The sequence below is a fragment of the Orbicella franksi genome, chromosome 4, assembly GCF_964199315.1.
Source record: "Orbicella franksi chromosome 4, jaOrbFran1.1, whole genome shotgun sequence".
Classification (NCBI taxonomy): Eukaryota; Metazoa; Cnidaria; class Anthozoa; order Scleractinia; family Merulinidae; genus Orbicella; species Orbicella franksi.
Genome location: NC_138148.1, coordinates 19256230 through 19328318, shown reverse-complemented (window position 1 = coordinate 19328318; position 72089 = coordinate 19256230). Strand labels below are relative to the sequence as shown.

Genomic DNA, 72089 nt, shown 5'->3' with positions numbered 1-72089 from the left:
AACTGTAACCGTGTAAACAACTGATTTTCCTCTTCAGCCTTCAAACTCAAGAGTAACGATAAATTCTGATGGCAGAACAGTGGATTTGAAAATAAATCTTGGCGTAGAGTACAAGGACCTAAGCAACGAGACCTTTAAGTACGCAGTGAGTGTGATGCCTAGTCCGGGTGGACAACCGCTGAACTCCAGTACCGCGTCTTATGTTGTGTTCACGGAGAGCACTGCTAGTGGTTGTCAGGCTGGAAGGAAAATAGGGTCCACACCAAGTGTAACAGATGGAAGGTATGAAGAAGAGGATAGGATATTTTATTCACTGATGAAGTTAATTTGCGAAAATACCCAGCTCGGATCCCGGATGAAGAGGAGTGTGTAATCCACGAGTGGTTTAGTACTCCCTCATTGAAATCCCTTCTGTATGATAATTTGTAATTTGTAAAGTAGTTTTTGATGGCTTTTTGAATGAGTACTCCTCTTTGCGCAGAAAAAGGTAACTACATAGGGACACTTGTACACTACAGTAGACTTTCTCAAAGTCCTTTGCAATAAGGATTAAGCAAACGTCGAGTTGTGGCAAGTCTAACACTACAGCACGTACAGGTGCCATTAGTTGATTTAAACAGGTAGAAAACGATCAACGAAGACAGACTTCCGCTTGCTTTTCGGTGGCAGAAATCCATTTGCTTTACGTAGACAAACAGCAAAGTCACATTAGCTACCTTAAATTTTTCAAATTTAAGGTGGCTCTCTCTAAGGTCCCTCTCTGTTTCTCTCTATTTTCAAAAATGAGGGTCACCAGACCCTTTTTAAGGTTATTAGCCAATAAAACTATATAAAAATTGTTGTTAACGAGTTAGACTGTTGCTGTGGTAACTTTGAAACATACCATAGGGCATTTCTCTGATACCATTATTAGAGCATGAAAGAAGAAGTGCTGATAAATGCTGGAGACCTTTTTGAGCAACTTTAAATATTCAGGCTTAAAAAACCTTTCTTTTTGTATTATAGACGCTTGGACGGTACCTCGAACAACAAAGATCACGTGTTCTGGGGTGCAATACTCGAAGACGTGGTACGCGATGCCCCTGCCATGTACGCTGATGGCATCGTTATGCCTGCTGGCGCCAACAGGCCCTCTCCGAGGAAAATCAGCAACGAGCTATTTCAGCAGGTAAGGGACAAGTATACAGGGTTAGAAAAGATACAATTAGCCTCTCTGGTTTTGCTAATCAAACTAGTATTAAGTGGTCTCTTTGGGGAAATCGGTAGGAGATCCCTTGATACAGGATGCATGAAGGTATACACACCAAACTCCGGGGCAACTAGCTCGCAGAAACGTTCATTCAAGAGAACCATGACGTATACATGTAAATCACTTATCGTTTGAATAGGGATTTTCTTATGACATAGAACTACGACATTCGTTTCGCTCACTTTGTAATTAATTTTCCTCAGGCTGAAATTGAATCAACTACTATGCCACCCGTAAAATAAAATTCTGCCGCTTGTCTGATCGATTTAAAAGTTTTGCTTAAAGAAATTCAAGGTTGAGAAGCTAATGGCGATGTTTTCTATATTTCATTGCAGACTGAACCCAAGATTAGCCTTCGCAGACTCAGTGATCTTCATATGACTTATGGGCAGGTAGTAAGCCCATTAAAGGCATTCTTTAGTTGGTTTTTGTCAATGTTAGGATTTCCGGTTATAAAATTCTTTTGGGTGTGAAGGTTAAAAAAAGATGTTTTGGTTCATAGATTCTCTCTCTAGGAGTCCCTGCCTCAATGTTAGAATTGTTGGGTATAAAATTCTTTTGGGTGTGAAGGGTTAGAAAATGTTTTGATGTTTTGGTTCAAAGATTCTCTGTTTAGTACTCCCCGCCTTGCCGCAGTAGCGGTATCAGCAGTCTGAAGGGAGGAGGATTAATAAGCATTCATTGGTTCTTTTCAATTCTATAACATGACAACGACGTTACTGATGTGTGACATTGCAATGTTTATAACGCAATAGCAACATACTATGGAAGACCCATGTAACAATATGGTTGCAACATGTTACAATACGACAACCGCACGGTCACATTTTGTTTTCTTTATTCTTTGCAGTTCCTGGCTCATGACACAGATAAATCACCGGAGCTGTCAAGTCGTGATTTTGATGTCAAGAGTGACGTAATGCTGCCCATTCCAGTTCCAAAGGTCAGTTCTGGGAGCATTCAATATATAATGGAACTAAATTCCTTATAGCACGTTCAACTGAATTCTTACTGGACGAGAAAAATGCTATGATATTAATCCCAAGTTCTACTCCGTTTTCAAGAAAAGCTCGTCCAATGTCGAGAATCTTCAAAAAATCATTCGAATTGCACTCCTATTTGTTCGATACATAATTATATTCACTTTAATATTCAACTCTGTGTTTTATGTTGTTTTCTTCAAATATCAAATGTCTTTAAAAAAAGACGTGCTTCCTGGAATCCAGACATTTTGTTAATGTAAATTTAATTAACCTACCTAGAAATTAACATTTTCCCGGATATCTCCTAAGAGTAATTACGTGCTATTTGATTAAACTTCGTGTTCTTGACATTTTTGAAATTTATATTTTACAAACTACAACTCAGAAATATTGGATTTACCGACTTTCTCTTTTGATTGATCAATGATTTGTGAACCTTCTATTACCAGCTATAGTATAAATATCTCATTACTGTGTGCAATCTATGTTTTTATCTTGTCTCGGTTCAGGGCGATATTCACTTTGACAGGCAAAATAAAGGCAATGTTTACCTTCCATTCGTGCGTTCGAACTTCAACAGGTTTGATAACTGTTTGTTTCAATCATATGTAGGCAGCAAATGATATCCTCTATATATGTAGTATCACTCTGTTTAGGAGTGGGCGCCAATGCTCATTGCATGCTGGACTGTACAGGGCTTTGTCACTGCTTTGTTATTGCTGAACGTTAAACATTTCGGTTATGTAATTCATGAGTAGTGTTTGAACTCAAAACAAAAGATTGTGCGCGATCGCAGGCCTTCAAACATAAATTTTGGCAGTGATTTATGTTTCCTCCAGTCAATTTTGCCAGAGTTCACATCTATCAACTTGAAGAAAGGCATCTCAATTTAATATGAGACGCAATTTGAATTATCCAATAAGGCATCCTTCTTTTAAAATAGTAAAATAAAAATTTGGGTATTGGAGTGGTTTTCAGTCGAACGCCGTAAAACCAAACCCAGACCAATTACTTACCAACTAGACTACTCAGCCAATCTCAAACCATAGTAAAACCAAAACAAAAACCACAGTAATTTCCTGACTATCTTAAACTATGTTATTATCTTCCGTGACCAGATGTACGGGCCGCGTTACCAGTACTCCCAGGCAACAGATTAATATACTAACCTCGTACATTGATGGCTCTGTCGTGTATGGCGAAACAGAAGAAAGAAACAAGGCACTGCGAGAATTTAAAGATGGCAAGTTGAAAACCGGACCTGGAGATCTGCTACCGGTAAGTCGCCGTGAAGTAAAAGCTCCTTAAAAATGCTGTTTAAACCAGGACTCATATCAGTAAAGGGACGGTTGCTCACTCGTGATCTCTTTCTCTACTGAAGAAAGTTAAAAGAAATTTAACTTGCAGTCGAACTTTGGCAAACATTTACCAATATAACCATGTCATTTTGGTCACTGGTGAAATCTTAGATACGAAGCAAAAAAGAGTTAGAAAGAAGGAAAAATACGAAAAAAAGCAACAAAACAACAACAACCAAACAAAGCCGAGACAAAAGAAACAAAGCATAAACACCCTAAAACAAAACATAACATATTCTTCTTTCACCAATAGAGTCTTCCTAGCATCTAAGTACCCTTAGGTTTTGTTCTGTTTTAGACAGTTTATTTTGCAGAAAAGTCAACCCCAAATAATTGAACTTTTATCTCTAAACAGTCAATCCGATTTGAAATCTATGGTGATGTTCCCATTGAGTTTCTGACACCTTCCTCTTCATACGTTCACACTTCTTGTTACATATGTTATAAGGTTTTGCTTCTTTAACATTTTAACTTGATATTTATGTGATGAGGTTTCTGATATTCCAAGTAAACGCTCAGTTTATGTTGTGTTTGGTAAATAGGAAAACACAATTTCTGTTTCCAATGACAACCCAGTTGGTCGCGAACCAACTCGACTGTTTGCTGCTGGTGACTCGAGAGCCAATGAACAGCCGGGACTGATTGCACTTCACACCCTCTTTGTGAGAGAACACAACCGACTCTGTGACGAGTATAAAGGAGAAAATCCACAGGTAAATAAGCGATTTTTATGTAAAAATAAACTAAATTTTCATTGAAATTGAAACCCCCTTGTTACAGACACTTGTTTAAACAATTGCTCTTGAATTCCTTTACGACAAAATGGTGAGCTATGAAGACAATCTTTTTTAAAACAAGTTAAAACTAGATTAAATCAAACGAGAACGAAAAACTTTTTTTAGAATTTCATGGTTGCATTTGTGTGGTTTTGGAGGAATTTGGGCTGGGTTTTGTGCACGAGGAGATAAGCCTTCTGAAAGGTCGATGACTAAGTGAGATATTATGTAGATGAGCATGGTTTCAATTATTGGAACTCAGAATCATTCAAGCAGTTTTGTGATACGGAGAGGCCTTCAGTTGCTAGAGGTTCGGAACCGCGAGTTTCGATGTCTAAGTTAAAGTTAGCGACAGCTTCATTTTAGTTAGGATTTTCTAATTTGGAGTTAAACCATTTAGTTCGAATCAGACACTAACAAAGCTAACAACAGCACTTTCTATGATAGGTTATGACCATAACAAACTCGTAAAAGCAGCTCCACGTGGTCGCTTAAGTACAAAGTCACATGATCTATTGAGGGAAAAAACACTGCAAATAATCTCTAACGAAAAGTCCTTTTCATCATTGTCGCCATTTTATTTCTGTGAGGGTCAACCTTTCACTGATTAAGACAGCGATTCTCCGTAATAATTCTTGCACAAGTCAGAACTTGTGCACTGAGAGTTAGTCTTCGTGACTCTCTTCAGTCTCCGATCGACCTCAATAGTCTGCCTACCCTATAGGCAAAAGATTCGCATATTTGCTCTTGCCAAACGCAAGACAAGGACTACTACAACTTGTGAGAAGGCTGTTTAGACTTATGGCTACCTGTTCTATTCCCCAGGCTTCTGACGAGGAGATATTTCAGGCCGTGCGTCGCGTGGTAGCGGCAGAGATCCAGGCCATTACGTTCCGTGAATACTTGCCAGCCACGTTGGGGGGAACTCAACACATTCCTGCTTATCAGGGGTACAATAAGACTATTGACGTCGGTATGAGCAACATGATGTCTACAGCAGCATTCAGGTAACCAGACATCATGAAACATCAAAAAAATTATTTTTTTTGTCCATGTCACATCATGGTTTAACGCCATTTTCTTTGCTTAGATACATAAAAATTATCGTTCGAGATTGAAGCGCCGTAACAAACTTGAATAAGTGGTTGGTAACGACTTTTCAAATATTTTGTTGTATAACGTTCTGTTTCCTTCTTAGATTCGGCCACAGTCAAGTCAACACTCACTTGTGGCGGTTTGAAGAGGATGGTACGATGTCCCATTACGGTCATATCCCTCTTAGAGACGTTTTCTTTTCTCCTGAAAGAGTGGCGAGAGAGGGAGGAATAGATTCCCTCTTTAGAGGAGCAGTGAAACAAGTCGCACAGGAAGTTGACTTAAAGGTTTGGAGCATGATAAACATTCATAATTACCTACTCCATATTTTTTAGTCTGGATCTGTCAGGCTCGTCAGCTGTACGTTTGTTTCAATTCGACACATACATTGCCGCTCTTAGTCCTGACATTTTAGCGTTCTTCTCCAGTTTAACTGACGCAGATTTGAGTATCATTCGATTTCTCTAATCTACAAGAGGCCAGTTTCGACAAATTAACTTAACTCAGGTTAATTTCAAGGTTTAGCTTGATAAATACAAAAAAGATGATTTCTTCGGCATTCCTCGATCTTGATCTGTTGTTTTTTGTTTTGTTCCGCTAAGCATCGCCCGAAACCAAATAAGGTTTTGATATAATAAGAGTAGATTATTAAAATCGATCACGTTAAAATCATTAATCACGTGGTCATCCCAGGTTGATCTCGAAAAAAGTCAGCTTTGTAACGTTTCTGTTTTTTTCCTCTTCATTTTAGTAAACGATTTGAACCTAGAAGTATCAGTAGTTCGTATAGCGTTGTCGGCCAGGGTAGTTCTAAAAAGAACAGCAGTACTTATTGTCTTCATTTTAAAAAGCCCAGAAACTAGGGCTAAGTGGTCCGTTACGTCACGAGTATTTGCAAAGATTAAGTGAGAATGATCAAGAGGTTTTTGGACCTGCCATATTGTTTTACGCACTAAAAGCTTGCGCTACCTATTATCCACTGGCACTCATTTAACTCTTGTAGCTTAGATACGATTTAAAAAAATTGATCGACTTTTCTTTCTTCGTGACTTAGATGGTGGATGCCATGCGGAACGCTCTGTTTCCGTCTGGTCCTAAACTTGGTTCAGATTTAGCCTCCAAGAACATTCAGCGTGGAAGAGATCATGGCTTACCGGATTACAACTCTGCGAGAAAGGCTCTTGGTTTAAGAGGTTGGTGAGCTGACCTATGCACAATGCAGGCTTTGACATCTTTTTATAGCTTTGTGACAGAAGCATTCGTGATATTATCACACAGGTCTCCACGGGCGTCTGATTGAATCCCCTTTTCCCCTAACCATAAGGATGAAGTCTTGCAGTACTTTCCAGGCTGAGTATTGACACAATTTCAGCTGCTCTGTTGGTCACTCTCGGTGTTACGGATATTCGATTGTTTGCATTTGATATTTGGAGTCTTTGTCCTTCACTCGTTCCATCTTTCATTTTTCAGCCTGTTTGTCTACCTTTTCGTTGTCCCGTTCCTTCAATTGACACTTAACTTCGCTTGCCTTGTTTTCTCAACGATGCAGCACATTTGAGCCGTCAAATTATACAGACAGAATTCAGTAACGTTTTTGCCAAATTTTAATAAAAAAAACTGCACATAATGATTTGGCCTTTTTCATGTTAAATGGAAGCCGGTTTTGTTCTTGTTTCCTTGTAGGGCTCAGCAGTTTTTCAGAAATCACCAAAGATTCCAAGACTGCTACAAAGATAGAGGATCTCTACCAAGACATAAACGACATTGACTTATGGGTAGGAGGACTGGCCGAGGACCACGAGAGTGGCAGTGAACTGGGACCGACCTTCAGAGCGTAAGTAATTCTGGATTCAAAGGAAGGCAGATCTTCATACATAACGCTTATGGGGACAGAACTGAATATACTCCAATTTTGACTACATAGCGGTGGACCACAGGTTATCTTGAGACGGTCTAAATGAATATCAATGAATGTCTACTATTTTAGTGTTCTCAAACACAACTGAGCTAAATTACCTGGTAACCATGCTAAATTACCAAGTAATAATTACTTGATTACCCGGTAACCAAGGTCATTTTCCACCGTTAAGAAATAGGACCGGATTAAAGCAATGAGGCGTTCTAAAGATGAATCATAGAGATAACATTAATCCCCCTTTTCTTTGCAGCATCATTATGAAAAATTTCTTGCGAATCAGAGACGGCGACAGATTCTGGTATGAGCGTTATCTGTCCCAAGAGGTAACTATGAAACTTTTCATTCCTTATTTCAAATTTACTACCCACATTCATACTAAATGTTGTTCTACAAAATGCGTTCAAAACAAGACTTTTTTTTCGGGCAGTTTTACAGCTCTTCTTCGGGCACTGTAGTTCTAGCTCAATATGGCAGACTTTGTTGTCTTTTTGCGCCCGTGGTCTGAGTTCTTTGGTTGACCACTGTGCGTCCGCAGTCAATAGATTTTCTTCAGTAGAGTTCATTGCTGTTATATGAGGGATTTTTGGTGTTATGGATCAACTTTGTTCTTGTACTATTCCGACTTTTTTTCTGAATCAAAGGAGCGATTTAGGAGGGGTTTCCATTCCTGACAATAATCGAGCTGTTCGAAAAAATTTAGCATTCTATTCTCTCTGTGTCGTTCTCGTAGTGACGCGATCCCTTCAAGATCTTTGCTCTGTCGTATAAGTATTCCCGAGTGAATTTTATCGAATTTAATTCATGAAGAGGGCTTTGTTTAAAAATTATGGAACTTTAATCCAATATAAAGAAAGAGAGAAAAGGCAGGCCAGAAGCCCTCTTGAAACCTATACAACTCAACAACTACATGTCTTCTCTTAAAAAAATTACTTCAGCAGTAGGTCTGAATTTTTAACCATTGCTTTCGTTTTCATTCACAGGAAATCGACAAGGTCCATTCCCTCACACTCGGCAAGATCATTCGTCTTAACACTGAGTTCAAAAGCGCGCCAGATAACGTGTTTTTCTCCACGGATTACTGTTCAGGCGTGACCGATTTCCAGTGTGTACCGAAGACTGACTCCACGGTAACCGAAGCTAGCACCAGTAACGCCACGAGAAATGCTTTAATAGCAATAAGTGTCATCATGTTCGTGGCCATAGTCATAATTGGAGCTGTTCTGGCTTATCTTCGGTTCCGCACCAAACCAAATAAAACGAAAGTGATTTCCATCAAGGAAGCAGAGCCAAAATAGGATGAAATTGTCCATGAGTTCTTCGTCTTGTACTCTCATGTACGTAGTCACTGTTTTCCTGCTTCCAACTTGTAGTTTTCGTGGTAGACAGCTGTCATCTGTTAAAAGTTTCATATTATCAGCTTTCGCTTTAAGGCTACACTTTTAAGTTAGCATGAAAGAGGTCTTTGCAGAGAATAGAGCAATAAAGACCAAAATTATCTTCTACGTACCTCATCACACATCTATCTGACGTTTGGCGTTAAGCGGATATATATATTTTTGAAATTTACCTTGTCTAAGAGTGCATACCACTGAGGCCCTTCTATATAAAGGTACAGAATTTAGGACCAAATATGGGTCGACAGCTAAGGAGCCAATAAAAGGATACAAGTAAGGGTCCAATGGTGGACACAGTAAAGAGTTCAAAAGAGACGACTAAACTTATAGAAGAGTTTCGAAAGCTATAGAGACCAAAAAAGTATTTACGAATCAATAGAGGTACATTATATAAAGGGCCCAGTAGAGACATCCAATAAAGAATCCGAAAGAGGTACTCAACCAGTAGAGTAGAACAGTAGAAGAACATAATTAAAATGCAAGTACATGTAGTGGTATAAATATTTAGAAATTACAGTAGCTTATGCTTCTTATGATAATTTCTACTTTGAGGACAAAAAAGGTCGATATTTATAGTACAGTGTGATAATCCAAACGGCAATATCGCCCATGACACTCGGGTTAAAATATTTATTGCACACATAATGTATGTAAGTCGGGGTTCAGTAGCGATCAGTAATCAAATGCTCAGGAAGAGTTTGGGATTGGTAACTATCATAACTTATGTGAGGGGTGGAACATTTGACTTTTAAGGGGGGGGGTTTGATAAAAATATCCTTCAACCACATTTGTACCAAAAAAACATTCGTGCACTCCACCACCGCCGAAAAAAAATTTCACACACGTTCGAAAAAGCATTTTACACGGAGAAAAAAAACATGCATAAACACGTCTCGAGGAAAAAAAATTCTGGTGCATGAAAGGGTTAAAATTTCATGCCTGCACCAAATCACTTACCCTCCACCCCTAAAAAACTCACATGGTTCAGCCCTAAGATTGCTTGTTGTTGATGATTTCTGTAAAAGGATTAGATGCACCCAAATAAAAGGAGTGAGCAGTAACAAGTGCCAATAATGTTTTCTCGGCGTTGAAGTTCTGGGACGATTTAATTCTTATTTCATTTCGCTGGTACTTTCTGCGGGATGCTTTTGAAATCAGCTGAAATTAACTGCAAGCACAATGCATTGTTTCGCGCTTGTTAATCGCCATCACCTATATTCAAGGGCACAAACTTTGGCGATCTGCGATACAAACAGCATTTTTATACCCCAACTCTAGTTTACCTGTTTACATCCGGCTATGTAAACTTACATTGGGCAGTTTATCAGTTACTTAAATTAATTCGAGGCCATAAAGTAACATGATATCCTATAATGCAAAGTGCCTAGCTATCCAGTCGAAACGTGGATCATAAAGTCTTTATGTTATTTAAAACCTTGGGTTATAATCTTGAATTATAAATGCCAAAACAAATGCGTTTTTTGACCGTTTTATGACTATTGTGATTCTCTTGAATCTCCTTCGGAGAAATCTTCCAAGTCTTTTACAGTGCATTAAAACCGGCGAGATACGAATTTTAAACAAGAAAAAAAGCAGGGTTTGTAAAGGCAGTTTTTTTTATATTTTTGCAAATTGTCTTTTAGCGCTGCGGAAAAACTGGTCAGAGCTCCAACCAAAGTAAAGTATTTATTACCCGTCTGCCAAATTTTACGGAATTCCACCGAAGGAAACACTAGAAAATTCTCTGTCAGTTTTGGTTTTTGCGCTCATGTTGACGTCGTGAAATATCGCAAAACACTGACGTTTGCCTTTGGGCGCGCGCAGATTACTTGAACATTCGTCCTAACCGCGCGTACGATCGTAAACCTATAGGGAGCCACCTTAAATTGCGACTTTTTCCACCGTTTATTTACTAGAGAAACCACATAAGTTTCGTTAAGCTCCACGAAGTACTGAGCGTCAAAAGAAACAGACGGGTTCATTCAAGACGACGCTGTCCAGCGCACGAACTAGCTGCACGAGCTTTTTTAAGTAGCTTAAAACTTAAAGGCCGCCGCACACTAGCCGATTTTCTGTCGGCCGACCAAAATCTTCACTTGTCGGCTAGTGTGCGGTGAATTCAGACAGGTCTACGACAGGATCGGGGTTTCTCGGGTATCTGACAGTGCTAGATCTCAAAACGTCTTGTCGGGCCTTGTCGGCTAGTGTGCGGTGGACCAAGACAATTTGTCGGGGCTCGCGCGCGCCTCAACCAATTAGGAATATCATGAGAGTCACGGCAGTGGAATAGGCGCCATCTTGATTTTGGATGACCTGACCCGAAGCCTCAACGCGGTTACTCGCGACAAAAAATCGGCTAGTGTGCGGCAAGCTGATGGCCCGACAAATTTTCACCCGATTTGACCCCGACAAAAAATCTGCAGTTCTACGACAAAAAATCGGCTAGTGTGCGGCTGCCTTAAGGTCATTTCCCAGTATTGCATTGCGCATCTCTACAGCGCATAATTTCACGCGTGATTAGGGCGCGTGTATTAAAAAATGGCGGCTTTTTCTTTACAGCTGGACCTGGCCCTAGAGGTAAATCGTCATTTCCTCGCAAACGAATATGGCGACCTATCTTTTTTTCTGTTGTTTTGGATTGAGTAATAGATTTCTCTGTGTAAAATAAATATGGACCATTTCTCAGTGTAGAACAAAAAGCAATCGTCGGAAACGTGAATTTAGCAAGAAATCGTGACTACAACCATGGTGCTATTATTTAGCTCTTATTAACCGAGCAGGATGTCTGTATGGGAGAATCCTGACCGAGGTCGTGAGTACAGACCGAGGTCAAGATTCTCCCATACAGACCCACTTAGCTCGGTTAATAAGATGTTTATTATATGTCAAACAAGAAAACTTTAATTCGTTTAATGTAACCGGTTTGCTGGCATTTTGCTTACAAACGGAGATGACTTTAACTTAAACCTGCCGAAATTTGCTCGTCCCCTTTACTTTTTTTTTTGTCATCAGGCTTTTTGGCACTTCCATAAATGATTGAGCAGAAAATAAAAGAAAGTGGTGAACGTTTTTGTATTTTAGTTTGCTACTTTTTCAACGCAAAATGAAACCGGTCTAGATGCCGGTCTAGATGGGAAAATCTAGACCGTGGTCAATATCGCTTTCAGCCAATCGAATTCGTGAATTCGGTAGTTCCCAGTCCTTGTGAGACACAGCCATATAATGAAAGGATTTACAGGGTATAAACAAGGTACTGTTGCTCCTAAACGAACATGGGGACCCCTCACATTTATTTTAAAATTTTAGTTCCTATAATATAAACAATCAACAGGCAAAGTTTCACAAAAATCTTAGTGCAGGTTCTATTTCAGTGGAATTACCTTAAGGTGGCCGAACAAAGTTTTCGTGCGCGCTCTTGCTAACGCGATTCAGCGCGCGCACAAGGATTGTACGTGCCGTCGATACAGCGATCATTTTATTTGCTCAATGCCCGCTCTATCTGTGCTCTTTTTCTTCATAATTGAACGCAGTGTATTGATAGTTTTAGTCTTTTATCACAAAGGTGTGTTAGAAAAGGCAACGATGCAAAGAACCCACCAATTCTCAGCTTTTTCTTTGTTACCAAAAGAACCCAGTTAAATGCAGCGCATGCGTAATAAGTCAAATATTACGATTGAATGCGGAATAGCCTTCTCGGAGAAACGCCTATTTCTCTAGAACCACTGATTAGAATTTCACGAAATTTGGCACGATAATACTTTAGAAAATAAGTAACTGGGGTATTGAAAAAATTTTGAACTTTAGCAAAGGAAATTCTAGATATTCCAGTGAACCTTCAACAAGGGATGATGATTAAAGATCTCTGTGTGGAATTATTATCAAAATAGTTAACTTGTGAGTTTGGTTACAAGCTTGTTGCATGCAAATTATAACGAAAATGTATTGACTAGATTTTCTACAATTAAACAAAACTGATTTTAAAAGGCGTGTTTATATTTATTCATGTTACCATGGCAACGGCACATACGTTAGCTTAACTATCAAAAAACCAAAGTTTGTGTTGTTAAGTTGCTTGCTACCATTTTCAGCAAGCAAAGGATCGAGGGTTTTAGAGAAAAAAGTGAATGAAACACATTCAGCTTAATTAAGAACCTGCCTAGCAACTCTCACATCGTACTCCTTTGACAATGAATAGAGCAGAGGGCCCTAGCCAGGCACATCTTTGTTTTTGTTATAAATGCGAGAGTTTGGCTGTTATATTTTATTCGGAGTATGTCGAAACGAAGGAAATCACTGTGGAACTACTGAAAACATAGCTTTCAGTAGAGCAATAAGATTTCGCTTCACCATGCAATATCAATAACTTCGATGGCATCGAAAATGGCGGAGGCTGACTAGGGATCTTTAGGTGTACAGCAATTCATGTAGTTCCTGAAATTGTGCAAACAGAAAAGGATCAAAGCTTGCCAGTTGCTCATTGGAGAACATTTTTGAATTTGATGTGTACGCGACGAACCCATGTCAGTGCATTGTTGCCATGCCAGTTGTCATACAGGGCAGCAGATATTGACAGCAGTCTCGTAAACATACAGCGTTTTGAGCTAAGTCAAAAACCGGTTAAAACTTGTCAAAAACCAGTATTTTTAAAATATCTGTCCCTGGCTGTGGATGGCGGCTGATCAAACTATCCTGGGAGAGGAGAGGGTGGGACTCCGATATAAAATGGTCGGAGATGCTCGTGGGAAAATTTAAATAAACCCCTAAAGGAGAGTAATCAGGGCGTGGCTCGATATTTGAACCCTAAAAGATACCACTTAAAACAGCATAGGCGTACGGGCCGAGGGGTGGGTGCAGCCCCACAGTTTCAGAAATTTTGATGATTCGCTGATGATTCGCTGATGATTCGGACGAAAGTACATGAGGGAAATCATTCTAAAAGGTTGTCAAGGCCAGGCTTGTAGGCAACCTCGTTCCCAGGCTCTCTCTTCTCTGCCTCCCTTGTTCGTTGGAAGAAAGACCCTGGTTGGGTGGTAAAAAACCCTATATGGCGGGAGGGGTGGCAGAGTGTTTTGATTGTTGCTGTGGCAAACTTTGTGGGTTTCAAAACCAAGAGCATTCGCTAAAAACTACCCGCTTTATCGGGGTTTGATGTGAAATTTTGCCGATGAAGAATGCTACATTATTTCTGCCGTCTCCAAAATATAGAAGACTTTCGTTCACAGACGGAAATTCGGCAGCCGAATGGAGTTCAAACTTTTCGACGGTTAGCACATGTAGAACGTCACGTACCGAATCGAAGTGAAAACGGTGGATCAGTCTCTTGAATCAATTCGGAGGTAATTTATTTTCTTCTTTGTGAGGTAATTTGGATGTTAAAAAGTATTTCTGTCACACGGCCGATTAGCCGAGTATGGCTGACTTGCACTAGATTTGATTTACAGCATTGTAAAATGATTTACAGGTTTATTGACATAAGCCTGCACTTAAATTTCATTTGCATCAGGCTTACGTAAGCTTATATTTAGACAGTTGTTTAATTAAACACGGTTATATTTTGCACACATTATGTTTTGCAAAATGGTAAATAAAACACCGCTTTATATAGCGACCAATGTGCCGTGAGGTTAATTCAGGCAACATGAAACAGCGAAACAGTTTTACTGGAATTGAAATCAGAGTGGTACTTCAATACGCTGGATATATGTAAAGACATTTCGTTTGACCTGTGTGAAGCTTACAATAAGACTGGAGAATTTCAAAGGTATATTTGCTGAGTATTTGTCCGTGTGTGGTTTACAATAGCGATGACCAGCGATCGCCTTTCTTTCCCTTCAGTTGAGATCGACAAAAATTATTCGTTGACTCTACCCCCATGGAAAAGTTTGTGTCACATTTGGTCACGTGACCAGCCGCAACGAGGGTCTTTCTTCCAACGACCAAGGGAGGCAGAGAAGATAGAGCCTGGGAACAAGGTTGGCTTGTAGGCTACATTCTCTGACGTTTGCCTTGCCAATATGGAGTTAAGGTCAAATGATAAAAGGACCCAGGTATTTTGTTTTGGAAAAGCCATATATCGTTTGAATGTGTATCGTGGAAAATTATTTCCATCAACAAAACAATGACGAAAGAATCAAAGTAAACGTAGACCAAGACTTTTGTTTTTGTGGTGGCTCTGACAAGAGCCGTTTTGAATAGCTCCACAAAGAGCCGTTTTAAAATTTTCTTGAAATTATCGTACGAGGAACTATTAACAACCAATTCGGTGTCCGGTCGTTTCGAAACTCGTTTCGATACACATTCTAAGTCGAATCGGTACAAAACTTTGAGATACCAGGCAGCCTGAAATTGTTATAGCATTTCCACGTTTAGAATTGTCAAACGTTGCTAAATGTTTTTGTTTTGTAGTGGACGATGGCTAGTCTGACTTCCCTTCAAATCGGGCTTGTTTCGGAGAAGAAGTACGGCGTATTCAGCTGGCGGATAAAGTTTCGAGACCTCCACACAAACATGATTTTTGTCCTTCAGGGATAACATTCTTTCGATCGATCGCTGTCGTATGCTATGCGAAGATAAGAAGACTTTCATTGGGATATTTCCTCTAGTTAACTTTTGCTTCGAAACAACTTCAGTCTGTATCGAATTGACTTTAGTTTGTATCGAATCGACCGTAAATCATTAACTGTATCTTTTATAAGTTTCTGATTTTACTAGGCCGTCTATCGAGGTCACACAGTTTGCGAGTGCGAGGTTTCAAAACAACTATTTTTGGAAAGATAACAGTTTCATTAGACGTGAGAATTGTGGACGCTTTCGTTCATGTTTTTACTGCGATTTGAGTGCGTTTTAACAACACTCACGCTATCGGGCATTGTGTAATTTTCTTCGCTCTTTAGTTTTGGATTTTAGAATTAAATGACGTCACGTGAAAATAGTCAATAATGTAACGTCTGCGTTATGCTCGCGAAGAAGATAAACATTTAATGTTGCACAAGCTTCGCGAGGTCATGCGTATGTGAGATTTAAGCACCCACACGGAAGTGGAGAGGGGATGGGGGCGTTGTTTGTTTAACTGGATTAGAAAAAGTACTGTTTCGAATAAAAACAGGAGCGTGGTTTGATTAGTCAAGATCCGTTAGAGTGTCGTGATGCTGGTACGTTGTGATGTCTCGAGATGGCACGACGTCAGTCACGCAACGTCTATATACGGATGAGAGAGTTTTAAAGGCAAATAGCTTGTTGACAGAGCATCTCATTGGACAACGCAATTACACAGTTCTCAAACACGAGGTCTCATTCGAAGAATGTAAACTGAAAGCCCCCTTGACTTTTAGCGCAGGATACGGAATACTTCAGAGATTTGTCTCGACCAGTCAATCATACATGAAACAGTAGCAGCACGTTGAAAAGAAATGCAAATCGCTCCGCTTCAGTGGTTTATTCAGCCGCATATCGTTTAGCATACAGTCAAACTACATACCGAAGAGCGGGGCACATATTTTGATAGGTCGGACCTTGTGTAATCAAATGGATTTGTAACCGAGAGCAATAATTTTGTTTGTGACCGTTCTTTTAACGTCGTGAAGCGGCCAACTCCAGCAATCGTCGTAATGAAAGCAAAATACGTAAACTTTCGCATCTTGGCAATCGTGCTCTGCAAGTACGCTTGGTCATCTGCGACGCCGAGTTTACATGCAATCACGGATTTGTACGAGATTGATGGCGACGGAAATACCTTTGAACATCGCGTTGACAACGAAGGGAAACAGTGGAAGAGACAGGTGAACTTGCAAAGGCTTGAAGTATTATCAAATGACGTGGTTCTTGGTCTTCCATTTGATAGCTGTCTTGAGGACAAATTAACAAACATTGATGACAAACCTGACGAACAAAAGTCGAAGTTTGAAGAAATACATCAGGTAAGATTCAGTTTACTTTCATAACGGTGAGTTGGATCACTCGGGAGGGCTTGACGAGGGAGGGGTGGGGCGTGATGATGCAAGTAGTGAAACTTTCGTATTGTTCAAATATATTTGACTTTATTAGGATTTTCAAACTTCTTTCGTGAATTCCACATCCATACCCTTAAATCATGTAAGAGGCTAAATCTCACCTACCTCTGGACAGTGAGCATTATCCCTCCCTCCCACCTCCCCTGGGTAGTGCAGAGAAATTTGCGAACATACATCAGGAGCCCACAAGCTAGTTCTTTGAAAGAATACGCTTCGAACTCTCGTATGTTCAGTGTATGCTGAGGCAAACGTCAAGGCTGTTTTATAAATAAATTACGTGGGTAATTTGGTTTGGCTGAGTAATGTAAATTACTTGTGTTGCTGAAAGTATGCTAAAAATGCAGTGCTTTCTGCAGTCCTTCGAGCGTGACGCGAAATACACTTTTTTTTGGATAACAATGTTGTTTACCTGGCCGAGGCTGAATATTCTTATTTTTTCTGCCGATTTTAGGCTGAAATTATTCTGGAGAATATTGTTAGATTATAGCGTATGACATTTCTGTTTTTGCATTAGAAATGCTATTCAGAAATGCTACTAAAAATGCTATTCAGCCTCGATATCCTGTAGAGTGTGTTCATTGTCACGCAATTAAAAAAATAAAAACAAAACCATTCAGTGGATTAAGTCAAGAAATTGTGATATTATAGACGATAAATAAAGAAGACAGTTCTCCAAGTTTAAGGTGTGTGCGCGCGTTGTCCCAAAGTTGAGATATTCGTCGAAATGTTCCGCGGAAAATTATAGGGCTTAGTATGGATCCGCCATGTTGGAGGACCTCCCACGTCCTCCAATATGGCAGCCGGAAAATAGTGTAAACATCTGGAACTAACTTTGATTATCTGGACGACTGATTATCTGAACCGAACCAAAAAACATTTACACAAGCACTTTTCCTAATACTTTAACTCCTAAAATGGCTAAAAATCACGAGATAAGTGTATATTTTTTGACAAAAGCGATCTTAGCTTCATGTCACGTACCCCATAACTCCGAAATTCAAAATGCGCTGGTTTCCAAACGAAGGACGCTATTGAGCGGGAAAGTTGTAAACAGATATAAATTTAGTTCCTCTTATGCCTGATGAGGATAAAACCTTTAGTGGGTCTTAAGTTTTGGATTTGAGAATTTGATGACGTCACGTGAACACACTCTATAATTATAAAACATATTCGTATAAAAGAGAAAGAGTGTAACAACAACGCCGACGCCAAGGAGTCGATTAAAAAGTGATTTTACATTTTACCTACGAATCTCGCGAAACTCTCAAGTCATTTATTTTGTTTCTTACCGTCGAAACTATCACGAAACAGCCGTCGTGGTTCACGTTCTCCAGAAAACGCAGAATTTGGTCATTTCATGTTGTTGTTTTGCAGACTGGGACGGCAAGAATTATACCAAGAATTATAACGCACGTGCGCAGCCACTGCTCTGCTCATTTAACCTTTTGTTTTGCGACGTTCCTTTTTCCATTGCCGTCATTGTTTTCTTAAACTCCTTAATGCTGCACTATTGGGCCTTGTTTAGATAGATCCACCTCCATATTCTGTCGTGGAGGGGAAGGGAGTTGAAGACAGAGACGATTTGTTAACCAAGGGGTGGTAATATGCAAGACTTTGCCCGTGAATGTATGAGAAAGTAGCGTAATTGTGATCAATAGGCCATTTCCGAGTTGCCTTGTGCCTCGGTTTCAAAACGAGTCCTCGAGCAAAACTTTTCATATGAAAATGAGTTTGATTTGCATGAAAACGAACCTGTAGGCGGAATAAATTCCACATGAATGGTTTGCACGAAGACTACTTTTCACAGAGAAGCAAAAGGCAACTCGGAAATCGCCTATAGCGAACAAATGAGTTTTGCTGTTCTTCCCATTTGTTCTCCTCAGCACGCTGGATTCCATCATGTTCACCGCACCAGTATGGCTGTGAGGCCTCATTGTGTGTTTGACGTGGTGGTGCCCTTTTACAACTCCTCTCAGGAGGCGCGGATGCCTGGCGAGTTTTGCACTCCTGAACACGTGACAGGCGGAGCAGCCGTTGGGGATTATGATGGAGATGGAATGGAGGACATTTATTTTACCGTGTTTGACGGAAGGAGTGTCCTGTACAGAAACAACGGTGAGATCTGGACCGCCTCATGCCGGTTTTTGATACTTCAAAATTGCTAACTATCATCTTCAATTTTGTTTCTGTAACGCCAATTGGTAATAGCCTGGAGGGTTTAATCACAGAGTGAATATCACGCTCTGGATCCCGCCAAGCGTGCATGCGCATCTGTCGTGTCAGTGGCCAAGCTGGTCACGTTGCTGACTTCATCCTAGCATACGGCTGGTGCGCCTATTTGAATTGACCAATCAGGATTTAGCAGGCGGGAAAAACTGTACTTTTTTAACGTCAGTGTATGTTAATAGCAAAGGTATTGAAGTCGGGCAACTTTTCTCACTGGAGATGGCATTGAATATCCAGGAAACGGGTTTTATAGAACTTTATAATTCCAAAACCCATATCAGATTGTAAAAAGTTTTTAATCTGAAATATTTTGTCTCCAAGCTTTTAATTTGGTGCCAAAACCGGGTCGCCCGCGTTCGGCAACTAGCTCGTCGCTCGTCGTTTGGTAGGTTAATAGTTGTGTCATTTTGAACAAAATGTTCTTCCCTGTCAAATTAAACCCAGAATTTTTGAGCTAAGTATGAAAAGAGGCCAAAGCAACTTTAGCATCATCTTTATCTTTGCGATCCGCGACTTTTATCGCGTCGTTTCGGAAGGACACCTCGGTTTTGACTGCCTCTCGTACAGCGGGCGCAGCCACCATATGCAAGGATACCTAATCGAACCTTTGTGGTACCTGACATATCAGGCGAGTGTGGTTCGCATTTTGTCAAGACGTAGTCGAGCTATAATACCAATGGCGAGACCAAACTAGCCTGATATTCCGATCCGCTGAAGCGTACTAAAAAGGGTGCGGTAATCTGTTAGGCTTTCCAGCTATGTGGCGCGCAGGAGGAGGTTCGGGAAGAAAGTTTCGACACCTTTAAAGCGCCGAAAACAAACGCTAAATATTTTAATGCGAGATTGTTTTTATAGTTTTGACACCTCTTATCAATGTGACTTACGGGAAAAATACTTTATTTGAAAGTGACCCTGATATCGTAGCCGTATCAGGCAAGTGACGTCAGTGCCTTGATATCGTAGGATATCAGGACAGTAGACAATCTTCTCATTGGCTAATTGTGATTCTGGGTGCGGTGTCAGTTAGTTTTAATACTAAGAGTGATGGTGCCCCAGAAAAGAAACGTGTATGGGACGCACAGTGGTCTAATGGTTTGCGTGTGGGATGTCGGAGCGAGCGGTCCAGGTTTGAATTGGGCTCTTAGGTACTCTGCCGTCTCCATCTAGGCGAATGAGTATGCAGACTCGTGTGTGCGTGTGTGTGTGTGTGTATTTATTATATTGCATTTATCTTATTTTATCTATCTTAAATGTGACGTGCTATGGATGTTGGAACGCTTATTGTTGTAGGTCTATGTTTACTTAGTGGCAGACCGTTAATCGGTAACGATATGTTTTGTTTGTAAATGAATGAGAAAAGTGGAAGATTTGATTAAAGTTAAGGGAATGAAATCCGTTTTCACCCCTTTATTGAGTCAAAGGTCCTCACAATCTTCTTTGTAAAGTAGCGACCAGAAATTTATAGAAGTCCGCGTTTGGTGTACTAGACACACATGTATGCTACTAAACCGCTAATGGCATGCATTTATCAGGTGATGGAACTTTCACTGACGTCACCATAGAGACAGACATTGGACCCAGCTCTCACGCTAATGGTGCTGTCTGGGCTGACTTTGACCAGGACGGGGATCTGGACCTTTACGTGACAACACTCGGCGATAGAAGGCATTACCTATACATCAATCATGAAGGTCACTTTAAAGACGAAGCTATGCAGAGAAACTGTTCAATGCAGACGAGCAGCAAACGAAAGCTTTCTGGAATGACACCAAATGTTGGTGATTTTGATCTAGATGGGTTTGTCGACATTTACGTGACAGAATGGCTTCCGCATACTTTGGGAAAGGTACATTTCATTTTTTATTATTCAATCATTATAAATTGTTGACTCCCGAGAATTTAAATTGTTGGCATTTTTTGTTCCTGTTTTGACAATTACGTTTTACTAATAACGTTAAGGTAACATGAACACCAAAAGCTCAGTGAAACGTTCGTGGCTGAAGTTGTCATCATGATGAGTGTTTCAAAGTTTCATTGTTTCGATTCTCTCTTTTTTTAAAATCATTCTCAAATAAAAATCACCATTCGGAAGTAATCACACCAACATTCTGGTGATTGCTATTCGCCGGGCTTACTACATCACGTAGTTTAATTAAATTTCTACCCCTGAATGCGAGAGCTCCTAAGCTGTAACGTCACTAGGCTAATGCTACCATAAATCAAATGCATTCTATCGTTTTCTGGAAATAAATTAATCACCGTAAGATTTTTAGTTAGATCACAAACACCGTAACGTTCTAAAATTAACGAGGCTAGATAGTTTGATGAGCGCCACATTGTGGCAGCTCTTTCCACGTTTTTCTATCGCTACTTCTTGCATTTTTCGGTGGCTTGATACTTAAAGGTGGCAAAAAAAAAAACAAACAAACAAACAAACAAACAAACAAACAAAAAAAAAAACAACAACAACACGGTAAACCATTTATGATCTAACACGCCCAACATCTGCCATAAGATGTGACTACAGGAACATAAGTAGTTTTATTTATAGAACATTACCGCGGTAATTTAGAGAGCAATAGGATAGAAGTAAAAACGTTGAAATGAATTAACCTGAGGGCTGCCAGTGAATAGTCGATGGTTTTGCCCTATTATTTCAGTTATTTTCGACTGCTATTTTCGAAGATATTTCAGTGACATACCGTGAGCTCGCATCTTTCGGGAGGTCGCAGGTTTACGTTCATAGACCTTCACGAAAATTGTCTTGCAATTATTAAATGTACGATACCTGTCTTTCAGCCGTCAACTTCCAGGCTTCTTAGGAACAGAGGATACGAAGCACGTGGGTAAGTTTTTAGTTAGCTGATTAGACCGTAATATTTTTGATGGGGACTGGGGTTGACAATTACCCCCCAAAAAGTTGTCTCTGAAAAAAACACCAAATCAGTTACACAAAGTAAGTCACGACAGAGAAATGTATCTAGAAAATTGAAAGCATATCTTGCACGACGTGACGCTGACGAAAAAAATGAATAAATAGTGTTTGCTCCGAAAAATTCCCCTGCCCCTTCTCAAAAATATAGTGGTCTACCAATGGTCAAGATGACGTGGTTTATAGTGTTAACTTGAGCCTTTCTTGCGGATTTCTTATGCCTTAGCTACTAATCTTGTTCAGTTCTTGGAGCAAAGACGGTCCCGTCTATCAGGTGTTGTATGTGTATCTCACCATGTGAAGATTTTGAGCAATCGTCAACTATAAACCACGGGCCGCTTTTTTGGAGTTTAATTTCGGTATTGTTTTCCGTGGGAGTGCGGCGGCCTCATGGTTCGCAGTGGCCTCGCGGTGACCTCATGGCCTCACGGTGCCTTGTCTTCGGATCGAGCGGTCCGGGTTCGAGCTCTGGCCGGGGACATTGTTTTGTGTTCTTACGCAGGACACTTTACTCTCACAGTGCCTCTCTACACCCAGGTGTATAGATGGGTGCCTGGGAACTTAATTCTAGGGGTAACCCTGCGGTGGACTGGCATCCCGTCCAAGGCGGGGGGGGGGGGGGGGGAAGGATAAGAAGAAATACTGGTAGTCGCTTCATGTAACAGAAACCGGGATAAGCGCCGCTCTGATGAGCCACTTGGTTTTTATACAGACTTTACCTTTACCTTTTTATTGGTCTCTGGCGGTTTAAAATAATGCAGGCTTTTAAAGTGAAGGGAAGCTAAAAGCAGCAATCACGCTTCACACTTTCTGGTTTCTCCCCCTCCCTCCCATTTGAACGCCTGCCACGCAGGCTAACATTAATGCGGCTAAGCATGTACACAATGCAGTCCTTAACGTTCTTGTTAGTTGTCATTTTGTTCCAAGATTCCTTCCAGAGAAGTCCCTTTCGACAACGGCGAACTAAACTGTTATAGGTGTTATTGTGGATGTAGCGATGCTTAACAACAATTCTTTTGTTCCCCAGGTATTTTGAAGATGTTACCTTGGAAGCAGGAGTAGATATGGACAATTTCTACCAAAGGTCCTTACTCAACAGAGGAACCTACACGTTTGGTTCCTCATTTACAGTAAGTCGAATGCGTGACAGTCTCCTACTTCTCTACTAAACAATCGATGAAATTGACTTCCCAATTATGTGCTGTTGAGTAGCGGTGGCTGTTTATCGGGATCCATAATATTCGTTCTGCTCGACGTCACTCCTCTGCAATAGACCGCGTAAAAGGCCATTTAGGTTTCCGAGCTGTCTTTTGCCTCGGTGTCAAAACGAGTCTTAGTGCAAAGCCATTCATATGGAAATGTGTTCTGCCTACATGTTCATTTTCATGCAAATCAAACTCATTTTCTTATGAATTGTTTTGCAAGAGAACTTGTTTTGAAACACAGCCACAAGATAACTCAGAAATGGCCTGTAAAGTGCTGTTAAACAGCAATGGCTATTTATCTGGATTCATAATATTTGTGCTGCTCTGCGACACGACAGCCCTCTGCAACAGACCAGTCATATCTTTATCTTTTCAATTTTCGCCAGGAATTGATCAATACCCTACGGGGAAAGGCAGGAATCCACCACAAAGTTCTTTTAAAATCGACCTAAATTATCTTGAAACTAACATTACCCTCGTCCTCCGTACCTGGCAAATAAATGGCAAACTGGCAAAGGGGCACATCTTCGAATTCACTTTTTTTGAGTTCAACATTCCTGTTTTCGTATCCTACAAACGAAGAATGAAACCGCCTGGAAGATGTTAACAATTCACACGGACCAAGGAAGTGTAAATTTAAGTGAGTCGCGGTTCCACTTGTTCTGCTACAGATCAGAGGAAAGCTGCTAACTTTTAACCTTCCGACCCCATATAAGACGCTGTTGAGGGAAGCTATCTTAATGCTGATCTCCCTATGCTGCAATCGAATTTGTAATTTTTGGTGTAACAAATCTATCTTGATTTATTCTAGGACTTTGACAATGACGGCAGGCAAGAACTGCTGGTGACTGCAGACTATGGAGACAGTAAAATGTTTTGGAATATGAAGAACAACTTCACGGAATGTACTAAGTTTTGTGGCCTTGAAGCAAAGCAGGTAAATCTTGTTTGTGAACAGATGGTATGCTGCTACTACTAGCCTTGAATTCTGGCAATGAATTTTAATTACATTCAATGCGTTCAAAGTTTTGCTAATTTTTGCTTTCCACTATACGGGAATAAATTCGCTAGTACCTTTGTAATAGACAATTGGCTTTATCTTATTTCTATTCTTATTTTTATCTTTGCAATGAAAAACAAAGTACAGTTAATAGTTTTAAGTTCATATTTCGTAATCATTGATGGATCTGCCTCGTTAACTAGTCACTTGTTCATTCTTCTTTTCTCACCAGCCCTCGTGCAGTATATTCTTCCCATCAAACCCTGCCCGCTGGCGCCGTGTGATCGTTCCCTGACCACGAGCTCGCACTCTCACAGATAAACACCTTTGCAACAGATTTTTCCAACAGTTAACGTAAACTAGATTATTCTTGAAGTAAATTAACATTTGTCACTCGTTCCAGGACGCTATGGGCCATGCGATAGGGGACTGGGACAATGATGGTTATCTTGACTGGTTTTCTAGCGCCATATGGCACAACAGAACTGATTGTTCCGTGTTCGGTTGCAAGTTTGAGAGCAGTGGAAACGTGCTATTCCGTAATTTGGGAGGACGACAGTTTGAAGAAATCGCAAAGCAGGTGATAAAGACGTTTCTTAGGCTGGTCATGAACAAGAATAACGGCAGGACTATTGCAACTAGCAAATCATGTTCATTATATCGAATACTGAGGAAGTTTGAAAAAGAGATTACTTGAAATCCACAGTTTAATTCAGCCCTTTAATTCCCAAAACCAAGCCTTGGTTAAATTATACGGTTGTCCTCTTCAGTTAATCTAGTAGGTTGTTTTTCGCATACTCAGTTACCTACTCGCGCAGTTTGTTTTTCAATGTTAAGAATATTTGTTTGAAGCGTTTAACTTTCGCACGCTTGGCTTTAAACTTTAATTTCTAACTTGATCAGTTCTAATGTTTCTAAGTTTAGCGATCTCTCTTGAAACCGAAATACAGCGACGATACAAAGTTATTCTCTGATATATATTTATTCTTACTGCTTTGTTAAGAGCGATTTTCAAATCGAAGAAATCAATCTAGCCAATCAAAAAGGACAAAGGAAAACTCGAAATCATTACATGTAACTGACAAAAAGCGCGGGTGGCGCGAATTTTTTAAAGCCAATCGTGTAGCGTAGTTGATGCAAAACTAATCACTTTTTGATACTCGACTGAAAACCGCTCTATGGTCATACTGATTACATTGTTGAAATACCCAAGGCCCGTTTAATCATTGCTGAGCCTTTCATAAATCATAGTACCTTTTGACTGTTTTCTTTTTCGTTTGTTTGTCTGTCTGTCTGTCTGTCTGTCTGTCTGTTTGTTTGTTTGTTTGTTTATTTAGGTCGGTGTGACAAACGGTGGGTGGGGTTGGGGTGCTGCGTTCGTGGACTTTGATAACAATGGATTATTGGATATCATTATGACCAGCGGTAAGCGTTTAGCGAATTAATATGCGTACATGTTTTTGAGGGAGTGGTTTTTTAGAACTGTCCTTTTACTATGAGTTAGTAATTTTCCGATTACTACAATTTCTTATCAGGTATCGACTTCCCGACGACAACAACAGATGATCATTTTCGAGTGAATAGCATGCATTTGTGGCAAAACCTCGGAGCTGGTCGTAATGAAACAACACGAGAGGTAAACGATTGTTTTATTATGTTCAATCTGTGATTAATTTTTTTTCCTTAGTGATTCAAGACAAGTAACAGGTTTTTTCAGCAATAATATTTCTTGAGGAAACCATAAGGAGGCGATGATGTGTTTTCATTAAATTCTCAAGATTTTTGTCTTTCTTTTTTCTCCGCATGTCAATTTCAGGTGTCCGCTTTGTATGGCCTGAATGGCACGGGACAAGGACGGGGCCTGCTTAAGTGGGACTATGACGGTAAGAAAGTTATGAGAAATCTAGTGGAACAAACTTCAGAGAGAAATTGGTTTCAGATCTGAGATGCTTAAAGTTGAAACCCGAATCAGTGTACGAACTTTAGAACTAAGAAGTGAAAAAGCCATTGGAAAAATAAATTTTTTATCTCAGTCTGAATTGAGGTTAAGAGTTCGAGATCCGAGAGGCAAATGACATCCACGCAAAACGGCTCTGGGTAAACTTACTTTCCCTTCCCCGGGAGGGGTACAGAAGCTAAACATCCCTACGTGCAACTTGATTTGCTGTTGTGTAGGGAACCGGAGGGGGAGGGGTGAACTCCCTATAATGGCCTATAGGGAAAGGTTCCTCCCGAAAGGGGTACTTTTTTTAGCCTTCAGATCTCCAAAAGGGTAGGTAAGTTAAGTTACATGAAAAGGTAGGGAAATCTGTCATTTAAATATTTTAAAGGGCCTTTAATGTATTTAAAACAAACGCACCTTATGGCTGTATCATTTCATTTACTGGGCACTGTATGAAAATAACACGGGCTAGTTATGAAAGAATGTGAAACGAGTACCTTTTTTCAATTAGAGGTATACCGAAGGGGTGCATTCTCTGTCAAAATGGTATGCAAAAGGATAAGGGGTTGTACCTCGGGGCGGGGCCTCCCTGTATATAACTTTGTAGAGTACTCCCTCCCCCTCCCCCCGGGGTAAAGAACAAGCGAGTCATTCGTGGTGAGTTGTTTGGTGCACCACTCAGAGAATACTGTGTCATTAGTACAGATGTATTTCATTTTTCTTTTTAGATGATGGCGACGAAGACATCATAGTGTGTAATAATGTGGGAGCTCCATTTTTCTATCAAAATCAGCAAAATGAGTCCAACAAGTGGATACGAATACGTGTCGTACATCGGTAGGTTAACTGATCGTCGGAAGTATACTTTGTACATTTGTAATTCGCATTGTGTTAAACCTAAAGTTTTCTCAAGGATTTAGACCCTTCTGCTCTTAAAATACGGTCAAAGGTTGATTACTTTAACGATGATAAACGTTTCTTGGAGGCTTTCTTTGCCGTAGAAAGAACAGGTTCATATGTCTTGTTACAGATACGATTAAGAAAAAAATAGAGGACTAAGTTAAAAAAGGAGAGGAAAGTGAGCAAAAATCGCATATTTTGCGACAAAAATCATAAACTGGATCAAACTTCCTTTATTATAAGATAGATGTCGAAAACACGAAACGCTTAGCTCCGTGGATAGAGCGCCCGCCCGGTGTTCGGAAGGTCATGGGTTCGATTCCTGTCGGGAACTCCGAGTTTTTCTTTGTGTCATGTTGATAAGTTCACTTTTCACATTTCATTACCGAGCTTAAAATTCACTATCTTTATTGATTTATCATGAAACGCTTACTTTGACTCACATTTGGTGCTGTTTGTAGATGCCGCTCGAATTTCGATGAGTTGTGTGACAGTCTCGGTGCCCGTGTGAAGGTCATCTCGCAAAACAACCACACTCAGGTAAAATAATTTTAAATGTGTCCGCGAACTATTGGTGTCTTTATCAGAGGTGACGTGGCGGCAGTAGCTAGCAGCGGCAGAGAGAGCGCTCGCCTCTCACTAATGTGGCTCTGGTTCCTGGACCCAGTATCATATGTTGGTTTATTTTGTTTCTGGCTCTCGTTCTTGCTCCGAGTTTTCTTTCTCCGGGTTCTTGTCGTTTTTCTCTACCCTCCACAAAACTAGCACCATAAGCTCTAATCAAATCTCGAAGCACGTACACTTTATAACGAATTCTCGGGAAATCTTACGTACTGCGTGGGGAAATAAACACTGGACTGGATTTATTCATGTGGAAACATCATCTTCAAGATGCCAGACCTCATAGCTTTTACGAAGCAGGCTTACTAAGGCTGATGCAATCAACTTGCACTAATCAACTTCATCAGTGGATTTGCTAGGTTTTCTTCTTAAAAGGGTTGGCAGGCAACGAGTAAGAAGGAACGTTAATTCAGTAAAGTATGTATGAAAAGCTTTAGACCAGGAAAGAGACAAATCTTGGTTCTTTTAAGAATCAGGTTTACTCAGGCTGATGTAATAAACTTGGACTAATCAACTTTATCTTAATCAGGTTTTCATCTTAAAAGGGTTGGCAGGCAAAGCGTAAGGCAGAACGTTATCGTTTAGTAAAATATGCATGAAAGGCTTTAGGCAAGTAAAAAATTAATAAACTTCAGTTTTAGTAGCGTAATTCCTTCAGATTAACAATTAGTACTATTTTTCAGACCCAAGAAATCGGTTCCAGTACACACTACTTGGGTCAAAGCTCTCTTGCAGCTCATTTTGGACTGGGGCGAGAGAGTGGTAATGTTACCGTTAAAGTCGCGTGGCCATCTAGTTTCATGGACGTGACATACACGAATGTGATTCCTAATACAAGAATTCGAATCATAAAGCCAGAAAGGTAATTTGCATATTAATAAAAATAAAACTTGTTATTTGTATGTATTATGGTTTACTCCAGAACTGCGGTCGTCCAATCACTTTTGGGAGCTACTGCCGTCAACAGGGGGAAAAAATTCATAGAAAGAAGACGAAAATCTGAATCTGATTGCAGATGTCACTTAATCCCAAAATAATCAATAGTGTAGATAAAAGAAAGTTTAGAAAAAGTTAAATTAAAAATGGCGTAAGCACTGGAAGCCCTTTCTTCACCCCTTACTGCCTTGTGTAGAACTGTATACGTTTACAATTTCTTTGGAAGATTTCATTTTATTTCGAAGCATAGCACTGGCTTCTGAATCTTGATATGAAATAAAATTCCACTTTCGTCAAAAGCCAAGTGTCGTTGCTAATATCCCACACTTCCTAGCGTACAAAACATATAGCCAGTCTCCTCGAGGATAGATATTTGATATTAGCACCACCACACGTCGGTTGAAGGAGTAGATTGCTTTAGTTTGTTTTTTGTTAGTAAACTCTGACAACCGATTGATCCTTTTAAATGTATCGTTGAGGTATGCTGACTCGGGGAAGACGTTGCCATATTCTTCTCTTGGCAAGTGCTTTACTTTGAAAGTAACGGAGATCAATAAACAGGTAAGGTAATTCATCTTCATCGAGAACTTATAGTTAAGGCTTTGTATTCTTGTTCGTTTTTCTTTGCTTGGAGTTCAATTTTCCCTCATTACACAATCTCACCGTCGTAGTGAGAGGGTTTGAGAAATCGTTTGGTTTACTACTATGATAATAGTTCTTTATCAATTTTAATAAAAGAAAAATAACTTTTATTATCATTTGACGCTTTTTTCTTCCTTTTCATTGGCCGAGAGCCAACAACATGACCTGCAAATAACTCCAATAATTGTTAAAACCCCATATTTATTTTCAGCCACCTCATGCAACAGTAACTGTCAATCCAGATGGGAAAACGGTGAACTTCAAATTAAAACCCGGAACAAATCCAATGGAGCTTAGTACTGAGGTCTTCGACTACTCAGTGACTGTGACTCCCAGTCCGGGTCAACAACCGCTGACCGCCAATAGTTCGGGTTTCCTGGTATTTTCTTATCAACGCAACTACAGCTATAACGCAGACTGCAAGGATGGTAGAAAAATAGGACCGATACCGACTGTAACAGATGAAAGGTAAGTTGTGGGCATATTGGGCGGAAGGCAATTCTAACGCTCTTATTGTTGTTTTTAGAAACAGATATACCTTGTTTTGACATAACATTCTGAAGTAATCACTAACATCTCTTTTTTATTTAATGAATACCTTTTGCTGAGTTTATCTTTGAGGAGGGAGTCGCGGTGACCTTATAGAAAACGTGTGCACTGGCCGGGAACATTGGGTTGTGTTCTTAGGCAAGGGTCATACTCTCAGCGTGCCTCTCTCCAGCCAGGTTTATCTTTGGGTTCTTGCTGATTGAATACTGTGATGAACCCATTCAAGGACGAGTTTTTAAAATGCTTCTAGATCTTTCGTGCTATAGAAACCAGATATGAGCACCGACCTATAGGCTACTAGGCAGTAACTCAGACCTTATCTTCTTCTTTATCTTTCAAGACGTCTAGATGGTACATCTTACAATAAACATCACGTGCGGTGGGGTGCTGCAATGGAGGACGTGGCACGCGATGTACCGGCCATGTACCCTGACGGTATCGCACTGCCCTCTGGGACATGCACCCCACAAGAGAAACAAACAAAAAAATGCAGATATACTGATGAAGTGAACGGATTTGGTTCTCACAGGCCACCACCGAGAAAAGTCAGCAACAGTCTCTTTCAACAGGTGTGAAAAGTTGCGTGGAGTGGAAAATGGCATGAGTGTTTTAATGAGCTACAAGCTAGTTAAAGAGAACAGCTCATGTAATTTGCCAGAGTTTCTCCCTCCCTCCGCCCACGATATATAAATGGGTACCGGTAAACTGGTAGCGGAACTTAATAATAACCGGGGGGAGTAGCAATTCCCCTAACCGTTGAGCTCTGCTAGTTGTGGGCCGACGGGCTCGTAGGCGAGGCTACTTAATGTGTGACATTTTATATCTGGCATACATCTGGCGTACTGCTTAGTGAGGGGTGACGAAAAATGGCCAATGTCACATGATTGTTCGTTAGTTTGTTTCTTGTATTTCACGTCAACAGGAGACTATGTTAAGTAAGGGTTTGATGCTAATGCACATTCTTTTTGTATAATTGTAGACTGAATCCAAGATTAGTGCCCGTCGACTAAGCGATTTACATTCACACTTCGGACAGGTAACAAATTCCTTGATTCATTAGTCCTTTGGTCCGTTTGTCAGTCATAGGGTCAACCAACTTGAGCAGCTAATCACCAGCAAGTTGCCCTGTCAGATCGATCAGTAAAACCATCAATCGCTCGAGCGGTCGGTCAGATAGTCAAGATCAGTCAGGCAGTCGGTCAATCAGTCGGACATGGACAGTTAATTGGTCGATTGATCAATCAGTCGGTCGGCCGGTCGATCGAGCGGTCGGTAGTCAGTGAGTCGGTCAGTGAGTCAGTCAGTGAGTCAGTGAGTCAGTGAGTGAGTGAGTGAGTGAGTGAGTGAGTGAGTGAGTGAGTGAGTGAGTGAGTGAGTGAGTGGGTGGGTGGGTGGGTCGGTCAGTCAGTCAGTCGAACAAGAACAGTTAATCTGTCGATCGGGCGGGTGGTATTTAGTCGTTTGATCACTAAATCCCCGGATTAAATGTATTGCTCATTTCTTCACTAATTCGACAAATCCGGTCTTAATTCACGATTATGTAAGTAAATACGTTAGTAATCTCTCGGGGCGTGTAATTCTTGCGTGGCTCACTCCTGCTTCTAAGTGGACGTTAAGAATCACTGAATTTACTGATTGCGTTTTTTTTGTTGTAAATTTTGTTCTTTTTTCTCAGTTTTTGGCGCATGACACAGATTTCTCTAGCCCGCTGCCCCGATACGAGTTTCAAGGAATTGTGAGTGACGTGTGGCTACCCATTAAAGTGCCAAAGGTCAGTTCCGAGTCCAAGAACCAAGCCATACTTGATACACGCTGTAATGACCCAATATAACATCCTTATTCCATTAAGCACCTCTCGACAAGAGCTCCCTCCGCTTAAGGTTTTATGGCAATAAACCCCTTTTAAATTCCACTAAAAAATGCCCCCAAATTCCCAGAGGTGTGCTTCACAATATCTCCCTAGTATTGGTCCCTAGCAGTGTAGCAAGCATGGTTTTGAGTTGATATTGGTTTGTTTTGTTAAATTCATTAGAGAAGATTAAGTTTATCTCTTGCTGTTTGGAGCTCTCGGAGAAGTCTGGGTATAAAACACACACACAAAAAAAGACACGCGAGCTAGCAAATTTTATTACCACCACGTCCCAAGCGTTAATTATATAAATCGAAAATCTATGATAAGTTTTTAGATCGATTTGTAATCATTGATCAATTCGTTATTTTCATTCAGGGAGATGTCCACTTTGATCCTCTGAACAAAGGCAATATCTATCTTCCTTTTGTGCGTTCCACCTACAACAGGTTCGATTTACTAGTAACACTGAACTTAATGTTATTAACAACCAAAAGTGGTCGATGTAGTTAAAAGTATTCGAAAACCAAGAGTGGACTCGGACATGAGCTCGAAGTGTTTTTATCGTAAAAGTTTTTTTTTCATCAGGTGCACTGGCCGCCATACAGACACTCCGAGACAACAGGTTAATAAACTTACTTCATATATTGATGGCTCTGTCGTGTATGGCGAATCAGAAATGAGGAATGGGGCGTTACGAGAATTCAAAGATGGGAAGATGAAGCTTGGTCCTGATGGTCTCATACCGGTAAGATGGAGTTTCAGACCACACTATTCATCAACCTTTTTTGATTGCGAATCTCGCTTTACGTTCTTTTGTCAGGGAAGACCCTTAGTTTGTGCTCACGATCCTTCTCTTTCTCCCTTAATGCATGGGAGCAGCCAGACAGAGGTCTTAGGGGTGGAGTGGCGACAGGGCAGCGAACCTGCGCAGGCAGGGTTATCGTTATTGCATCCTTTAGACAAGACACTACCTTAGATCGTATGAGCTCCATACTGTCTATGTTATATAATTTAGCGGCTTACGGCTAACGGTTGAGGAAATTGTAGCACAATGCCTGGAGTTGGGAAGATGGGGTCTATTTCTACTTGCTTCATGACATAAAAAATTGTACTTCACGCCGGTACTCATGGTGGCTTAACATCTAGAATGTGAAGACTGAGTAGCAGTATTCTATCTTCATGTCATCTTAAGGTATGTGGTAATCACTCAGTTGATTTGTTAAAACATTTCCTCTCTATCGAGCAGAAAAACACGATGGCCATAGCAAATGATAATCCGTTGGGCCGTGATGCAGACAGTCTATTGGCCGCTGGCGATTCAAGAGCTAATGTTCAACCGATGTTGATCGCATTTCACACTCTGTTTGTGCGGGAACATAACAGGCTCTGTGACGAGTTCAAAAACAAAGATCCACTGGTAAATATCACAATACTAACTGTTCACAAAATTGCCTCTTAAAGGACTCAGTCACAGCATTTTGAGCTATTTTGGCCACATACCAAAATTGTAGAAAAACTGAAGTTATTAGTTTTCTAAGATAGAAAAACAGCAAAGAGATAATAATACACTATTAAGGAACAAGGATGGTTATGAATAGAGAAGATTGACACGGATTACAATCGACGAGATGCGCAAACCGTGAAGGAACTTTAACAAGTGGCATTGCACAGTTTCAAATACATCGACAAGGACATGGAAATTCAGTGGTTTGACTCTCTGAACGATCAACATACGTAACAATGTTGTTTCTCAGAATAACTAACACAGATTAATTGCATAAGACCCATTCTTTTCACCTAGGCTACAGACGAACAGCTATTCCAGGCCGCGCGTCGCCTGGTGGCGGCTGAGCTCCAGGCCATTACGTTCCGTGAATACCTGCCAGCATTGTTGGGGGGAACCGATCACATACCACCTTATCAGGGGTACAATGAGAGCGTCAGCGTTGGCATGAGCAACATCATGGCCACTGCAGCTTTCAGGTTCGTAATACATGTAATTACACGGTTCAAGGTGACGTATAGGATCAGCTTCAGAATGTAGCATTATTACACAACTAAATTAGTTCAGAGGTCCAGGAACTAAATTCAAGCAATCAGATTACCCCATTGCCGGTCAAATATCCTCTAAGTATTGGACCGGGCACTGACCCGAATGATCCCGCAAGAAAACAAGCTTTCCTGGTAGTTTCGGTCTTATAATAAATCTCCATTAATCAAGCTCTCTCGGGACCTTACTGGAAGAATATTGGCCCTTGGTCTTTTTTGTGCGGATCTCACTGCGCTCGGTCCGTTCCTTTTAGACCTCGAACTCTCCCCGAACGGCCCTCGCGCTTGGTTAATAAGACATATTTCTTCGTGTTCAATCAGTGTAAAATATCGATTGAATTGAAAGTAAACCGTTAAGTATAGTACTTTAGGATAACATATTAGCTCTATCTGACACAAATCTTTTGTTTCTTACTAAATACATGTTGAAAGAGAGATATTATCTTTGATTGAGCAATAAACAACGTTCGGTCGATTTCAAAAGTATGAATGATTGTGGACAAGAGAATAGGTTGTGGATAAATAATCCTTTCTATCCTGAACGGAGTCGTCATACAAACCTTTAACAAACCTTAAGCCCTCTGTTCACAAGCGTAATATGTTGATTGCCTTTACTTCTCTTTCAATGTCAGATTCGGTCACAGTCAAGTCAACACTCACTTGTGGCGGTTTGAAGAGGATGGTACCATGTCTCATTACGGTCACCTCCCTCTTAGAGACGCTTACTTCTCTCCTGAAAGAGTATCGAGGGAAGGGGGAGTAGATCCCCTCTTTAGAGGAGCTGCGAGACAAGCCGCACAGGAAATCGATTTACAGGTATTGCTTCCTTCACGAGTTAGCCTGTGTGTAGAGCCCTTAGCTAATGGGCCACGTTCGATGTATCAATATTCTAACATGGCTCCGAGGTTTTCAGGACAAACTTCTCTTTTGGTAATTGAGAGACAAAAGAAACTTAAAAAACTTACAATTTTTACCCGAAAGCCTCGGAGCCATGTTAGAATATTGATATATCGAACGTGGCCTATTAGTCACTTAAGTCAATCAAAGTTTTAATGTTTTTCCTTCATTGAAAAGTCGCATGGTTTTCCCTTTGCTTTGCCTTTGTGTCAAAACGAATCTTCGCGCGAAAACAGCGATTGCGAGAACGTGTTTCACCCGTTTTGATTTCGCATGGTATTACACATGGTATTACTAATCGTTTTGAAACGATTGGCTGAGTGTTTCAGATATCCGCCGACGCCGCGCAAATGCTTTATTTCAGACATTTTTTAGTACTTTTGCATCGCTTACCGCCACTACACTCTGATATGCTTACTCTTTTGCCTATGGCGGATTGTTTTTGAAAAACCACTTGGGATTTTCTTTTATTATAAAGTTGCGTCAAGTACACCTTGAAAAAGAGCTTCGTGGTAGCGTTTTCTTTATTCAATATAAAGTCGCTGGTGTGTAAAATAATGCTGTCGATAATAGTGAGCTTAATTTCGGTCTTCCTTCGACATGGCCTCCTCCACTAGTGGGCGCCATTTTGGATTCCGTCCATAACTTTAAAACATATTGATAAGAACCCTTAATTAATCACCACATACCAGTCTAGCTTAGTTCTGTAAAGACTTGAATGATCATAGCAGCTATGCACACAACTAAATTAAAGCCTTAAAAAAATAGTTCTGTAAATTTTTCCTTGTTCTCTTTCTACTGATAACAAATTAAAAAAAAAAAAACCAGATTTCCAAATTCAATTCCGCCAAAACACTGTACATTTGCATAACTATTTGTTTCAGCTTGATGCCGTCAATCGAGGGTTTTTAATTTTTTTGTTTTGTTTTGGTTCTAGATGGTAGATGATATGCGTAACGTTTTGTTTCCGTCCGGTCACCATGGTGGTTTAGACCTGGCTGCCATGAATATTCAGCGCGGAAGAGATCATGGCCTACCAGACTACAACTCTGTGCGTAAGGCGCTTGGTCTAAAAGGTTGGTGACAGATATATGAAGGTTATATCCTTTCTTTTTCCACCAGCTACATGTTCAAATACGACGCCAGGCAGTCAGCTACTGGTCTTTGTTCCAGCCGTTATTTGGGTCATAGTTGCGTGACGCCCAGGTAATGGCTGTGAAGGAGACTATTATCTAGTGGAAATCCATCTGTGTCGCCGGCTAACTATTTACCAACAAGCAGAAGCCCATCACTGGGGGTGTGCAACTCCTATACTAAGCCTGTGTCAAGGCATTTTCACAGGCCGGTCTATTTTTAGGCTTCTTTTCCCGCGAAATAGGCCAGTTCTGGTCTACATGAGTGCACATCGGTAAGGAAAAACACTTTGTTTTTCTTTTTAATCTTCCGGTGAAATGATGACGTCAGTTAAAATTAAGTCTGTGCTTGTGATTGGCCACTGAGGTTTCTGTGGGGGTCTGAATTCGCGGTAAATTCAAACTAAAAATAGATTGGTCTGCGACAACGCAGTGACAGGAATATGGGGTATAGTTGCACGTTCCTAGTGACGAGCTCCTGCAACAAGGTAAGGTAAAGTCTGCGTACGAGCCAGGCCGGAGCTTATCCCGGTTTCAGTAGCATGAAGCGACTAGGAGTGTTTCCACTCCTCCCTGGATGGGATGCTAGTCCATCGTAGGGCTACCCCCAGCATTAAAATCGGCGGTACCCATTTATACACCTGGGCGGAGAGAGGCACTGTGAGAGTTAAGTGCCTTGCCCAGGAACACAACGCAATGTCCCCGGCCGGGGCTCGTACCCGGACCGCTTGATCCGGAGTCGAGCACTAACCATCCCGCAAGCTAGTCAGATATTCCGGTAGTTCCGTTGGTTAGGAGGTACGTCTAAGCTTTGATCGTTACCCCTGGGCCAGTTGTTTAAAGCCCATTTGTGCTAATTTAGCACACATTTAATTTTAATCGTTAATGGGGGATTTTTTAATTCCTCACATAAAAAATAGTTTTCAATGTTATTATTTTTAGAGTTTTACATTAGTCATATAAATTATGAGAAATATATATAGGACTGAAAACCACACTGAAAAGTTAAAAAAAAAAAATGAGATCAAAATTAAAGCCAATCCTAGATTGTCTTGATTTAATTTGAACAACCTGGCACAGTTCCAGAAGTTTTGATATAAATGATTTTTTTCTTTTGCGTAGAGATTACTAGTTTCGCCGACATTACCAACGACTCCAAGATTGCCCTTAAATTTGAGGATCTTTACCAAGACAGAAACAATGTAGACTTATGGGTAGCAGGCTTAGCCGAGGAGCATGAACATCGAAGTGAATTGGGACCGACTTTTAGAACGTGAGTAATGTTTCACAAAGTGAAGTAGTTTCTAAGGGTGCTTTCCTTCTGGATGATCCGGATCAAATTTATGATCCAAGGTCACTCGCATCATGGTGCATCAAAGGAACAGGTGAATCCCAGCGTGGATTTATTGATTCCTTTGATGCACCATGATCCGAGTGATCTTGGGTCAATGATCCTGAAGTCTCTTAGGTGTCATGCACTCACCTAGGTTTCTGACAAAGAGGTGGAATTTTCTGCACAGGATAACGTTATTTTCTTTTGGAACGGTAAAGTAACTTAAGCATTTTCTTTTGCAGAATAGTGATGCGTAATTTCTTGAGAATCAGAGACGGAGACAGGTTCTGGTACGAGCGTTATCTCTCTCAAGAGGTAAATGAACAGCTTTTGTACCAATATTATCCTGTACAAGTCACGATTGGTTAATTTTACCATAATAGATATATTTTCAAATTCAGGAGGTTTGAAGTAGATACATATAAGGAGTTAATAAGGTTCGGTAATACAGCAGTCTCAACGGACCACACTAAAAACAACATCGACTGACAAACAACTTCAGTTTCACTTGACTTTGAAGCGTGGCCGTTCAGCTCAGGATGTCGAAACGTCAGTCACCAACAACAGTTCTTTTCAGAACTACCCTCACCCGGACGATCACACAAGACGAACTATTGATACTCCCGGGTTCAAACCATTACCTATGTTAGGCTTGGAATAATTGTGAATGTCATTTTATGGTTGAAGAAGCTAACAAAACTGACACCATTTCTAACCTGTTTGGTACCGTCTGAAGTTTACTAACAGATTGCGAGAGATGTCGTTCAAAATTAGTTTTAGAATTTTTTGGTTACTTACCGTTGTCGATGTTCTCTCCTCTTTGCTCTTTGCTTGGCAATAAATTTACATTGTAAAAGCTAGTTGAGTCATAGTTAATAGGTGGAAATGGTTAAGAAGGTAGATAAACATCAAAGAAACAAACAAACAGGCTAAGATTATTTTTGGATATCCTCCTGCACATCCTTTGTTTTATGTTCACAGACTATGCATGAATTACATAATCGCCAAGCTGGTTAGTTGTAGGAGCACACATAACCACCTTTTGGATTTTTTCAGGTTTTGTGCAGAGTCAACCCCCAAAATAGCCAACAAAGACATACGACAAAGAACTTTGCCTGGTTTCTCAACCATTTCCCTCTATTAACTATGATTGAGTGATGTGAACAATCCTCCTGAGATTAAGTTCAGCGTATTAAGGTTCACATTAAGGTGCACTTAGGTGCCTTTGGGAAAGAGAACATGCACTTAATACAAACTGTAGGGTATTCACAAATTTATCCCTTTGCTTCGCATTCACAGGAAATCGACCAGGTCCATTCCCTGACGCTCGGGAAGATCATTCGTCTGAACACTGGTTACAAGAGCGCGCCTGATAACGTATTTTTCTCCACGGAGTATTGCGCAGGCGTAGAAAATTTCCAGTGCGTACCGTACAACGAAACTCCGACTGGAAGTTGTGAAAATTTGCAACGAAAGCTCTGGACTCTTCAACAAGATTTGGAAAAAAGCAAGCAGACTTGTGACGCAAAAGGTTCGGTAACTGATACCACTGCGTCCATCGACGCCATTGACATTGTTTTAATAGTGTTGTGTGTTCTGTTCTTCTTGCTTGCTGGACTATTTTTATTTCTTTTTCTACGTGCCTGGCTCCTGCTGAGGCGAAATCTGCTAGATAACGTTAACGTACAGACAGATGTTGGACTTGAATTGAGAAATAAGTCCAAGAAAGAGAGCGAAATTTATCAAAATGCGTGCGGCGATTTAATTATTTCCTATTGAAGCAAGATGGTTTGATTATGTGAAGGTGGGGGGAGGGTGATGGGGCACTGAGTTGTCTAGACTATGGATAGTACCTTTCTTTTCCTAGCAAGCGACGCGAATACACCAATGCGAAGCAAATGCTTTCCTTATCATTGGCCGAATTTGCACAATTTTAACTTTTTTAATGGCGGGGAGGATTTCAGGAACAAAAACCGACTGCTCGTTGTGGAGTTCTGGTAAACCGAGCACAACCACTGTACACTTTCTTTTTTTTTCTTTCTTAAAGATCATGGAATTAGCCACGCGATACTTAAACGCAATATTACAAGCAATAACTCTCTAGTAGGCATCCACCCACTTTCCCCCTCACCTCACCATCCTTCATGTACGATTCATCCGCCCAAATCAAGCGGGCTATGATTTTTGTTGATAAAAACAACGTGTTTCTTACTCTTGGCCTAAAAAGCCAAAAGAAAAAAAATTCTGAACATCGACGAGCGAAGTCTAACCTTCGGACATACACACATACAGAAACCTGACCACCTAATAAAATGCGTGAAAAAATTTGTTGTTCTAACATACATTGTACCTGAGTAAAATTAAACCTCAAGAAAAGTAGGAATAGGCTGTTGTGGACCCTATGAGATTACGACAACAGATCTATAGATTTGTGTTAGAGATTCATTGTTGAATAGTGCTATTCAGAATTGCTGATTGTAATAATTGTTGTTGTAATAATTTCCCTTTCGTTTTGTGAAGTAGTTGATTTAACCTAATTGTGTTACAACAGAAACAGAAATTCAATTAAAAAGTCACAATGGTGAAAAAAGAAATACCTGGCGAAACATGATTAATAATATTTAGGATACATTTTAACATGGCTGACAAAATTTAATCACAAATGCTCATGACATTTGTATTTTAGGTATTTATAGTAACTAGTTGACCTAAATGGTACAAAATGCTGCCAAAGGGAAGGAGGACCTAAGGAGTGTCAATGCAGAGCAGGGTTGTTCCCATACAGAACTCCTGATCGTCGGTGACAGTGACAAACTGGTTTATTTTTAAAACTTCTCGGATTTCAGCACTCAGTAGCACTAAGCTTCATAACATTTTTCATTGTTCTCTTACGGACAAAACTCACGCTCTTATACAAGTACACTCGGAATTTCCAGAAACTTCTCTAGAGAATTAAATAGCATTGTTGCAAGGTTTCTAAACTCGAATATTACATGAGAAATAGGACATTCCAGACAGTTCTAGGTCACGGCTGAATAACTTCCGGTTCGAAATTTTAAATAACAACAAGCCGTAATCTTCCTCTGAGTGATTTCCAAAATGTTGACTACAGTTGTCCAAAATATAAATGGTCCCGCTAAAATCTGTGATGTTTTAAATGATATTAACTTCAACAGATCGCAAATAACACTTGACGAGAGGGAACTCTATTTCAAACTATGAAACGGATGCCCGGTTAAAAATCAAAATTTTGCTTGCTGTTGTGGCAGTTGACACATTTAAGCATCATCAAAAGCACAATATAAGGTTGGTTTACATTTACATTTCTGGTTTTGAGAGCTTTAACTCTTATGGTAAGCTGACGAGAAAATTTTGAACTGACTTGGTTCTCTATCACGGCGGGCGCCTTTAAACTACACTAACTTCTTCGCTTCTGTAGTTCGTATAGTGTGATGGTCCGGGTGAGGGTAGTTCTGAAAAGAACTGATGTTGGTTGAGGACATAGGCTGCGAGCAGCCTCTCCTTTGCTCGAAAATTCGTGGGGGAAGAACGCAAAGAAGAATGCAACTCAGGCGAGCGGTGGATCGTGAGCGTGCGAGCGTAATATGCCAAGCTGCGAGCCGCTCGCACTGCTTGCGGCTCGCGGCTTCTCCGCTCGCCACTCGCATGTCACACTTTTGGTCACAACTTATTTTGCCTTCTTCACCGCGTTCTTCCCCACGGATATATGAGCAAAAGAGAGACTGGTCGCGGTCTATTGAGGACATCAAGATCAACAATGTTTAGCTGCTCTCGTGGAGTCTAGGAGCCTCTTGAAGAACGATCTTGTCGATGGGATGTTCCAGGACTGCAGACTTCGTTGTCAGCCTGACTCTCCTCACAAGCCCGTCTCTCCTGTTTGGTTTTACTTCCACAATGCGACTAAGGGGCCACAAGTTTTCTCCAGTTTCACCTTTATAGTAACACCTTTATCTTTGCAGTGTTTTTTTTCTCACTTACAGCAATTAAACTCACAGATACTGACTTGCAAAAACAAACTAAAATCGAATGGAATAAAACTTAGCATAAGCTCACAAGTACGCATTACGGACCTATTTTATAGCAGCCCTGTTAGCGCGACACACAGTCTTTAGGGTAAAAGCAAAAACAAACACTTGTGTCACCAGTAATTTGGTAAACCTTGGTTTGCCGTTCAATAGGCCCTTTGCAAGATCCGGTCACATGGTATGGAATTAATTATGCTGGGACGCAAGTTACACAGTGGGACTTTCAAAATAAAGTAAAGTCGGGCTGCACTGGTACGAGTTCCTTTGTTTTGAAAGTCCCACTGTGTAACTTGCGTCCCAGCATGATTATTTCCGTACCATGCGACCGGATCCTGCAAAGGGCCTATTAACAAAAGGTCAACGACGGTTGGTAATTAACAAATTGTTTCAGATCATCGATGCATGAAGCTATCATGACAATATTTGCGATTTAAATAGGGGTCTTTTAATGAAATCGTCTGCAAAAATCAACAAAAACTCGGGTTTTTAGCAAAATACAGTTTCTTTAAGATGTAGTTGTCCTTTTAATCTAGCTCCGGACGTACAAGCAAAGTCGTACCCGAACCCAAAAATATGTTTTGGCGTCATTTAATTTACCAAGTCTAGATTTCACTATTTTCTCAGAGAGTCAGAAAATAATGTGAATTGAAAAATTACCCAAAAATAAAATTATAATGTAAAAAGGCACTAGTTCTGCAATGCTGCTCAAGAAAACTGGAAAAAACCCTGAAGAATTCTGTCGCGTAAAACAAAATTAGGCTTGACCGGCGATGTCAAAATGCGGTTGTTATGGCAATGACAAGTGACGTGAAGAGACAGTTGACATGTCAAAATCTCGGCGGGGGATGAATGAACAGCTACTGAACGTTTCAACATCACAGAGTAATTCTGGGGGGCGGGGTGGCATCAACCCCTAACCCCCTCCACTGTGCGCACGAGGTTTAATCAATATTTGAAGATTCTAACTGGCTTTCTTCCACAAATATAGGAGTCAGGTACTTCTCATCGAACCGCGACCAAACTCTGACCAACCAGGACTTTTCATATTGTCTCTTTTCGATTCTTTCTTGTGGAGTGCTGGCCGAGGGATCGTTAACATCAATTAGACTTAGCCTGCGTGCTTTCTTTTCTTCCTCCAGCTCATCAATACCTGTTTTAATTTTCAAACACGAAAGCACAGGCATGGCAACCCCTCCAAAAACGATGACAGATACGATGACAATAATAAGAGTTGTAGTTAACATCATTTGTCGCGGGATGGAAACAGTGTTTCTAACAGCTAAAGCAAACGCGATGGCCCCACGCAATCCGGAGAAGAACATCATGTGCTGAATGTTAAGTGGAATTTTCCGCGTTCTTCCGATGTTCAAAATCAGCGATAATGGGTAAATGTTAAGAGCTCGTCCAACTTGTATAGCCATGAATGACCAGCCGATGAAACCGGCGTTCCATTGATGATTCGTGAAGGCAAAGACAGACAAGCCGATATATGAAAAGATAAAAGTCTCTGCTAAAAAATTCAAAAGTTCAAATGTCTGCATGGTGCGTGTCCGTGATTCTTCGGTGAGATTTCTGTACGTGTAATGCTGTTGTGTTATTCCGCAGAAAAGCACAGCCACTATTCCGGACCAATTCGAGAGCTCAGCTGCTAAAAAGGTGCAATAAGACATCAGGAAAAATAGAGCCGTCTCCAAGATAGGAAAGCTTCCAATCTTAGTCAATTTCGTTACCAGTGCATTCACACACGACATGCCGCATCCAATGGTGAAAGACCCAACAAAAATGGCCACAAAATCTGCAATGGCCTTCAGGAAAGAGAACAAATCGAAATCTCGCAGGTCGCTCTGGTTGTACGCTAAGTAGGTTTCAATAGCTCTGTATAGAACGATCGCAACGGCGTCGTTCAGAACACTTTCTCCGAAAACCAACGCGTACATGTCAAGGTCCGCGTGGAGATCGTGAAAAATCGCCAACACGGTCACGGGATCGGTGGCGGAGATCAAGGCACCAAAGAGCAAACACTCCGCATAGTCAAAATTTTCTGTGACTCCTGTCCAGATGTTAAACCCGAAAACCAGCGAGCCCGTAACGATACAAGAAATAGTCGTGCCAAAGAAAGCATAGGTCATAATAGCGCCCAAATTTCTAAAGAAGTAACGCTTCTGAAAACTGTAACCGGCGTAGAAGATGATGGGCGGGAGTAGAACATAGAAGAATATCTCAGGATTAAAGGAAGACTTGGATTCAATTTCGTTGCCTTCATCGGGAGGGGAGGTGTGGGGCGGAAAGCGAATTCCCGTCAGTGTATACGAGTACTCTGTTCCATTTATGTTGACGAAAACGTTCTTCGGCGCTATGGTGATGTTTCCGCAATTTTTCAATTTCACAGCCAGCGGTTTCCTCTGGCTACGGCTTTCGGAGTACTTGATTATGGCGCCCACGACGACTCCAAGAATCATCGCGACCCCGGTCTCGTGAAAGAACTCGAATCTCCGGATCTTGAAAAGCCAGATCATAAGGACGTTAATGATTAACAAAGTAATGAGTATCAACATGCTTAAGCTGTCGGTTTTGTGAGTGTTTTCCATCTCGTCCTCTTTCTTGCCTTCGAGAGTAGTCGGAGTCTCAACCGCCTCGGAAAACATGGCCAAGAGTATGACAACAGTGGAAACAGCCAGAATGAAATCCCCTTTGGCGATAAGCTTTTTGTGGCGCCTGAAATTCATCGTATTACAGCTTCCAGTCTCGAAGATTCAAAAGTTAGTTTTCGACGGTTTCACTGAGTCGTGTAAGTGACAGAAAAAGAAAAAGTCAATAAACAAGTGACACTTCCAGATATCCAAGTTATTAGTGATGATACTTTTAAAGCAGTGTCCTCTCTCTGAAGCCGTTTTTCCATGTGTCGTAATCCAGCGCTATAGAGGTTGTAAAAAAAGATTTAAGTAGAAATAATGTGATGATCTAATAGCTTTTCCCTGAGTTGTCAATGGAGATTTTAAGAAATTAACTCTGGGTCGATTAAACATGATGAATGTTTAATAGGATACCTGTTTTTTCAGTTGAAGTCCATTTGCCCAAAGATCGAGAAAAGGCAGGTGGACATGTTAGGCGGCGAACTGTAAAAAGTAAACTATTCACTTCTAAAAATATTGAAATCGGTTTCTTAATTTTTATTATCGAGCGCTTTTGACTCGATATCAGGTGACTCAAAGAGGAAAATTTTTCGTTTTTTCCACAAGAAACAAGAAAAAAAAAAATGTCGTGATATTGATTAAATTGTTACAGGAACTGATTCAAAACGACTACATATCTGTGGGAATAAAGTAAACAGGAGAATTGAAATTCCCTGTATTTGTGACATCGGAGTTTCAATGTGTCTTTTACTGACAATGGAAAAGAGAAGTTGCCAGCATTTGACTGTGTATTCGCGTTTTCATGCATTCGAATTCTCGTGTGACAACTGCTGCATCTTACATAGAGAAGTTGTCCTCAGAGTCCGGTGTTTCTAAAGCTTACTGGTATCACAACACTTGCAGTCGATCCAAATTCTGATGTTTTGGATGATTTTCTAGCACATGTGCACATCTGATGATTCTATCTTCCCACTTTTTTCAGCCTGGAGACAAATTGTAATCAAAACTCTCTTTCGCGAGAAAAATACTGACGAACAAGCAAGATAACTTGATATGGCTAAGGAGCTTGGTGGTTTTGTAGGGGACTCCGTTTTAGAACACACAAACGGGATGTGGGCCTACTTCCCGCCCATTAGGCTGAATAATACAAATAATTTTTTTCTGCCGACGCATCCATGGAACCGTTTGAAACTGAAACTCTTTTCCCAGGGCCTCCACATTTCGGCGCCGATTTTTTTTCCTCTGCAGGTTTCTTCCGCTCGTTTCCTAGGATGCAAAAACGTCAACATTCTAAGGAAATATATGCAGGTGTACCCTTCAATTTCACCTTTACAGTATTCATTGCAACTAAATTATTGTAAATTAGAAAACAGCTCAAAGAAAACACCGCAAAATATTGTGTCTTTATTACTCGATAGAAACACAGCACAGCTGCAGTAGTTATGCTGTTCCTTATTGTTGTTGGGAATTTTTCTGATAAGAAAAAAACAAAAGGTTCGAGGAACTATATGTACATAATGATGTCCCCAGGCAGGCTTTCTTTAGACAGCCGTTATAGAAAACTAAATCGATCAGCTCCTTCTCTGAGTCACCGAACGAACTTAATTTCAAACAGGCGCGTTCGAGTGTAGACTGGGCTAAACAAGTTAATATAGATTGAGAATAAAAGGAGAGGAGGACCGGAGTAGCGACAAATGAAAAAAAGGAAACCTGCCGCAAGCAGTTCTCCACACTTCATGCTGGCTAAACTTTAAGAACGTCAACTACTGCGTTTAAGGAAAAAAAAAAAAACAAAAAACACCAAGTTACATGAATGAAGGGATTCAGTTCAGCAGGAAAGGAAACAAGAACCCGTAATACGGGGATATTACTACTTGCTTTGCCGTGATTGGATAAGAAGCGGTACTTTAATTGTGGTAACGGGTCTCAGACAAGGGTCACCGATAACTTCGTAAATGTTTTCAAAGGTGTCACATCTCTTCAAGTACTCTCTCACCGTTGCATTTTGTACTTTTTCCTAACAATGCCAGTGGGCTTTAACTCGCAAGCTCGATATATAAATGACATATGGCCTACGAATTGAAATCTCAGCTCAGTGGCATCAAAATTTCCACCGTTTAAAGACGGTCCATTTCTAAGTTGAGTGCCTCATAGCCACTTTCATTACACTGTGTGTTAAAATGGCTGCCCTGTATGGTTGTTTAGGGAAGCCAGTTTATTTGGCAGACTGCGTTTACCTTTCAAAATTATTTTTCCTGACTTTTTGGTCTCCCTTTCAGCAATGACTGAATCCATTTGGCGGTTACAGTCATTAGAGAAGGTGGCAAACTAGTTACCGAAAGATCCGAACACTGGTAACACCAGTTTATCTATTTTTAAAGCGTTCTAAAGCTGTTAAGTTAGGCCTGGACAATCCAGTAAAGCTGTCACTATTATTTGGACGTGCCCGCTGAGGAAGAGCTAAGCTTACTAAAATACTTCTTTCTATTTTTTAAATGCCTTATTCCTCTCGTGCTTGTTGGCTGTGAACTAAATGTACTGAAACTAAACTGAAACACTGTCCCCTCTAGCGCAACATTTATCAACTCATGGCGTTTATAGAAGAAACTAGAAGAGACATCAGTAAAAAGTGTTCTGCCATTCTTGACCCTTCGATTTGTTTTACGGCAGGTATGTACTTTGTGTTGTTACTCCTGTACATAAGTTATAAACATAATAAAGACTTTTTATTTCCAAAAAAATCATCAAACAACTTGCTTTCCGAGGAAATTGAGCAAAAATGTAATTTCTGACGAATGAGCTTGAGAAGAAGGAGCCATGGTTGTTACCCAGATTTCCTGCCTTTTTCTCCCCACGGGGTTTTTACGGCAGTTTTTTTCTGGCCTGTGTTCTAATCGCACTTCTATTGTACGCGGTTGCTCAGCTCCGTTATTATTATCCTCTTTTGTATTAGCGTTCTTTACTTGAATTTTTTCTAGTTTACTAGCTCAAATGGTACGATATATTTATATTTTGGGTTTTTGGTCCGAAGTAGTGGACAACTCGGCCTAACCCTGACTGGCATAATATGCTTGTCTATGAGGTTATTAGCTATGTGTTCATTCGTTGCAAAATCGAGAAAAAATAATGATTTTTCTGCCATTTCAATATTCTCTAATCGAGTGCAAGAGAAGATCAAGGTACTTACCTGGATCTCCTCTTGTTGAGAGCTACCAACGGCCTATTAACACTAAATAACTTTGTGACGGATTTGCCATCATGCTTTAGTTTGCCAAATTCAAAAGCTGTATCTTGATTTGTTCGTGAACAAATTCTAGTAGACTTTCCATTTCTATAAAGAAGACACGCAATTGATTCCAGTTTAGTTCATAAAGTTTCCGTTAATTTTCCTTCAGAAGTTTTTGTGTTGTTTGTTTGATTTGTTGTTGTTGTTGTTTATTTTATTTTTTTAAGTTTGCTGTTTTTTGTTTTTTTTAAGGTAACAAGACAACCGGGGATTGTATTTTGTATGGGAAAGTTTATAGTCTTAATTATAAAATGACTGTTATACTACGCGCGCTCTCATTGGTCCATAGCTCTGTTTAGATGAGAGTATGTAAACACGGTTGCGACGTTTTAGATTCGCGCGTATTTTTGAGAAATATTTCACAAAAGCAATGGAGTAATTTTTCCGCGTTAACATAGCCTCATCTTAACACTTTGGGTGTTGGAAGAATTCTCGAAAGTTATGCAAACTCTCGACTGCGTCTCGGGTTTGCATAACTGTCTCGAATTCCACGAACCCCCTCGTGTTTAGATGAGGCTATGTAAACACAGAAAAAGTGCTTTGTTGCTTAACTCAAACGCAAATATGGTTCAGGCTAGACAAATCTCGCTTGTATAACTTGATTGGAGTATACTAAAATTGAAGTGTCCTACATTGTTACTTCGATGAGCGTGCGGTGCGATTTTTAAAGCGATTTCGACGAGTTTTTATGAGACTCTTACAAAGAAATTCGACGCCACTGAAACGTAAGGTTTAAATTAAGTCTCACTTTTAATGGCTGACTCCCCGAACGAGCAAGATGAGCTAACCCCTCTGCGTGACGGACCACTTGGTCTCGCAAGCAAACGGTAATCTAGCTCGTAATAAAACTGTTATTGGCCACGCTTGTTCCGTCAGGATTGCTGGATATTGTTCTTGATCTATTTTGCACGATTATGTGCGTCGAATTCGTGTTGGTCCAGAAAAAAGCCAAAACGGAAAAAAAAAACCGCTTGAGGTAATAGACAACCTCAAAGCAACGCACTTAAAGATCCATCCGTACCTTTAATGTACCATAATCCGAGACTGAACTTAGCTTGGATTATGGATCCTGTTCCGGATCATCCCAAACGAACGCACTCCCTCTCAACCCCATGATTTCTATTTTGCGTGACACCATCATCGGTGATTTTAAAAGATTGTGCCCACCAACCTCCTGAACACATAAGCGAGGACAGTGGGAAGATATTTCAATTTTACAACAAAACAGGAGATATGCCTTCTGAAATTAGCGAACTGAATAATACTTTTTATTTTTTTTTAAAGTATTTTGATAAAAATCAAGAAAATTGAAATCAAAATCAAAAGCTTAAAATACAACTTTAAAATGAATCAAATTTAAAGAGGCCCAATTCTCGTGGGTTTAACAACACACGCTGAGCACTAAAAATTGTCTTCTACCACTCGCTAATTATTTTTTTCTCGATGCAATTAGAAGAACCATTTCAATGAGAGTTATTCATTGACAAGGAAGAAAGTCTCCATTTGGACCAATGCCCTCCTATCGATCCTCCCATTCCGCCCATGGGGGATATGAATCCGGATTGCATTCAATTGCATTAGCGGCTTCCACTGCGTATCCAGCGCTTGTTATCTTTCTTACGCCCTCTCCTACAGCAATTTCTCCCCCAGCCTTGCACCGCTCTTCTGCAATTTTCCCAGGCCCTGCATACAATCCTAATTTACCGTCAGACACATCAAATGGAGCATAGAAGCCTGTACTTCTTTGCGAGGTGAAAGTGAAAGTGGAGTTTTCATACTGATGCTTCTTGAGACGGAGAGGAGGAATCGGTCGCGGAAACACACAGTAATCTGGGAGAAGATTTACAACAAGAAACGTGTCTTTGTCTATTTCGCTGCATCTGTATTCGACACAAGCATAAGCCACTTTGTAATTCCAGTAATCATCCACAGTTGTTGTTTCCTGAGTGGGTGTTTGCTCTTTTATGGAAAATCCGTACCTGATCTGCTGGTTAGGTGTGAAACTTTGTACTGATACCATAGGAAATTGTTTTCCATCCCAGATTACAGTTCTCATTTTCATGAAACACTTGTTCGGTTCCTGCTTTAGTTTGCTAACATCCATCGTGTACCATGACAGTGGGTGGCCAGGTGGCAAGGAACCAAAATCATCGAACGCATCTACTTCGATTTCTTTCTCCTCCAAGTAAAATGCAAACGCCACCAAAGTGTCACTGACATCGCGACACTTGTGCATCTCGTCTCCAGCGAATATGGGCCCTGCCTGCGAAGTTACTTTTGCTATGAACTGATACGAAGTCGATTTATTCCCTTCCAGAATAGATGATGCTTCTAACTGAGGCGACAGCTTCACCAGGGTTACCTGGTCATCGGCATTTAACTGAGAGACACGCTCACTGCCGTCTACATTATTCGACACCTTCCTTGATTGTAAAACGACGTAAGAATCGCACCAAGCTGGAATACAAGCTATTCCGTTTCTATCGGTGATCGCCTTGGTATATCCATAATACTGTTCCTCATTGGCATTCTCCTTGCCAATCAACGTGACTTCGGCTTCAATGACGGGTTACGTGTCTTCACTGGTCCTAGTGTAAGCCTGAGCTCGAACGTAACAGCGTTTCCACTGGATGTCGATGTTGATATATGATATTTTGTCAGTTTGAATGTCCCCGACATAAAACCTCCTGCCACCTTCTGCTCGTTTGGTCCTTGAAGTATCAGCTGGCTTCATTTCTCCCATTTGTCGCCATCTTCCGGTCTTTTCATCAAGCCACCACAACCATGGCGCCATTTCTCCAGAAGAATTCCTTGGTAAGGTAATCTTTGGGAGGTGGGAAAAAGTAGTTTAAATGTAAGTAGGAAAGAGAGGAAAAAAGTAAAGTAAAAAAAGTATAGTAAAAAGGCAGGGAGACGAATTAACCCGGAGGTATTTGAAAGCTGCCTAAACTCGTATTCCAAGCTTAGTACAGGGACGCTGGGGAAGGGAGGAGTGAGTGAAGGTCTCTTGATTTATCTTTGTAGTAAAGCATATTTAGCCCTCGGGATGCTCTACGCGATAAGATGGATGTTCTTGAAACGACGAACGTCACACGACGTCCTCTTGAATCCAACCCGTTGGATTGAAAATAACGCAGATTGATCCTCCCAGCCCGTCCTGCGTCCTGCGCACGCTTGAGGGTTAAGATTGGTAACAAAAGAATTTTCCTCGGCTTTTCCCCTGGCTTTTTCCAGATCATGCTTATCATATTTATGGCAAACTAGTCCAAGAGCATCTATATACTAGCTAGCGCTACTCATAGGGTTTTCCATTATAATATTGATAATAATAAAAGTAAAAATAAAAGTAGCTTATTAAAACTCTCTTGCAGTAAAACAACTGAATTAACGGGTACATTTTACAATCTTAAATTATCTAAAGTACAGTAATTTACAAATATAACAGTGGTACTATCAATTGAGTCACATAAAACCTTATCAGCATCGAGGTAAATCTTCATATTTCCTGCAAGGTCAAGTTTCTCATTGTTCTCGTCCTCAACTTTAACTTTAAGTATCCCGTATGTTTTCAGAGGCTGAACACTTCCTGATTGGTCAACTGTTGTGAAATCTCCAGGCATAGAGAATACGTCACTGGAGTTTCTTCGATCTCTTAAACTGACCTTTAGCTTTGCTTTACCTGTGGAAAAGAAAGATCAAAATGTCTTATTCCAGCTCCTTTGACCGGCATTGCACTCTTCATGTTTCATTTTTTCTCATTGCTTCTCATATGTTTTGTTTGGTGTCATGTTAAAGTGCAGAGAAAAATAAATGGCCGAGGATCGTGACGTTTTGAAACAACAACCGATTGTAAATTAAAGGAGTTCAGTCAAGGTATTTTGAGATATTTTGGCAAAACACAAAATTATATTTAAATGATATTGCAGAAAACCAGAAAACAGTAGTATAATAAGTAAGAAAAACACCAAAGAGAAAAAAATAAACAATAAAGGAACAAGGATGGTTACAGATGGGGAAAATTTACACGTATTACAAGCGCCGAAATTAAGGCTAAAATTTTCAAGAGCACAAATTATCTTTTCGATAGGCCTTTAATCCCCTTCCCCCTTAAAAGAATCGTCACCTCAGCTGATGCATGTTATACATATAACATATAAGATCCTCTAGAACATATAAGATCCCCTAGAATGACCGAAGAGATAAAAATTCCAAATAGCCTTAAGCGTACGTAATTCAGGCTTTTAAAGCATTGAAAATAATACCGTCGATCAGTGCAGTCGACCAAACACTAGAGAAAACAGGAAACTGTAAGAAATGTGGACCAGGACGAAAAGAGCGTTTAAGACATTTTAAAGAAAACCGTCGTTTAGTACCCCGAGTATTTAACAACAATTAGATTATGAGCTCGAGATTTCTCATAGAAATCGAGAGCGAATAATTTAATTGTTTTAGTAGAATTCTAACTGAAATCTAGTTCAAATAACGATTCCATTTATTTCTGATCTTAGTATTAAACATCACGCTTTAGAGAATTCGTGCGGAGTGAATTGTCAATTTGACATTTGTGCAGTTGTGTAAGTGCGCTTGTCAGTTTCTTTCAAAAATTTCGAGGTTTTTCTATTCAAGAAACCGTAAATGCCCTCCTTTTAGTCTTGTCAGGAATTTGATTATCCATTTGTTTCTAAATGTTCTTTCAAAACTTTGGAGAAACGAGGAAACGTTGCAATTTTGTCGACCACACCAAGCCACTGTACACTAATGGCTGATAGTGTGCAATCGCTCAGCCAATCAGATTAGAGCATTTGTATTAGTATACTGGTAGAGTTCTACTAAAACATGAGAGAAAACAGGGGAATACGAGAAATGTAGACCAGAGAGAAGGAAAGAAAAAACAAAAACAAAAACAAAAACAAAACAGCGTTTAGGCAATTGTGTGCGCTTGCAGTTACAAGCAAACATAGCTTTTTCACAAACGCCTAGGTTTGAAATTCACCTTTAAATGGCTTTCCATCTTTATCCAGCAGATTATCAGCTGGCAATTCTAGTTCCGCCATGTTGTCCCCAGCATGACCCAGAGGCGCCCTTAGGTCTTTGCTACTGTCGAATGTCACTGGTGGGTCCTCCTTCTGTAGTAATATCCGGTGGACTACAGTTCTGCCCCTCTGAAATGGCATGGTCTGGGTAGTGTCAGAAAATTGATCTGCTGGATCTTGAAATGTGACTGTCAAACGGTCCACGTCGTCAGTCACAACGAAGGAGAATTTTCCTTCTTCGTTGGTCCTATCAACTACTTTATTTCTGGAGATAACTTTGACGTTCTTGACTGGGACTTGATTATGGCCACCTACAACTTCTCCTGTAAGGCAATGTCAGAATTTTCTGGTGATGAGTCCTTTGAACCAGGCAGAAAAAGTACCGTGAAACTGTTAAAGTTCCCTTTACCTTCTGCAACTCATTACCACCCTTTTCTCAACAAGGAAAAATTTCATGAAAACGACCAGCTAAACGAAAATTACTTAGCATAACTGGGTGTAGTTGGAGACAACGTGGCCGAGTGGTCAGCGTGTCGGACTCGCAATCCAGAGGTCCCTGGTTCGAGTTCTGACCACTTTCTGAACTTTCAGGCAGACTAGAGTTCAGATCCTTGGCCATGCTTGCTTGTAAATAACTAACTGGTTTTCCTCCGGCCAAAAGGGATTCTTAACAATGCTACGTTCGATTGGAATTATATGTTTCAGTTGTTTGCTCGGCCTACTAGCATTTGTGCTATAAACACTGCCGAGGGTAACTAAAGGTTAATTATCATTTTCTGTGTGTGTGAAGCTGAGTTGCTAAGCAATAGTTCCCTCGTAGCTTATACTAGAGATATGAAAGAACGGTAATTTACGTTAATACGATTATGAATTAAACAATTGAGCACAGTAACATTAACGGTAATGACTAGCTGTTCACCTTTTATTGCGGTTTCCCTTTTCACGCATGAGCTACAGCCACATTCTTTGACACGGTAAAATATCATTTCGCTGTAACGTCCGTCACAAGTTATCAAAACCCTCTCTTGGTAGTCCTTGCCTCTAGGGCTGCAACAACAATCTTCATTAACGGCGCAAGTTTGCGAAAGGGATGAACTCTGAGAACACGGTTCATCAGAACATTGGCCAATATCCAAGGTGTTCTTGCCCGTGAGCCCTTCACGGCATCCTTGTGGAAGTTTTATGATGTGACTGCTTGGTGTTCGGTTGCAGGTGTCTAAGATTTCCTCTGGATTTCAAGAACATAAAAAAAAAACGTTTTTTTATTTTGTAGCTTTAGCTAATACGTGGTTGTCAAATTGAGACCGTGCTAAAGAGTAATGGGGCCGTGCATTTGCGGTTTAATGAAACAGAATGAGGGTAGAAGGATGAATAAAAGTTATTAAGTTAAAAATCTCATTTTCAATCTTCATTCAATCTTAATAATTTTCGTTTACATATATTTACTCTAAAAGCCGTAAATCCACCCGGTTTCATTTTTGTTGCCTTTTAACATGCATAAATCTCAAAAAATCACTCAAAAACTCTTAGAATTCCATGGGAGGACCTTTCAATCCAAACCTGTGATAGTATTTTATCATTGTGTGAAACCTCGAACGGATAATAAGAGCTGAATCATGCTAGAGAATCCCACCAAATGGCATGACAAAAGGTAACATTCAATTCCCCCCTTACACCAAAGTATTTATCGGATGTTTTGGAAATGTGCACAGGTGGTAGGGCCATTTTCATCTAATTGTGCCCACAAATGACCTTTTCTTATCTGCTTTGTATATTAATAGTAAGACGAAATGCAACTGAAAAGGAAAATAACTCAATGAGAAAAACACGTGAAAACACGTGGCACTCCATGCTTATGCCATGACTGTTCTCAAGAATTTCAGCTATAAGCAACCGTTGAAAAAATCGTGTTACCTTTTATCTTTAGCTCGCCAGGAGAGGACATCTCTGATCCGTAATCGTTTGTAGCCTTGCAGGTGTACAAACCTTGAACTCTATTTACATTTGTAATGAACAAGCTCGATCTCATTCCCACGGTTAACCCCGGTAAACGCCTTCCATTGTGGTACCTTAAAGAAGCAAAAATAGAAATGATGTACACACCACCCAGCTATTTCTTCCAGGATCGTAAACGTCTAAACTAACAAAACTCCATCGAGCCTAACACTACCTCAGAACACCTCCTGTTAGGAGATACTTAATACTCCTTGGAATTGTAACTTCAAACAAAGTCTATGTGTTTCACGTAAATCCTTCAGAGCTCTATACGTTTAATTTGTCACAAAGATTCACTTTGACTCATTGCCAAATGTCCACGTTGACGTAACTATGATTTAGTGCTTTACCAGCTGATTTCAATTGGTGGTGTCCCTTCTGCCTCACAAGTGAAATTCACACTTTGCCCTGCAATACGCGTCTTGCTCTTAGGATTATTAGTGATGTAAGCTGGCTCTGAAAAAGAAAGGAAGTCCAGCGAGATGCTGTGCATATAACCAGGCTGGCAGAAATCATCTATTAGGCCTAAAGTTAATTAGTGAGTGGTAATACTGATTTTCTCCACCACATTTCGAGTGTTCAATAGCGAGCGATGAACTACACTGAGCGATGATGCTAAGCGATAAAAAACTCTATTACTATTTAGATTTACACATTCGTAAGTCCTTTACATGTGTTACTTGATCTATCTAGTCAACCAAGGTGCATCTTGGGAAACCTGAAATAATTGAAATACATGCTTATTAAAACTGTTATTGTCAGGGTCGCAAACCATCAACATACCTGCATCTTCAAGCTGGATCAATAGCGGATTGGCACCTCTGATGCCACCCTCAAGTCGAAGTGGAATGTAGTCGTTCTTCTTCACTGTATATGATTTATTTTCACACCTGTCACTGATTGAAAAGTGCCCACTCTTATTGGTTCTTGCCACTTCTGTGTAAGGGAAGAGTTCTAATAAAATGCCGACATCCCGAAGTGGGGCTCCAGATGACGTCACTACCCGTCCTTGGATAACACCATCAGGAGGACACTTGCACTGACAAAGCACAGTGTCAAGTTGACCACGGGTACAGCTTTTATTGCAATCTAACCAGAAGAGAGGAAATTTATTACATAGGTTAGCATATTATTACCAACACAACCAAGTAAATCGAGACTCCACAATCTACTGTCCTGATTGATAGCAGGAGCCATAATCGGGGACAGAGACCGTAAGCGCGCGTCATTTCTAGTATTGGGGTTGTCCCCATGATATGGGACAATAATTCTAGTTTTAGAACAAATTGCGCCATCGCCTGCGGCACACGCGCGTACATGCTGCGAGGAATTTTGTGGATGTCGCGCGCACAACTCAACGCGTTTACGTCTGTTGGAATTTTTCTTAAGTATTTTCGTCGTAAGCTGCTCCAGTTTGAGTGAAGTAAGACAGTGTCGAATTTAGGTATGTTCCGCGTTAAGCTTATATACGTATATCGCTGACCAAGCTGTGTTCCGACGGATGCTTCTTTTACATGAGCTGTACATTATTCCACTTTAAATTTCACATATGTTGAAGATTAAAAGCTTTTCCATTACACAGCAAAAAACTAGCTGCATATATTTTGATATAGCAGAGCTTCAGGACATCATAGTTTCCTAGCTCCTCTTGCCACACGCTTGCGAGGAATTTAATTGCCAGTCTATCGCGACTGAAAAGTAAAACAAAATAATTGCTAGTTTGGTCAGTTTGAGGTTCGCCTGAATTGTAAGCAACGCTTGATGTTTCATCAAGGCCCACAAACGCTACGTCCGTAGATACTGCTCAGTTTTATTCGCGTAAAAATCCAGTAAATTCTCTGTTGTCGATGAATGAGAGCGCCCGCCGATGCGTGTTTTGTACAGTCAGTAAACATGACAAATTGTACTTCCGCCGCACTTTCGTGTGAAAGCGTACATCGAACTCAAACAAAAACGCTATAGTTTTTGAATATGTTTAAGATTGATAAATGTTTGACAACATATTAAAAGCTACGCTGAAAATATGTAAATAAAGCAGAAATAATCAGCAAAGTTACGATGACGCTTTCTTTAATCAACTTCGAATAACGATTTCGATTTTGTTGATCGAGTTATCAAAACTTCTTGTCTATTTTCATTTTCGCAGTGTAAAACTTCACTATGCTTATGTTGAAGAAACACACATGATGTTAGTAGCCTTTTTTGCGTTCGTGAAATTTGTTGCAGCACCTCAGCACAAAAGATAACTAAAGAAATCTTTGTCAAGATTTGTTGACAATCGAAAACACCGACTCGGACCTGAAAGTGCACGAGCTGCACTATGCAAATGAGCTAATTGTACGCGTCAGACTTTCCTTTCAAAAACTTTTGCAAACTCACCAAACAAGCAGAAACAATAAGAAACCATCAAAACAGGTTTTGGTTATGATTAACCATTGTCTGAGAAACTCACAAATTAACTCGATACCCTGAGTAGAGAGTTTTCTTGCTATATTCGTAAGTCAGAACAAACGCAAAAACATACGCGTAAGCTTACAATTAGCGCGAGCAGATCTTATTTATTATTCATTCCTAGCGCGAGATTGAAGTCTTGTCTTCGACCCTAAAAAACCCACCTTTTCCATAAGCTCAGCGCATAGAGCTACATATAAGCGCCCTGGTTCGTATTCCCTGCCTTATTCCCTGCCATCGCTGTGAAAAATATGCAAGATAATTTCTCAAGGTGTCTCAACTCTCACCATTTGATCACGCAACGTGACAACATCCCCGCGAGAGCCCCCGACATGTGCGTGGATCCGCGCGGATATATGACGTCAGGATGGCGCAATTTGTTCTAAAAATAGAAAAATTGTCCCATATCATAGGTACGCGCGGATCCCAAGGCTTACGGTCTCCGTCCCCGATTATGGCTCCTGTTGATAGTCATTGATTTCAATATTGTCACCTGGAGTGATTTAGAAGCAATTCAGCCATTCCGTCTTTGACACACTCTTGCTTTGATCCTTATCACACTCTTGAAGGAAAGCTATCTGGCACACTCTTGAACCTCGCAGACTCCATCTTCCCGTCACAGCTTCGTTGTAGTGAACCAAACCATCTCTGTTTTTATCCAGTCGTTGGAATACCCACTGCAAGAAAATCCCAGCTGTTTAGCGTAGGTGAATGTTTGTGCCGTTTAACAGCAGAGTGGCATAACATTAGGAGCACGTGGTTCACTGAGATCGACTCGGATAATTAACATGTAACAACATACCAAGATCGAAATATTAACAAAAAGGAAATTTTTGATCTGCCTTCTTTTATTCTAAGTTGATTTGAAAGTAATGGCAAAATTCAGGCTTCATTGAAAAAAGAAGTAGCGTGGGAGACATATTTACTGTATCAATATAAGTCTTTGTTGTAAAAGAGCGGGAACTACAGACTGGGCCAACAGGGGCGTGCTAAATATTTTTCTTTTAATATCTTCAATTTTGTCAAATACCCTAAATACTTAAAAAGATTTGTTTAGTGTGCGAACCAGCACTTATTCCTTTAGAGGAACTAATATTCTAACCCTGCCTAAAATATGTACAACTACTTATGGCCTTAATTCTTTTAGTTAACGGGCAGCTAAATCCTGGAATGCACTTCCAAATCAATATCGCACTGTTACAGATTTTAACACCTTCTGCAAATTAATATTGTCCTTTATTATATGGCTCTGTCTCAAAAGGACTGAGAACTACCAAATTCAAGAATTTGATTGGCTGAAATCAATATTGAAAGCGGTCTAGATTTTTCCATCTAGACCGACATCTAGACCGGTAATGTTTCACAGTGAAAAAGTTGCAAAATAAAATGAAAAATCATTTACTATTCTCTTCTAACAATATATATTTATGGAAGTGCCAAGAAGCCTGATGAGAAGAAAAAAGTAAAGAGGACGAGCAAACTTAGGCAGAATTAAATTCAGCTCATCGCCGTTCGCAAGCAAAATGTCAGTTAGTACAAACCAGTTACATTAAACGAATTAAATTGTTTTTGTTTGCCGTATAATAAACGTCTTATTAACCGAGCTAGTCGGTCTGTACGGAAGAATCTTTACCTCGGTCATGTGTACAGACCTCACTGCATTCGGTCTGTACTCGGTCAAGATTCTCCCATATATACAGACCTCCTGTTCGGTTAATAAGAGCTAGTAATATTCCATAAATTTATCTGTTTTGTTCTAATTTGTCTTTCATTCTTTCTAATTTCTAACATAATGTAGCTCGAAAAAATTAGCAGCGATTCTTCTCGGTAAATTCAAGGCTAAACAAAGTTTATGATTATAATGACGAGGTCTAAAGAGACCCTGTTAAAATCAATTATTTTTCAAATGTTGAGAGAGAGAGAGCATGGTCCATTTTCCCCTCTTTTTAAAATGTTTTTATTCATGACCAAAGAGATCAATTCAAATCACAGGCTCAATCTGCCACTCACCCCTGTGAGCCTTCTTTTGAAGTTCCGCTGTTTTATTAACCAATCTCTTTTGTTGACTCCCACGAAGACAATTCTGTCCAGAACTCGCTTTTGAAGATCTTCAGTGTATTTGGAGGGGAAGTTAGACAGCTCATCACTTGGGCATCCATTGGCGGCTTTGGTATTAAAGGAAGCAATCGTATTGACAAGGTGCATTCACCATGAAAAAGAATCGGGCGTAAGAAACCGTCAACAGCAAAGAGACATTATGACTTAAAGGTCCTTAACCGTAATTGAACATGAATAATTTAGGCACAATTTGAAGCATGGTAGCCATAATTGGAGCATCAGGCATTATAAAGTAGTAAAAATGCTATTTTATGTCTACTTGAGCAACGATCAGACTTTATGACTAAGCGTTACATGAATTTCCTTAGTAACCAATGCTATTTTCATACGACGCATACAAGGCTCATTCATTTTAAAACAGTATATTATAAGTATTATCCCAGCAAAGCTAAAAAAGAACCCGTCAACAACAACAACACCAGAAAATTTGCTGTGGAGCGCGGGAAATCATCGTTTGTTGCGGCCGTCCTGTCATATCTTGTATGACAAGACACGTGCCCCAACCGGAGACGAAGAAAACGTCACAATTTATATCAAATCATGTATTGTCTATGCAAGTTGCGATCTACTCCGGCACAATTGGCTAAATTGACAAATTGCCTGAGCTAGATAATTACATAGTGTGTCCACGACCAAAACACTGCCTGCCCGGGGGACGTACTCCCAGAAATTCGGGTGGGAGTATGCGGCCCAGACCACAACCTCGTCCCCAGGGCCTTCTCCACTTTTCAAAATCCGTGATTTTCCCTACCCTATTTATAGTGGTACTATGACGAAAATCGCGTCTTTCCTATCTAAGCCATTTTAAAACATATACAAGTAGTCTGTACGAGAAGAAAAACGCTGTTTGCTATTTTTACATATCTCTTTTCGTTCCAGAGATATTCAAATTTTTAAAATATGCACATAAGCTAAGCGATGACGTCATAAACTCAACCGGATTTTGATCAAATATGATGAATAAAGATACCTCAGCCAATTTGAATCAGAAATATTTGATTCTTGAGAGCATGATTCTACTGGAGATGCTCCACAATATAAACCTAGCATTGTTGTTACCATGACAACATACATACTGCGCTATATTGATATTTGCTAATGGTTCCTTGTCTGCATGATCCACCAAACTTATAAATAAGTTAGTTCGAGTTCATGGCCTTGTTTAATGTTTTTTGAGCCAAAAATCACTAAAATATTGAAATATGGTTGGCAGGGTCTGGGAAAGAGCGAGTTGCCATAGGAACTGAAATTTTTATAGCCATAGGTGTGTTGCATTGCATGTGGAACTAAAAGCCTATTAAGTGCCAATGGTTTCTGTCGCAAATTGACGGAGATGGCTCTATTTATATTCTTGATTTAATATTTGCTTGAGTGTTTGACGTCATCATTCCTTTCTTTTGCATATTTTAAACAATTTTTAAACTTAGATATCTCCAAAAACCAATGCAGATATTTGCAAACAGCAAAAGGTGTTTTTAATCTTTCTTGGAATTCTATGTGACTAGTCTAAAAATTCAAAGGGTAAAAATTGATCATTGTACCACTTTATGACCTGACCAAAAATTCGAATGACGAAAAAGTAGCTTCTTCTAAAAACGCAACATACCCAATTTAAGACAAGAGTGAAAAAGCCAAACTCTATTTGAAACCAAACTACCAAACCGACCAAAATCGATACTCTATTTCTGACCAAAGCGGGTAAAAAGCCATACCCTTTGGGGTCATGGGGCCGCACATACCTATATAGCCCATATAATGGAGTATTCCCCTTCCCCTGGGACTGCCTGACATATGTTACAGTCTTATTTACCTCTCTTTCCTCTCTTATCCGCCGGCAACGAAAGAACCTAGAAGAGAAGTAAGTTTTACCATTAAAAGGTCAGCTCGGAGCATACTCAAACATGAAACAGAAGAGCAATAAGATGACAATACACGCACTGTTATGATTGAGTGCAATCTTGAGCATCGTGAAATCAATATGAGATTCAATGTAAGCCTAAACTGCCGGCATTATCAGTGAACTGAGTAAAAGGAAGAGAATAGATATCATCACGTATACTTGGGGAGGTTTTCTCATAAGAATCCTTAAAAAAGTACACTTTTAGAGCACTTGAATCAGCCACACAACACGTAGTTTATGTTCTCTCAAAGCTCAATGCTAAAGTCCTTGTGGCGCAGCAATTAAATTTCGCATCTTCGTAACAAAGGATGTGGCTAGTTACGAGAATGAAGAAAGATGTCTTCAGAGGCAAAAAACAATATGAGATGTTTAAAGGCGAAATGGTACGAGTACAGCAATAAACTTCTTAATCAACTTACCGTCACTGTCAACAACCAGGCCAGACATAGAATATGAATTGCAAACTTCACCATTGCAATCAAGATATTAAATGCAACGCTCCGTTTAAAGCAGCGACCTTTATAGCAATAGATATTTGATACAGAGCCAAACTGACAAGAACGCGACTTCAGCTTTGCTCTCCAAATAGGAAGTGGACTTCTGATACGTGCAGCAAAGTTCTGGCCCCCTGTCACGTAACGCTACCGCACTTTCTCCCACAAAGTATGAGGAGCTGCCCTCCCTATATATGTACGTGCAGCGCCGAAGAATACGGTTTAAGGGATTTCGGATAGATTTTTTTGTCTCAAGCTTTGCATTCTGGTCTGGAAACTAGAACGTTTCGAAAAAGTCTATTTCTGCGCCTCATTAAAATCTGAAATTTGAAGTCCATTTAAAAGTTTTTCTCACTTAGGGCCATTTTTGTTCTGGCAAATCACATTTTTGTGGCTGAAACAAGGTAACGATTTCAAGACATACACCGGACTTTCCGCGATATCAGACAGATGTGATTAAACACAGTCGGATGAAGCCCGTCAAATGATGACCCCGTGCTTGGCTCAAGCTGAAGTTCCATATTAAGCTATATTTGTACCCGATCCTATGATATTCAAAACAGATATTGATGGGCCTTGCAGTTGAGAAGCATTATGTAATCATACTTTGAGATCGAGCACACTTAAATTATTTATGAACATCAGCAAACTGCCGCCTTTTGCATAGAAGTAAAACACTTGTACACCACCATATAAAGGTTTAGATGGCGGAGTCCAGAAACTTAGCTTGAGGATGAAGAGTTGAGCCCATTTTATTTCTTTGCGCAAATTGCTACAATCAGTTTTGCATAATGTCACCAAAAACTCCACTTTGTCTTATTCGCTGGTGGGGGAAGTGGGGCGCTTAAGGGGATCGGGCGTAGTTCTAGATTACGTTTCACACACACACACACACACACACGCACGCACACACACACACACACACACACACACACACACAAAGAACACGTCCTTTTACAAATGACAGAAAATAAAGTGAGAGTTTCACGTTTTTGACATTTTTGGAAGGTGGGTTTTAATCAATCAATTTTAATTTTTAAGGCCTTAAATGGTTTAATTGACTGGGATTTTAATTTTTCTAGTTTTAAAGATATTCATGGGTATAATACGAGAAGTGAAGACAACATTTGTGAGCCTCCATCCCGTCGCTCCTGGGGACAAAAGCGTTTTATTTACAATGCCGTTAATGAATGGAACACTTTACCCGATGAAGTTAGGAACAGTATCAGTATTTTTAATTTTAAATGTCGAATTAGGGGTATTTCTTGATTTTTAATTATCATTTTTTTTACTGTTTTTTATATTTCTATTAGTACAATGGTTAAATGTTATTATTATTTTTAATCTACTATTTCTTTAGCTTTTGCAATTTTAGTTATGCAGGGCCCCACTGAAAACCACATGTATGTGAAGTGGGCTCCCTGTTGAAAGATCTTTATTATGATTATATTATCATTATTATTCTTGTTATTTATCTTTCTTCCTATATTTTTAATTCTAAAAGAGCACAAATCAAAGATGGTTGTTGTTGTTGTTTGGGTCTAGGTAAAATTCACGAACGTGACATAAAAAAATATTCCCTTTCACGATTCACATGGAGGGAGGCATTTGGAGGGTCCTTTTCACGTTTCGGAGGTAAAGAAAAAAAAAGACTATTAACGGACCATTCACGTATTCAACCTTTGCGCTCCCGTCTATTGAAACTGATCGTCCATTTGTTTTGTTACATAAACGAGAGAAAACAACAGTTATGTATTAGTTGAAAGCGATTAATGTATTTTTTTTTTAAAATTGTCTACGAGCGGATATTAAATCAAACAGTCCTACGGTTCCACCGGCAACCCACGTGCACATCTTGTTTTAAGAGTAAATTCTGCTTCCTGCCCTTCATCTACCGTATGTCCGGCACATATCCTTGATATTGTAAAACAATATGCCAATTTGGCACGTTCTTCATCTGGTTTTATTATTTTATTATTATTTTTGTTTGTAAAAATTAAATCTATAATGTCATTAGAACCCTCCTTCCATGTTTAGCTTAGATTTCTCTCGTGCCAGCAGTGTGCCTAGAGCCCGGCGTATTTATCTACCCATTATTTCTTGATAGACTTTTTTCGTTATTTTGACCCTAGTTTCTGGGACACTGTTGGCACCAGATTTCAGCATGCATATGTTCTCTTGAACGTGCCTGAAGGGATCCTTTTTGATTTTTAAACTTGTATAACAGATAAAGTTACATTGCTAGCAGCGTAGGGTATTCTTAATGCCCTCTATGAAAACAGTTTACGACTTAGTAAGAGAATACTGTCAACAGACAAAGGTCAGTACTACAACAGCAAAAGTCTTTGATCATCAGCCCTGAAAGGGAACTCATGAAGTCTCTAGCCTCTCTAAAATGTGGCACATTGAAATTTTCAAGTCACCGAGAGTACTATATTTGGAATACATGTACTGACCGCCGCGTCACGTTTTTGTCCTTGTGGTTTTTGGTCTCTGCGTGTGCGTTTGTTTTTTTTGTTTTTTTTTTTGTGGTAAACATTGGCCATATCAGACAGGAATAGGTTTATATGGGTTTTCGATATTAAATTCTGACTTGGCTCCGCGGCTTAGGGAATTGAATAAAACGAAAAAAATCCCACAAGTTTAAGGGGAATATAAATAAATAACATAAGATAAATGACATCATTTCCCAAAGCCTGGGAGAAAATTGCAGCCTGTCTATCTACCGCTCGCCATACTCAGGCATCTTGTAGTCCCCATTGCGGCGGCTTATCCGGGAATAACACCGAACGTCGGTCGATTAGACAGACATGGATATGATATGGTGAAATCTATAATATGGCCGGTTTTCGTCAAAACTGTAGTTTCTCTGTTTAACTGACATTTAAATTGTGTTGTTTTCCTGCGCCATTGTTGTCAACATTCAGAACTGTAGATCAGATGAAAACTTTTGTTACCTTGCTTCCAGAGAAAGCTATGAGGGGAAAAATGTGTACTTTTTTGCTATTTCAATATTCTCCAATCGAGAGCCATCTGAGCCGCCTGTTAACACTAATTAACCTTGGTCATATTTGGCTTACGCGTCATTCCATTCAGATATACGGGTTGTTTTATTGACTTTTTGCTATATAGTCGTAAAACAAAGTAAGGAAAAACAAGTGAATCTTTTTTTTTATTTTCACTTCTTTGTGCACACTACATTAACTATATTAGCTTATATTGCTCTGATGGATTTACTAATTTTGAACTGAGCCACTCTACTTTGTAAACTTCTCGTCGCCTAGTCGAAGCCGATAACAGTTGCCCGACATGCCTTTTTCTTGTCCACCGGCCTGACCTCCACGCGACTCAGTGCCACTAGATCGATTTTCTCGCAGCCTTGCGTTACAATTGGTGATGCTACGTAACGTTATTCATCAACTTCAGTTTTTCAGTGATTTTGTTGATTGCTTTATTGTATGTTACAAAACAATATGGGCGATCAGTTTCACACGGATGAAAACGCAAAGGTTGAATACGTGACTATGAAAGATGGCGTAAAAAGTATTCCCCACGATTTGTTAATGGTCTTATTTTGTTTTCCTTTGAAACGTGACATGGCTCATTTTTCAGCGTGTAATGTGATCTAGACGCCCGCCGCCTCCAAATGTGTCCTTTTTCTCAGAAAACGTGAAAACCACGTACTTTACTTTCCGGTAATTGGCCACGTTCGATATACCAGTCAGTTCTAACATGGCTCCGAGACTTTCAGGGCAAACTTCTATATTTCGTCGTGTTTTCTATTTATCCAAGCCTTTTTTGGGAATTGCAAGTTTGAACCGAAAGCCTCGGATCCATGTTAGAATATTGATATATCGAACGTGGCCTGTTGCAAAGGGACGTATTTTTTTAATGTTACGTCTTGATTAAGACTCGCCCCCATGTCTGTATTTTTTCGTGAAACGTGAACTGCACGTTCACTTCCCATCAATTATGAAAGGACATATCGTTTTTCTTTCGTGAAAGGTAATCTTGACCCCCGCCCGCTCACACACAACACGATCTCCAAGGAGTCTCTTTCTTGACGTAATGCAAAACTGGCTGTAGCAAATTACGTGCATTTCGCCGCAACTCACAGCCTCAAAGAAATGAAATAGCTTAGAAGGCTGGACTCTTCATCCTAAAGCTAGCAGAAACTGCTTTAATTGTGCACAAATGTTTTTACTTTAAGGTGGGAGTTTTTTTATGTTCCTAAATGTGTGTGTTGTCGACATCGATTCGATCGTAAAATATGATTAAATACTTGTCAAGTACAAAACCATCGATATTCGTTTTGAATATCAAAGGATCATGTACAAATATCGATCTTGAGCTTGAGCCAAATACAGGGTCATCATTGACGAGACCTGCTTAAACTCGTGGAAAGATTATAATTGCTTCAGCAGTCTACACGCTGTTTTGATAAAAGCACCTTTTAGCTTTACCTGGAGGGAGAGCAGGGAAGTGGGGAGGGATACATATGTGCGATGTGTGCGGTGTGTGCAGTGTGTGTGGCGTTTTTCTTGAAATCGTTGCCTTATTTTAGATCAAAATATGAGATTTGCCGTGCACACCCTAGACCCAGGCGATACCCTATTCCAGACCTCTAAAATTAATGTAGGTCAAAAAATTAATGTGGGTCTCTTACACATGATCTAGTAGGCGAACCAGAAAAGGCTGGTAGGCGGGCGTTAATGGGGAAAAAATGGCTTCTTCCCACATTTCAGACCAAAATAATCTAAATCAATACACTATTTCAGATAGAAGGCGCTCAAAAATCTCCTAATTACGCACATACATATCTTATTATACTTAAAGTAGAGGGAAAGAACCCCTCCCCCAGAAAAGTTCTTCTCATTTTATGAAAAAAACTTGTGAGAGAGCGTGGCGTTGCGCTACAGAAAAGGGACCAGAACTGCAACTGAACTATCTTATCACTTGATAAAAGATTATGCTTTCAGACTTCCACTTCCACCAATGGAGAGTATCCAGTCGCTTTCTTGTCGGTTTGGACTTACACTCAGTCAATTGGATTATTCGCTCTCGATTTCTTTGCGTGGTAGTTAACTCAGGCTGCCTCTTCATCAACTATCACGTAATAGAAATCTGGAGCTCATACTCTAATTGTTAAAAAGCCATTGTCATGATAAAGTGTATGCGCGGTCTTGATTGACACTATTTTATCTAACCAATAGACGCGCCTCCTCGAATTTGCCGCGGGTCAGCTTGAAGTTTCACGTGCCTTTCGAAAATCTCTTTATCCGCCGGCTCTTTACCTTGTTTTTGTAAAGAATATTTATCATATTTATGTTGTGTGAAGGCCGTGTCGCTCGTATACAAGTCCATACTCTACTTTCTTCCAACTTGCATGCACATTTGCAGCTATATAAAGTTCCCGATGCTTGTCTTTCCATCTTTTCTTCGTTTTTTTTTTTTTTCTTTCTCCGAAACAAGACGGCTACGGGGCGAAAGTAGCTTTCGTCTCTAGCCGCTTCAAAAACCCCGTCTCGAGGACACCTTGTTTCTCGACGGTATTCAACTCAAAACACAAAATATGCCGTTTAAATCTTTCATGAAGATGACTAAACAGTTCTTCAATATCGGTATTATTATTTTCACACGCCTCGCAAGGTCAATGGAGAAGTATTTTTCTCACAAATATCAACTTTGAAAACTGTTTCGTCGGATAAGAAATCAAATTGCGGCACACGCGCAGAAGGGTGTCAAATGCTCTTTAAATAGCAACTGAAGGCCCCCCAGATATCGCAAACACAGACAATCGTGAGCTATTTTGAGAGGTTTTTACCAATATCACTCGTTGTGTAAATCCTTAATTGCACTTGCCTTTATACGATTACTTATTACAAACCGCTCGCGTTCTTTGTTGCGCAACGGCCTGGTTAACCCGGAGACCTTTCATTTGAGTTTTTCGTTAGGAAATATGGAAATACTACTACCGGTCAGAATACTGTGTCCCTTTTTAGTCAGAAAATTTGTCAAGGCTGTGGGTACTCTGGGCAGAGCAAAAGCTTTTTAGTTCAAGATCAACGGGTGGATATTTTTGGGAAGGAAGCCAGTGTTGAATTTGGAAAAATCTTACTCCAAGAATCTAGCCAATCAAATCATTGGTCTCGTGAGCCACCTTTCCCTGGTGCCCAGGGTCTCGCCGGCTAAAAGTGACGGGCGGCCATGAGGAAAATTGCGGCGAATGGAAACGAGAAAACATGACGGGTACAGTGAAGAATAACCAACGGTCAAATGCACGAGGGGCATCGCATGGCAACAAAACTGAAATAATAGACAATAACTTGGAGACTGTCAATAGGAGGAAATGAACAACTAGATCGTAACGCCGCACAAGTATGTGACACGGGAGGTATTTTTCTTCTTGGTAAGCTCTAAAGACTCATAAATTCATTACTCCTCAAAAATACCTGGCAAAGTAATATAACCTTTTTTTCGCAATCGTGAAAAAAGTGGCATATTGCAAAAACAAGAGCAACAATGTGAAGTAAAAATCCATATGGGACGACCTTCTTAGCTCTTTTTTTCCGGCAATTTTTCAAAACGGAAATAGCCCCAGCACAATCTGTTGCACTTGTGGCGACTTTCCAGAACCCCTCATCGATAAACTCTTGAGCCTCTGAGTTGAATCATGTGGCCCTGTGCTGACTCCAGCGTTTCTTACTGGTTCAAAGTACAGTGGAACCACCAATTGCGACCATCTCTCCTCTGCGACCAGTTTTTCAAAATACAAATGTTTCCAGGTCAAATCACTACATTTGGAACCTCGTGTAAGCGACCTACTCTCGTAAGCGACCGCGACCACTTTTAGAGCTAAAAGTTTGAAATTTTCTTTTGTTTTTAACCTCTCGTAAGCGACAACTTGACAGATAATAGAGCGGAAATTGGATAATGCGTAAATTAGATAATAAGGCGTTGTAACATTATCGCATGCGTTCCTGGGTAGTGGAAGAGACGGAAATTTCTCAATCGGAAGTGCCAGATTTTTTTCTCAAAATTTACTTTTGACATGAATAAAACATTTAAAACACGGGGTAAGTCTCTGTAATTACCCTATACCAATAAGGCAAAATTATGGCCCAATATGGTCCGAGCTCTCGTAAGCGTCCACCTCCCATAAAGGACCACGTAGGCTTGACATTTTGGGTGTTCGCTTATGGGAAGTTCGACTGTAGTCTGCAATCACGAATAATTCAAACATTTTGCTATGAAAACTAACCGGAAAAACTAAGGACACATAAAGCCTTAAAGGTGAGCTAAGGAAGGGAAAGAACAGCTAAAGAAAGTTAAGGACAATATCAACAACGAAGGATATCAGGAAGGATACCCTAATTAGGGACGGTTCATTTTTTATGAGATGGGGAGGGGGGGCTGGTGGGATTTGGGGGGGGGGGCACGTGAAAAAAATTGGCTTAAAAGGGGGGAGCGGGCAAAAAAAATTAAGGAAAGAGGGGTGTCAGACGAAAAAATTAGATTAAAATAAGATAATAGATGTTTACAAATTGAAGAAAAATTCTCCTGTTTTATTTACAACAATATGCTAAAACAGTTCCAGGGTAACAAGTAAACTTCTCAAAAGCTTTTATCTTTCATAATAACAGTGAACGTACCATAATAACAGTGCTTGAATAGTAACAATTTTCTTTTCATTCATAAAAATGTTGTTGTCAAGCGCATATTAAACATTTGCGGTCCAAAATGGGGATCATTTCCGGTCCGGGATCATTTGCGGTTCAATTTGGGGATCATTTGCGGTTCTGGGATTATTTGCGGACCCGTGCAGTACTCTACGATTGTTTGGACAGGAGTGTCATCTCTGACCCAAGAACCCTTAGCCTTTAGCACTCCATGTTCAGCTGCAGTTTTGCCACCTTAGCTATTCTGGACGTATGTCTTTGTAATATTTGTGCAACAAAAGCCAACGAGAAAAGCCTACGCTTTGTGAGAGAAGTGCGACCTTGCGTGGTACGAACCCAGCTTGTTTTAACAGCCTTTAATAATACACCAGTAATTGCAAGCTCACCAACATGTTTCATCTCTAGATTACTAAATCCACGAGTTTGGCCATAGGTCCCCTTTGATCAGAATAAAAAACTTGTGGGCAGCACGCAGCAACAACTAACCATTACATTGTACGTTTTCTAGCGCAGGATTTTAGTCATATCCTGCACGTATTTCTTGTGGGTGTTTTGTTGTTCACACCCTACAGCAGGAGCGTACTTTGTACTACTAGTATTTAGTATAAAATAAGTTCCATCTTTGTATCTTGTAGTTTAATCCTGACGAAGTCTCACTACCAGACGAAACCGGTCGATTAATAAACTCAGTTGTACAAGATCATTCGTTGTTGCTGCGTGTTGCCCAAAAGTATTTTTGTTTTAAATTTTCTAAAGATTTGTTAAAAACAGCTGTCTTTCTTTCAGCTTTCAGCTAAAACACATGTGGGTCACTTCGCTGAACGCGCGAGGACGCGACAGGAGAGGATAAAAGAGAATGTGCGAAGAATCTTAAACCTACATTCCGTGTAATTCGAGAGATGGCGCGCGTGAAACACACGCGTGGACGTTTAAGGGAGGAGCGAAACTTTCACCTTTTTAAACAAATTTTAAGCCCTTTATGGACTTCCTGCACAGAAAGAAACCGCCAAAATTAATCAAAAAAGGAACAAACCAAACGTCATGTTCTAAACAAAGATGAAATAAACCCTTCCTATAGCTGCGATTGCAAAATCTGAAAAGAGGGCAAATCAGCTCCTACATGTCTCAGAGATCTCGAGACTGAAAACACGAGTGGGCCAGTTGGGAAAACGCGCAGGGATACGCGACGAGAGGAAAAAGGAGAAGGTGCGAGAATCTCAATCCAACGGTCTGATCGAGGGATGGTCACGCGTGAAACACACGCGCGAATGATTGAGGGAGGGTCAAAACGTGCACCTTTTAAATAAGCTTTAGGCTCTGTATGGGCGTCCTGGACAGAAAAACCGCCAAAATTTATCAACAAAGGCAAAAAACAAACACCATGTTCTAAAAGAACGTGAAATACACGCTTGCGAAATCCTAAAAGAGGGGAAATCACCTCTTATATATCTCAGAAATCCCCTGACCGAAAACATGAGTGGGTCAGTTGCCTCAACGCGCGAGGACGTCTGAAGAGAGGAAAAAAGACAACGCCCGAGAATCTCGGACCCACGCTCTGTCTAATGCGAGATTGGTCACGCATGAAACACTTGCGCGAATGTTGGCGAGAGGGTTAAACCTTGCGACTTTTAAAGAAGCTTTAAGCCCTCTGTGGGCTTTCTGGATAGAAAAAAACCCCGCCAAAATTGATCAAAAAGTGCACTAAAAGAGCGTCATGTTCTGAATGAAGGTGAAATACAAAATTGGTATAGCTGAGATTGCAGAATCTGAAACGGGGGAAATAAGTTCCTACATGTCTCAGAGTTCCCAAGACCTGAAATACGAGTGGGTCACTTCGCTGAACGCCCCAGGACGCGACAGAAGAGGAAAAAACAAAACGCACAAAAATCTTAAACCCTCGTTTTATCTAATTCGAGAGATAGTCACGCGTGAAACACACGCGTAGATGTTTGAGGGTAAGCCAAAACTTGTACCTTTCAAGTACGCTTTAGCCTCAATATGGGCTCTCTGGAGACAAAAAAAAGCCAAAAGTTATCAAAAAGAGCACAAAACAGACGTCATGCTCTCAATGAATGTGGAAAAGAACGTAGGTATAGCTAGGATATCAAAATCTGAAAAAGTGGGGAAATGAGCTCCATATCAAAGAAATCAGGAGACCGAAAACACGAGCGGGCCACTTGGCTGAACGGGCGGGGACAAAGACAAATTTTCTGAGTAAGAAGGGACATAGCATTCTGACCGGTAGTAGCATTGACATGTTTCCTCAAGGAGAACTCAAATGAAAGGTCTCCGGTTTGTAATAAGCAATCGTATGAAGGCGAGTACAATTAAGGATTAACACAACGAGTGATATTTGAAAAACCTCTCAAAATAGCTCACGATTGTCTGTGTTTGCGATATCCGGGACTTTCAGTTGCTATTCTAAGAGCTTTTGACACCCTTCTACGCATGTGCCGCAATTTGATTTCTTATCCGACGGAACAGTTTTCAAAGTTGATATTTGTGAGAAAAATACTTCTCCATTGACCTTGCGAGGCGTGTGAAAATAATAATACCGATATTGAAGAACTGTTTAGTCATCTTCATGAAAGATTTAAACGGCATATTTTGTGTTTTGAGTTGAATACCGTCGAGAAACAAGGTGTCCTCGAGACGGGGTTTTCGAAGCGGCTAGAGACGAAAGCTACTTTCGCCCCGTAGCCGTCTTGTTTCGGAGAAAGAAAAAAAAAAAAAACGAAGAAAAGATGGAAAGACAAGCATCGGGAACTTTATATAGCTGCAAATGTGCATGCAAGTTGGAAGAAAGTAGAGTATGGACTTGTATACGAGGGACACGGCCTTCACACAACATAAATATGATAAATATTCTTTACAAAAACAAGGTAAAGAGCCGGCGGATAAAGAGATTTTCGAAAGGCACGTGAAACTTCAAGCTGACCCGCGGCAAATTCGAGGAGGCGCGTCTATTGGTTAGATAAAATAGTGTCAATCAAGACCGCGCATGCACTTTATCATGACAATGGCCTTTTAACAATTAGAATACGAGCTCCAGATTTCTATTACGTGACAGTTGATGAAGAGGCAGCCTGAGTTAACTACCACGCAAAGAAATCGAGAGCATATAATCTAACTGACTGAGTGTAAGTCCAAACCGACAAGAAAGCGACTGGATACTCTCCATTCATTGGTGGAAGTGGAATTCTGAAAGCATAATCTTTTATCAAGTGATAAGATAGTTCAGTTGCAGTTCTGGTCCCTTCTCTGTAGCGCAACGCCACGCTCTCTCACAAGTTTTTTTTTCATAAAATGAGAAGAACTTTTCTGGGGGAGGGGTTCTTTCCTTCTACTTTAAGTATAATAATATATGTATGTGCGTAATTAGGAGATTTTTGAGCGCTTTCTATCTGAAATAGTGTATTGATTTAAATTATTTTGGTCTGAAATGTGGGAAGAAG

General features: G+C 40.2%; 2 protein-coding genes and 2 pseudogenes across 8 annotated transcripts in view; 2 read left to right on the top strand and 2 right to left on the bottom strand.

The window, feature by feature from the left end:
- LOC145483598 (uncharacterized) overlaps positions 1-11522 on the top strand; it is a 25017-nt gene extending 13495 nt beyond the window's left edge. For all 5 annotated transcript variants that reach the window (XM_081462136.1, XM_081462135.1, XM_081462134.1 and 2 more), the window contains 13 exons: positions 38-282; positions 1006-1168; positions 1585-1641; positions 2100-2192; positions 2742-2812; positions 3351-3510; positions 4133-4303; positions 5192-5373; positions 5565-5748; positions 6516-6654; positions 7145-7295; positions 7630-7702; positions 8360-11522. In XM_081462136.1, the coding sequence (XP_081318262.1) occupies positions 38-282; positions 1006-1168; positions 1585-1641; positions 2100-2192; positions 2742-2812; positions 3351-3510; positions 4133-4303; positions 5192-5373; positions 5565-5748; positions 6516-6654; positions 7145-7295; positions 7630-7702; positions 8360-8674 (2004 nt within the window). In that variant the 3' untranslated portion in view covers positions 8675-11522. The remainder of the gene's footprint in view (positions 1-37; positions 283-1005; positions 1169-1584; positions 1642-2099; positions 2193-2741; positions 2813-3350; positions 3511-4132; positions 4304-5191; positions 5374-5564; positions 5749-6515; positions 6655-7144; positions 7296-7629; positions 7703-8359) is intronic.
- A 2751-nt stretch (positions 11523-14273) lies between these two features.
- Positions 14274-39593, top strand: LOC145483591 (uncharacterized). 2 transcript variants are annotated; one of them, XR_014048939.1, is made up of 27 exons: positions 14274-16689; positions 18666-18897; positions 20541-20854; positions 21808-21854; positions 22968-23070; positions 23957-24082; positions 24549-24725; positions 25483-25570; positions 25681-25781; positions 25962-26028; positions 26816-26924; positions 27449-27527; positions 28292-28470; positions 29024-29105; positions 29398-29654; positions 30076-30304; positions 30715-30771; positions 31411-31506; positions 31963-32033; positions 32173-32332; positions 32834-33004; positions 33389-33570; positions 34269-34452; positions 35471-35609; positions 36789-36939; positions 37247-37314; positions 38299-38329. XR_014048939.1 is itself a non-coding variant. In XM_081462127.1 (27 exons), exons 1-27 carry the CDS (start codon positions 16381-16383, stop codon positions 38776-38778), a joined length of 4263 nt encoding a protein of 1420 aa, XP_081318253.1. In that variant the 5' UTR covers positions 14275-16380; the 3' UTR covers positions 38779-39593. The 2 variants fall into 2 exon arrangements, 1 of the variants encoding a protein (XP_081318253.1); XM_081462127.1 differs by having other exon boundaries at positions 14275-16689; positions 37242-37314; positions 38299-39593.
- A 1137-nt stretch (positions 39594-40730) lies between these two features.
- Positions 40731-44180, bottom strand: LOC145483595 (sodium/hydrogen exchanger 9 pseudogene; annotated as a pseudogene).
- Positions 44181-48362: 4182 nt separating this feature from the next.
- Positions 48363-60934, bottom strand: LOC145485595 (cartilage intermediate layer protein 1-like; annotated as a pseudogene). Its single transcript, XR_014049211.1, has 11 exons — positions 60881-60934; positions 60372-60408; positions 58454-58608; positions 56937-57120; positions 54776-55081; positions 54343-54448; positions 53912-54066; positions 52917-53225; positions 51958-52320; positions 50438-50643; positions 48363-49788 (listed from the first exon to the last, which is right to left on the bottom strand). The product of XR_014049211.1 is annotated as a cartilage intermediate layer protein 1-like (transcript).
- Positions 60935-72089: the final 11155 nt, after the last annotated feature.

Coding starts and splice junctions, on each gene's coding strand:
- LOC145483591 (XM_081462127.1), top strand. CDS start 16,381: ATGAAAGCAAAATACGTAAACTTTCGCATCTTGGCAATCGTGCTCTGC. Junction 34,453..35,470: donor CACAGGAAATCGATTTACAG/GTATTGCTTCCT, acceptor TTTTGGTTCTAG/ATGGTAGATGATATGCGTAA. Junction 36,940..37,241: donor TTGGGACCGACTTTTAGAAC/GTGAGTAATGTT, acceptor TTTCTTTTGCAG/AATAGTGATGCGTAATTTCT.